Genomic DNA, 72,089 nt, shown 5'->3' on the forward strand with positions numbered 1-72,089 from the left:
TACATTCTGCATCGTCATTTCATCCAACTTATTCATTCTCTTCACAATCATGCCAGGAGTGTCATAGAGAATCATTGGGTAGCCAAGACCTGAACAGATGCTGAGTATTCAATGTCATGTTGTCTTGTGGCTTGTTTGTGACAATGGATAGCTATTGGCCTATTATCTCATTCGTAAGTGTACTTTTCCCAACAATTGGCTTACCAATAAAGTTAGAAGAGCATCCGTCGTCTTACTTCTTCTTCTTTTTTTTTGTTGGGGGGAAAGATCCTTCTCTTGGTTACTGAGAAAAACAACCAAAGTTACTAGGTACAAATCTATCTCCAAAGGGATACGCGAGTCAAGACGAACAAAGAGAAGGATGCACTTCTCCTCTGGCTGGCCGCTCTAGGAGGAGAAGGCTATCTCATACAATGGGGAGAGGGGGGAATAACCATGTTGTTGGTCAGTGGACTCACCACTCCCAGCCACCACTCAGAGGAGAAGGATCCAATATCAGGGCCCGCCACTCAGGAGGGATGGAAGAGTCGATGTCGCGAGGCTAAGTCGGTCTCTGCCCTAGATCCCAATAAGGCTTCTCTCCTAAGCCTCTTGGGGTAGTTGTGTGAATGAAAGCTAATCTCCAAGTGACCTAGTGGGACCCGTACTCAAGGCTCCCCAAGATACGTGTGAGCGAGCCCTGAGTATGTGACTGCTAGGAAAACGGACCAAAGGATTCTAGATCAAAGGTTGCCGAAGCTACTCTTCGCAGGACCAACCAGAGATGATCCCAAGCACGCAAGAGACTAGTTGCAAATATGTCCTCAAATGCTGGGCTAAAGCCACATGCCCACATCTCTGTGAAGATCCATCTCATTCTCTGAGGCCAAGGGCCCCCCAGGATTGGTTCGCCACCGCTGCCTGGCCTACTACTAGGGAAAGCCTGGCCGAACTCAAGTATAATAGCTTCTTCTGAATGCTCAAAGGAAGGGGGCAAGCTGCTAATCAAGGCAGATGTCAATGCCAACCTGGCATCCGAGATAGCGAGCTGGAGTTCCCCTCGGGACCCACTCAAAAGCCTCAACTAGACGGGGCAGGCGATGAGCCAACCCAAAATCCATAGGAGCTATGCCAATTGATTTGTGCGTTAAATGCACGACAAAAAATCACAATCACCTCGGCAAATCTCTAGAGCTTCCCCTTGGCCCAACAGGTTTGCTCCTATGTACTCGAAATCAAGAAGCTCCTCTTGTAATCGGATGGGAGACGCAATCCTTGGAGTCTGGTCTTCTAGGTAGAGACAAAACTGCTCATGGTGGCCTCAGTAATGAATAGGAAGAGATAAGGTCCCCTGCCAAACTGATTCATGAAAGCGGAAATCTATCACCTCTAGCACCCTGAATACGAACCTGCCTATGAGAAGCCGATACATCTCGGACCCACTCCTCTAGGAAACCCATCCTCCACATCATCCCCTCCAGAAAGCCCCAATCTACTCTGTCATAGGCTTTCTTCTCAAAATCGAGAAGAAGCACAATCAGATCTTGCTGCTGCATCCTAGCCGATGTAGTCGCCTCCCAAAATGTGAAGATATTGTCCAAAACACTCCGATCCAGATTGAAGCCGATCTATTTACCATGAATTAAGTCGGGGAGAAAGGGTTGCAATCTTCGGTTGATGGCCTTGGTTAGAATTTTGTAGCTAGTCCCTAAGAGGGTTATAGGTCTCCACTGCTGGATCTCCAATCTGTCACACCACCTAGGCCTTGGGAATCAAGTGGATCAAACCCTCCAACAACCTCTCCGGCATGGCTCCTGTAACCATTATCTCATTGAAGGAAGCCCTGAGGTCACCTTCCATGAGATCTCAATGGTGTAGAAATAGAGAAGCTGGAAGACTGTCCTCTCTCTCTCGAATTTTCCCTTTAGTAATGTTTTCAGTCTCTGCCATTGACAATGGTGCCTGCTATCTAGCATCCATTCATCAAGCAAGCAAGATTTTATAGTAGCAGGCAAGCAAGAATGAGGAGATCTCACAAGTAAACTATTACAAGGCAATGATTGTGTATTGCTTATTGTACAAAATGATATTATACAAATGATTAGTTTTCACACTAGGCTGGTCAAACTTAAAATAGCTCATTTTTTATTACTAATCTTAAGCAACTATGTACACTAAGTTCATAGACTTTTTCTATTTGATATTAAGCGTGTGGAAAGACTACTTTATATGTTCTAGCACCATCATAAGTTAAGTGCCCATAAGATGACAAAACGCCTTACAGTCCATCGAGTGGACGAAACCATGTTAACCAATAGAGTGGTTAACACTTTTGAAGGCTTAAAACTGAGATTTGAAGCAAATTAAATCCTACTTTGTCAACAAAAAAGTTACCTTTGTTAATTGTATAATTAATGCTAATCATGCTAATGTTTTTGGACCATTGAGGGTTCAACTTGCTAAAGGAATGTATTATTATGTCATCGCACTCCCTTGGTTTGATACCCTTATTATCTACTCTAAAACATTATATAGTTTTGTATAAAAACCAGAGAGTTATTTGAGGTGAAAAATGTATTATTATGTCATCACACTCCCTTGGATTGATACCTTTATTATCTACTCTAAAACGTCAAATAAGTTTATAGAAAAATCAAAGAGTTATTTGAGGTGAAAGACGCCTCCTCCTTCTTAGAAACAAACTCAAGTGAAGGTTAATCTTAAACCTACGAAGAAAATCATCAAAGATAAGTCTAAACATCATTATTACTCATATGCTCTATTAGGAGGCATTTGGACTCTAAAAGGGCCCTTTTGATTAACATCATTATTGCTCATATGCTCTATTAGAAGGCATTTAGACTCTAAAAGGGCCCTTTTGATTAACATTTCACTAGGAATGGACCAATTGGGAAAGAGGAGTCTATACATTCTATCCACTTGAAAAGTAGGGGGGGGACTAGGCTAGTAGCCTAGCCCCTTGAACTTTTAGGGACCACTAACTTCTAGCCCCTCGCCACCCACCCCATCTTATTCACAAATGGGCCCACTTCAATTCTTGTGCATCAAAAAGACCCAAAAATTCAAAATTTTTAACTTCCCCCAAAATGGTCCCATTTTCCTTCAACCCCCCCCCCCCCCCCCAAAAAAAAAATTATATGGCCAAAAGTCATTTTTAAACCTCTATTTCTCGTTTCCAGGCTCCTAAACCTCTCCAACAAACTACCCTCTTACTAATCTCCCCTTACATAACCCCTAGTCTTCTCCCTTCCCAAGCTCTCTCTTGATCTCTTGCTCTTTCTCTCTCTACCTCTCCATAGCCACTAATCTTCTTCCTCCCCAAGCTCTCTTCATGTCTTTACCTCTGCATAGCCACTAATCTTCTCCTTCCTCCACTATAGACATTAATCTGCTTCCTCCCGAAGCTCTCTCTCCTACTTCCCCCTTATCTTCCTCTCTAAACTCTCTCTCTCTCTCTCTCTCTCTCCATCCATCAGATTTTCGCTTTATGAAGCACTTTAAGAAGACTAAAGGAGGAGATTGAAGACATTCTATTACACAACAAGAAGGATGAAATGGGTAGGAAAAAGCTTTCGTAAGGGTGCTTGGGTTTTCATGCAACCAAATGTATATGGTCTACACCATGCTCATCAACGGAGAGAGGGGTTTTAAATCATCATTAGAAGGGCAAGTTACTTGGGTTTTAAATCATCATTAGAAGGGCAAGTTACTTGGGTTTACAAAAAAGGAGGAAGGTGTGGCTATTATCTAGCACATGTATGGGCTCGCCGACATCCGTATTCCACCCCAGCATCATGGAAGAACCAAGTTTCCTTACAATTGTAAGCACCCCACATTCTTATTTGTCCTAATGTGCTAACTTTCATTCCATATTTAGGTTTTATCGTTTGATGAGGTTTTGTGTTTGTGTTTATGTTTATGTTTGTGCCTTATTTAGAGACATATTCCCATCAAACTTGGTTGAGAAAAAACCCCGCCACCTCACAGGGACATTTTAAGCTATCCATGCAAGTATTGATGAGTCAATGCTTCCTTGACATAGTCCCATAGATCTTTTGCATATTAGAGTTTTATTTTACACTCACTTGTACTACCTAGAACCCACCTAAGATGGTGGGTTTGGGAAGCTTGAACCCATCCCCACTCCTCCACTTTCTAGTCTAAAGTGGCCAAAACCAAACACTTGGTCAGTCACTTCTTTAAAATAAAAGATAGCTTAACTAACATCCACATATCTTTGAAGTATTCAAAGCCATCTAGGTCAGTAGGCCTCAGTTGGTTTTGTCCCATTCATGTTTTCGTGCATATTTTTGTGGCATCACAGTCACTTGTGACCAACGCACACTTCCATTAAGCTTGTCATAGATGCCCCCCTCTGATGGTTCTAGGTCCATCCTCAGACCTAGGTAACTGACTTTGGTATGATGAGGTTGTAGAGGAAATTGGTTGGGGAGAATTTTACATGTTGGTTGCAAGGCTAGTCGGTGTTGTGTGATGGACAATTTATGCTGAGGGAACATATGTCGTTGTTGTGAATGCATGTGCATGGGAAAAATAAGTAAGGGTGCTTAATGCACGTGCTTGAATGTTGCAAACGCCTACCTACTTATATACATCACAAAATAAAACAACATGCAATGCAAGAAGTAGTTGAATGTTGAGTTTCAATGTCGAGGTTTAGAGTATTGTTCAAAGTGTATGCATGTGTGTAGAGTATATGAGTGGCTACTTGAAGTGATTTTGGCAAAGTCGCTTGGCTAGATACCTGGTATATATCCATAGTAAAGAACTCGAGGATTTTTGGTTGATTTTCACTATGTGGATTTTATTTACGTTTGACTTCCCAAGATGATAATAAGATTTGCATCTTACTATCTTTAATTACATACTTCTTTTGTAGCTCCTCTCTGGGCTCCATTCTTTCTTTATTTTCTAGTTTTGAGGCACATTATTTGGGACCTTGATTAAGTGGTTGAAGTTGAGATGTTGAGAAGTGTAATGAAGTCGATTAGGACATTTCCATGTGTATTTTGAGGGCCTTAGGCTATATGAGACATAGAGCTCATGGCCTTTGTAACCTTTTGATCATTTTGACTATTACCTTTCTTGGAGCTCTTATGCCCAAGCTTCTATGGTGTTCTTCTCCCTTAGAGATGAATTTGGTGACTACACCCATGTTATCTACTCCATGTCTTGAGGGGGTCATTTGATTTCTTGCATTGGTATCAGAGCCTTGTCAACTCAACAAGGATCCCACAGACAAGCCCGGTGATTTGCTTCAACATTTACCTATTCAACAATGGACGCATATTGCTATGGATTTCATTACTAGCTTGCCTTCTACCAAGAGGGGATGGGATAGCATCTATGTGGTAGTTTATCGATTGACAAAGCTGCCCATTTTGTACCAATAAAAGTGAGACACTTGGCATCTATGGTGACACACCAATTCATGGGAAATGTGTTCAAGTTGCATGGTATGCCACACAAATAGTGAGTGATCGAGATGTGAAATTTATGGGCACATTTTGGCATACATTGTTTGATAACATGGACACCAAGTTGACTCCTAGTACGGCCTATCATCCGAAAACCAATGGTCAAACATCGAAAGAGTCAATAAGTGGCTTGAGACTTACTTGAGGAATTATTGTCATGAAACGCAACATGCATGGGATGATTGGTTACATTTGGCGAAGTTCGCCTACAATAGCACCTATCATAGTAGTATTGTAATGTCACCTTTTGAGGATATGTATAGCTACAAGATGCATGTACCGATCGTAGCATTCAAGAAAGAGAATGCAAATCCACATGCAAGGGAGGAAATGGAAAGAATGCAAACTCTTTTGCAAACATGCAAAGAGAACATCAAGAAGTATCAAGAGAAGATGAAGAATTATGAAGATGCACATCGAAGGCCATTGGAATTCAAAGAAGGGGACTTTGTGTTCTTAAGGATCCCTAAGACTCAATATGGATCTCTTAAAGGTAGTACCAACACAAAGCTTGCACACCGTTATTATGGGCCATACAAAGTATTGAGAAGGGTTAGTGAAGTGGCTTATCAATTGCTACTTCCATCTATTACAAGAATACATGATGTCTTTCACAGATCACATTTGAACGCATATGTTGGGTCGGAGGTGCAAGTATTGGATGAGCTTCCACCCATGCGTGAAGATGGCATGGTGGAGTACATTCCCGAGAAGGTGTTGGGAGAACGAGAGAAGTGTTGCTCAACCGCACTTTGCGTGAATAACTTGTCAAGTGGAAAGGTTTACCTTAAGATGAAGCAACATGGCAGCCCGCCTCTATGTTGGAGGGGATGGAACAACTTTTTGATGCATCCGAGGTGCATTCTTGAGTTAAAAAAGTTGAAAAATAGCTTGCTGTAATTTACTATTAAAAGAGGTTCAAATGGATGCAATTGACATATACACTTCTTAGCCATGATTGACAATGAGTTGGGGAGCATTACATGAAAATTTGGAGTTCTCAAAGGCTCAAATCATGCTCTTTTAGACAGCTTTGGCAAAGAAATGTGAAGTGGTTCATGTTGATGCTTATGCAAACCATCCATACTATAGTTTTACTTTGTGCATGTTTCGAGGACGAAACATATTTGGGTGGGGATGGTTTGTAATGAAGTAGATCAGGACATTTACATGTGTATTTTGAGGGCCTTGGGCTATATGAGACATAGGGCTCATGGACTTTATAACCTTCTAATCATTTTGACTATTACCTTTCTTGGAGCTCTTATGCCCAAGCTTCTATGGTGTTCTTCTCCCTTATAGATGAAGTTGGTGACTACACCCATGTTATCTACTCCATGTCTTGTGAGTGGGCCATTTTATTTCTTGCAAGAAAGTTGTGTATGTTATGATTAGAGATGAGTCACTCACCATAGGGTTTTTTTGTCCTCTTTTTTTCTTTTTTTTTTGTGTGCAAGGATTTGGTGTATGGGTCACAACAATTTTATACAGGGATTTGGTGTATCAGTTAACACAATTTGGTACACGGATTTGTTGTATAGGTCATGCGTGCACCATGTATTGTATTGCCCAACTCATGTAGAATGCAAATGTATCATGCTATGCAAGAAACTTAGTGAGAACCATGGGTTGTTGTTTGACGAGGTTTCTATCTTATGTGTTCAATGCGTGAGTGAGGTACGCTTGCTTAAGTTGGGATAGGAAAATCAAGGGAGACTTTATGGCCAATGGGGAAGCATCTTCACACCACTTTATTGCTTGTACACAAAAGTACTTTATGGCTAGTGAGAAAGCATCTTCACATTACTTTATTGCTTGTACATAAGTAATCTTCGAGGATCTATTGTCGTACAAGTCCATGATAGCTATTAGCAACCAAGCATAAAACATTTATCGTAGTTAAGAATGAGTTATTGCTTGTTGGTGTGAAAGTTGTCGTGGGGGCCAAGAGTAGTTTGATAAGTTTGATAGTTAGTCTCACCATGTGATGTTGTTTCAAGCAACCTTTGATCTTCACGATACTTATGTGGGACGAGAATAGCCTGCATATAGCTGGCTATTCTCATCCATGTGATGTTGTTTCAAGCAAACTTTGATCTTCATGATACTTATGTGGGACGAGAATAGCCTATCAAACTTATGTGATAAGTTTGATAGTTAGTCTCACCATGTGATGTTGTTTCAAGCAACCTTTGATCTTCATGATACTTATGTGGGACGAGAATAGCCTGCATAGTTTGATAGTTAGTCTCACCATGTGATGTTGTTTCAAGCAACCTTTGATCTTCATGATACTTATGTGGGACGAGAATAGCATGCATATAGCTGGTAGCAGTGGGACTCAGATAAACCACCTTGTCAATAGTTAAGATATGGCCTGGTGTAGTAAGTTTGTTATACAAGGTGTCAACCATTTTCTCTTTTGGAATCCACAAGGATATCATCCCCTCATAATAACCTTGCGCTAAAACTAGTGCCTTAGGGACCCACACTTGTTGAGTGTGTACCTACTATGGTTGGTGAGTTCTCAGTGAGGGCTTTTGTGTGAAGCATGGTTTCTTTTTACCTTTGATTTGTTGCGTTGTTGGATGTGTCATTTTTGGGACCTAGTGGCTTTAGGCACCCAAATCAAGTCATTGGGAGGATAGTTTTGAGCTTTGAGAAGGCGTTTGGGTCGCCACTTTTGTGATTGCTCATCGTGGGGTTGCCATACAGCTTGATGCCTGTCTAGGTTTGTTTGTAAAGCTGATTCGATGTGAACTTAGGTGGATACACTTAGGTAAATCCAAGAAATCTTTGGAAGTGTGTCCACTTATTAAGGGTCTAGGTAATGCATTCCAAGGTACAGCTAATAGCGTTTCTTCATCGTGCAAGCAACATAGTTTCATCTTCTGAAAGAAAGATATTAACCTCTTAACCTGTAATCTTTAATGAAGCAGTTCTAAAATCCCAATCAACAATACATCTATACTAGCCCATCCAATTCCTTTCATGTAAAATCTCTTTAGATAATGCTCTAGGAGGCATTACAAGGATCTACCCTCAGCTAGGTGGTCTACAATGTCAAACACCATTTTGCACACTCCCAAACAATTGACCATTTGATTGCCAATTGGTTTGACCTTGGCATCAGTTAATGACACAAAAGGTTTCTCAAGGGAGGTTCATGTCCTATAAAACATCAAGTTGTGATGCCACAATCTAGAAGACCTAGTTTGCAAACAAAGTTTTTAACTTTTGGCAAATGCAACCATAAACGAGTGGATCTTACATCCCAATCTTCTTCTTCCTTAATTGCAATAAGTTTAGCCATGTTGGTTAGGTGAACTTCCCCCTCCCTATCAAGCCTCACTACCCAAGCCAACATTGTAAAGGCCACCAAATAAGTGGGCCAAAAATCATTTGAAATGTTGTAACACGACCATGAGAGAGAGGCCAAAGTAGCACCTTGGGGGAGTGAAAATCAACCTGACCATCTCTAAAGTAACCTCTGAGCTAGAGAGTAATCAAGCCAAAAGAGCCTTTGAGTTACTGAGCCAAGCTAGAAATGAGGGGGGGTGATGGAATTGTTATAGCCTCGCATCATCCGACCACGTTGCAGTAGCCTAGAAATATGGCACCAAGAGGGGGTATTGAGAGAAATGTGGTGCCATGGAGCACAAGCAAGGTAGGGAGTGAGTTACACAAGCAAGAGAAGAAGCATGCACATTAGAAAAGAAATAGACAAAGGGTCTAATGTCAAAGGTTGATTTGTATGGTCATTTGTAAAAGGTGAAGTCAAAGATAAAAAGGTAGCACATGGAAAGTGCAAGGGATCACATGTAGTGTGAGCATTTATGGACACATGGTTGGCATTAGGGTGCACACAAAACATGGATTGGAGCCCTTCCCAAGGCTAGGGTGTATGGATCTTGATTATAACAATGAGATTATAGAGTTTGTGCCTTAATCATTATATCATTGATTAACCTTATCTTAATCTCAAATTAGCATTTTTTTAGTCTTTCATCATGGGCTTAATCACTTGCTCTATGAGCCACCCTAGATTCATGTATTCTAACATTTAGATGTGCCAACGGTGCCCTACCATACCCTAGTGTTATCTTAATCTCCGATTAGCATTTTCTTAGTCTTTCATCATGGGCTTAATCACTTGCTATGAGCCACCCTTATCTTAATCTTAGATTAGCATTTTCTTAGTCTTTCATCATGGGCTTAATCACTTGCTATGAGCCACCCTAGATTCATGTATTCTAACATTTAGATGTGCTAATGGTGCCCTACCATACCCTAATAATTATAAGAAGGAGCCTCTTCGTTCCCCTGATGTTGTGCTTGGTTGCTTACTCTGCATAGGGTCCTCCATCTTTTGATATCCTTAGTGGTCTCGATTTTCTCATCAATCTCGATGTCCTATGGGAATCTCTCTTGTTCTATGTCCTGGTCACTATGGATGGTATTCCTATGGAAATCTCTCTTGTTCTATGTCTTGGTCACTATGGATGTCCTATGGGAATCTCTCTTGTTCTATGTCCTGGTCACTATGGAAGGTATTCCTTGGCCACTTGGAGCCTTATCCACCAACTTGTCAAGCTGCTTCAATGTTAGCTTTCGATGTCACTGAGCACTATCTTTGTCTCTTGTATCACCACCTTATTTTGCCTAATTTGTTATGGCACCTTCCTTACGGTTTGTTTGGTTCATGCCATGGTGATGTGTGTGAGAGAGAGGAAGAGAGAGACAAGAAAGTGAGAGAGCTAGAGAAACAAAAAGAGGGGCTAGTCAGTGATGAGAAAGAGGAAGAGAGAGAGAGACAGGAAAGTGAGAATGAGTTCTTTACAGGTATTTATAGGGCCAAAACTGGCGTTATGACCTAGAAAAAATCTTATTTAAAAAAAATTTAAAATTCTCAATCACTTTAAAAAAGGCAAGGGTGCAGAGAAAAACTTCCATAAAACCATCACAAAATACCAAGGAAAGGCTTTTGTAGGTCTCCCACAACATTTTTTTGCAACCAACAAAAATGAAAAAAATAGACTGCCAGAAGGACACGAGTTTTGGCAAAACAGTCGTTGTTTTGCCAAAACTCGTACCCTTGTGTGGCAGCCCTTTTTTCTTAATTTCTATTGCAAAAAATGTTATGGGGGGCCTATGTAAGCCCCCTACAAGTGTTTTATATGTGGCATAAGTTCATTCTTAGCATAAAAAATTCTAAACTATTAGTGGCTAAGGTGCCCTAGGCTATGCTGAGATTAAATGTATATAGAAATATTTTTCCCCCACAATCTCTACAAGGATAGTTTCCTATCCCTTTCACACTAGTGTCATAGAGGATTAAGAAATGTGAATTCTTGTCCATGATACCATGAAAAAATCTAACTGGTTGAGCTTATTTAGCTACTAAGATGACCTACGATGCCCTGATAAATGTATATGTAAAGATTTAACCCCCCACAATCTGGACAAGATAATTTCCTCTATTCTTTTCCTTGATGTTATAGATGATTACATTCTTTTTATAAATTTTCTATTAGGTGAAATTTGGACTCAAAAAAGGGCTGTATAAGAAAGTATTAAAAAAAGAATGGTCCACTCGATGAGAGAGCTAGAATTCAAGATCCATGTAATATGGATCTTTTTAAATGGTAAAGATTCTCAAATAAAATATTAAGATGTTTCTATTAAAATATTGGGAAGTGGTAGAAGTACCTTGTACTCTTGACAGTAAGGATGAAGACACAAACGTAGATTGAAGAGAGTGAAAGTGATGATCCTAGGGAATTGTAGAAGGACGTGCTTGTCAAAATCTTGGCAAGTACTTTAAAGGTGAAGAACTTAATACCACCTCTCTAAACATCAAATTGGTTAAAACCTCACTTTACCCATGGGAGTGGTAAGAGTGAACTAGTTGATCTCATGTGGATTGACTTTTGATCACTTATTCTCAATCACGGACTTCGAGAAATCAACCACTTATTACAATGTGATCTTAGGTAGGTAGGCCTTTTATGAGACAATTAAAGTTCATCCATGACTAGGGAACTGACCACATCTTCTTGCAAAAGAAGGATAACATCATGAAGGTCAATATTTGAAACTGGAGCCATCATTCAACGGCCAAACACCCACTTGAAGATAATGATTCAGGTATACCACAGAACAAAGTGGTGAAGATGAAGTCAAGTGTGTTTGCTGTGTTTGCTTTTTGCTGGCTTCGCATCCTCACTACCATGGATACATTGCCTAAAGTTTATGGTACACGATTTTGTGATAGTAACGGAATTGAGGTTACCTCGGCTTAGAGGCTTTTAGCTTGTTCCCTTTGCTTGTGGACGACTGAGTGACTCTTGCCCATTTCTTTCCCTAGAGCTCTTTCTTTGCCCTCACACACTTACTCCACGCGTGCTCATTTGGCTGTGTTCAAATGTCACATTATTTTTCAACTCTTGGTCATGAAATTTGGTGAGTTTAGAGATTGCTCACATACTTATGTGGTTGCGGCTTTTTACGAAGGTTTTGGTGGAGGTTTTTGTGTCGATGAAGATCTTGATGATGAAAACACTCTTGTACACATCATGTGTCTTAAAACAAAAGCCCAAGATGTAGGAGATGCCCAAAGTATACACATGGCACTTTTTATACAAAGATAAGTCATTAAAAATAGCCCATGTGACCACACCCTTGTGCAGATTGTCTTAAAGAATAAGGTATTTAAAAATATTTTTTGAATAAAATAAGAAACCTTATCTATCGTGACGTGCAGCTATTGTTCTTGGACGACTGGCGATGGCGATGATGAATTCTCCGCCTAATCTGCTGGGCTTGCATGGCAGTGGCTGCGTTGCTCTCCGGTGCTGGAAACGGTGCACTGCTCGGCACTGGAGTCTGTACTTACATTATTGGCTGTGAGAGTCATTGTTGCTAATTCTTTAGATGCTCGCTCTCTCTCTTCATGGCTTGCAAGGACTTGCTAAACAACATCAACAGCCCAAACCTCCCCACTTTGCACTGAGGCGAGCTCTTGCAGCCGTCAATTGTCTTTGCTTGGTTCCTTTGAGTACCTCTCCCTCTGGGTCATTGAAGCTGTAGTGATGTTGTTGCTAGTTTCGTGTGATGAGGGCCATTGGTTCTCACACTGTTGTTGTTGCTGCTCACTACTTCCCTTTTCCTTGTCCTCAACACGACACTTCTTCGAACTGCACCTTCTAGGGCGTTGACTGGTTGACTGGTTTTCTTCTCCTACACGGGTTGTGTGTGCTATGACGTCTAATGCATCTTCAAGTTCTACTGTTTGCAATGCCTTGCAACTAGAGATGTTTCTCATCTATATTTTAGACCATCCACTGTTGAAGCACTTCTTTTCTCCACTTACTATATAGATGGGTAGCAACACAAGAATGCTTGTGTGCTTCATTGGAGCAAAGACGATGCCTTGTGAGAGAGAACACTTGAGAAAACCCTAACCCTAGTGCAACGAAATGAAGAGGAAGAAAAAATAAACAAGGATAATCACCTCCTAACCTAAGCTTCTTAATCACTTGCTAATGACAAAAGAACACTCTAATCAAACACTTACTATGGCCATGACCTAGGTGGATCTTATACCATGTTAGAATACATGAATCTTGAGCGGCTCATAGCAAGTGATTAAGCCCATGATGAAAGACTAACAAAATGCTAATATGATATTAAGATAAGATTAATCAATGATACAATGATTAAGGCACAATCTCAATAATCTCATTGTTATAATCAAGATCCATACACCCATATTTATAGCCAATTTTTAAGACCAAAGCAAAGCTAAATTACTTGGAGTGGCTAGAGTTCATGTGCACACATCTTCATTTATTTGGTGTACTATCCTTCTATAGAACCATTGGAACACTTGTAAGCTGTTTGCCTTACTTTTTCCACCACCATGTTGTGTGTGCTTGAAATATGCATTTCGGGCCATATAGTGTGATTTCTCGAGTCCTTATGTGTTTTAAATGCTAGGATCTCCGTACTTGTTATTGATAAAGTAAGGCATGTGGTTGTAGAGAATATACTGCATAAGAAAACATACAATGCAAATTAGTATCGATGGCTAGGAAACAAGAGTAAGCTAAAAACGTACCATGTAGTGTGTAATGTTGGTGTCAGTCCAAGCAGCTCTGAATGCTTTTTTGAAAGCTTGTAAGTTATCTTGAAAGCTCTTTTTGTCTTGCTGGGAGTAGTTGACTTTCTCACACATTTGGAACAGAGTATCAATTAAATGCCAAACATCTGCTTTGACATTCCTTAAAGCACCTTCATGGTCTTTCACTGCATTATGAAGCTTTTTCCACTGTTAGTATTCGATTCGACTTGTGTAGGTTGTTGTATATTGCTTTCCTAACTTTGTAAGTTTGTGTTGCCGATTATTCATTGGCTTGGAAAGAAATCTTCTTGCCTTAATACCTCAAATGGAGGGCTTCCATTAGGAAAAAAAGGGAGCTCATTTTGGGGCCTTTTACGGTTTGGAAAAATAAGCTCTCAACCAATCAACAGAGGGCCAACGTAACGTTGGAAATTCACAAAAATAAGAGAAAATAGATAAAAGAAACAATATTTTATGTAGGTACAAGCGTGCTACATTAATGTGGAGATTGGTTTTTTATTCTCACAAGATCTTTGGACATGAAGATAGAGTCTAGTCTGACATTTTCTCTGACAAGGGCCTTCCCGCTTCCACCTTCCTTTGAACTTTGAAATGTTGTGCTGCCTTTCCTTCGAAAGGTCTACCATTCTACACCACTGTCTCATTGTGCAGCAGCCTCTTCTTTTCCAAAACTGCTCCCTTGATCCTGTTTGGCTTAGAGTAAGATGTTTCTTGTCAACTGTCTGTGTACCCACTTTCTCTTTCTTGAAACTTCACTTTGTTATCTTGTTTACATTACTTTGCTGTGGTTACAGATTCACAAGGTCTCCATGGTGAATAAAAACTATGGCCGTTCTTGTGGAAGACGCTTTGTGGATGATAATGCTATGAAGGTAGAATTATACCACACATCCTTACCCCGTCGACCTGCTTCTTCTATTTCTTCGATAGAGAATTCAAGTACAGTCAAAACGGAAGGAACTTGGGAAAGGTTTAGTGTTTCGAAAGAAGCATGGGTGCTCATGCAACCTAGCAAAAGAAAGAGACCCAGACAAAAAATATTTTCTTGGCATCATGGAAGGGAACAGTACGAGATTTTAAAATCACTAGAGGGAAGATATCGGTGAAAGAAGTTTTGATTCAGCATGTGTACATGCATAAAGAACTTGTCTTGCGAGACTATCCAAATGATCTTCCGCAATACAGGCCTAATTGTATATTTTTCTATTGTGGTTTTGTTCTTTATGTGGTGTATGGATTTTTAAGATAAAGCTTTCTTTCTTTGCTTATTGACATTCTTGTGTTATTTTATTTCAGATTTATACCCTTCATCGTATGAGACATGGCAAAACATCGATTGTATTCTGGGATTTATAGATGTTTTGCATGGATCGATAGGAGAACAACAATACCAAGGTTGATGTGCAACAGAGCTAGCTCAATCCGGTATATTTTTTACTGATCATTTTTATCAGTTGTTGCTGGACAATGCTAACACACATGGTGTGTTAAGAAAACAAGACCTTCCAGCATGGAATTCAGTGGATTGGCCTCTCCCACATTTTAGTGTTATAGAGGCATATAGGGCCAAGCTTTTCAAAGAAGTACAGAAAGCTCTGAGACCCAATATTACCACAAGGATAATAAAAATTTCTTTATGCATGCCTCTCAGTTTTTGTAGACTTGTTTAATACCTTTCCAGTGAAGGTTTCAAAAACAATGTTCATAGTTAAAGCAACAAGTCTGGCATGCATGCCACAATTTTTGGATAAAGGTTGGGATAAGAAGACATGTAGTTCAATGTTTTGTGAGGTTGTCCAACCTTCTATGCAACTGAAGTACATGGTTGTATCGCAAAATTTTATTTTTTCTTTTTATTATAAGCGCAGTCGAATGCTAGGTACAAAACTAGTCCCAATGGATCAAGATGAAGATTCTTTTGGTGTAAAAAATAAACTTCTTGATATTGATGTTGTTGAGAATGGTGATGTGCTAGTCAATATCTCATTAAGACAATGTTGCTCCCTAGCTCAATTGCGCAATGACATTCTGTTTGAGACAAAAGGTTCTATTTCAAAGGACTTTTTATTTATCTACAACAATAAGAAGGTATACCATCTGACTTATCCTAGTCTCATTAAGCACTGCTATTAGTTTACTTTACCCTATTGTTTCATATTGCTTTTTTGCAGGTGCTCAAAAGAAGAGAGAGTTTAATAAAATGCAAAGACATTAAAAATTTGAAAATTGAGATAACACAGACTCCATAAACAAAGGTATTATATTCAATAAAGTAAAATTCTGTACAGAAGTGTTTAATTATATATGTAGAACATATTCTTGACAACCATTTTCTATTTCTCTACAGGCTGATCTAGAGGCTGCTCTACATGGTCCAAGCTCACCGTATCATCTTTATTTGGAGAATCTATTTTCTACTGCTCCATCCTGTTGTGTACAGTCTCTTGGTGCTGCTCCATTGTCTCCTCTACTGCCCCTGGAGCATCTGTTTGCTGCTGCTCCATGATCTCCTCAATAACATCAGCAGAGCAGGTCCTTGTTCTTGTGGCTTCTCCTCATTAGCACTAGGTCCTTGTTCCTGTGGCACCACATCAGCATCATCTGTGTCATCAAGGTGTATGACACCTTCTCGGACTTTAGAGCTCTCACCCAACTCGACAATAGCTGGTACAATAGGTTTGGGAGAGGCATACTTCAAAAACTTTCAAATTGTATCAGCTCTGAAACTATATACATAGTTCGAACTGAAGCTATCTTCTCTCATCTGCAATGAGATATGATGATTTAGAACACTTTGTATCAATATCAAATTTTTTGAAGCTAAATGAAAATTATTTTTTCTTACAAGCTCTGGCTGTCCTATCTCAAAATAGCTTGAAAGTATATATTTGGCACTAATCAGCACTCTCCAGGCAGCTACTTGAATCATCTTGTTGTGGTGTTTGGATAGTTGGAAAGATATGTTAGAAACTGTTAATATCTGAACAAAACAAAATTATTCAATAAGTTCAAAGGCATAGCATGAAATAGACATCAATAGAGGGAATGACTTTCTACCTCTAAATCTATTGGCTCTATTGAATCCAAAAGATTGACATTAGGAGGACAATGATTCAATGCATCTAGAAGCCTTCTAATACAACTGCAATACATATAATTCAGTTAGTGTGCATTAAATCAAAATAATGAAGTTTAAAGTTAAAAATAGCACACAAATCACTTACAATTTCAGCTCTCTGTGTGTGTTTCTAAGAGAGTTGAATAAAAAGCATTGCTTCTGCTGGATGTCAATAGAAGTAAAGCTCCTGTGGTCACTGCATAAGGAAAAAAGCATTAAGAAATCAAAGGCTACAAGAGTTCTCAATCTTGAAGAAAAAATCCCAAAAGAAGCAGTCACCCACATACTTGTTATGGTATGGAAGTAGCAAAATATCGACAGCATCAACAAAATCGCAGTGTCTGAACCAATTGGAAATATCCATGGGAGTTTCCTTTGGATCTCTTAACTTGAAGGAAATGGCAGGATCAATAATATGAACTGTCTGCTGTACAGCATGGTTCAGCCAGCTTCTCATCATGCTACATTGGACCAAACAATAATTAGGGTAGGGTGTAAAGGAGGAGGTACAATAAGGATTGTTTTGCAAACAAATGTAAAATAAAAGACACTTACTAGAGCATTGCAAGAATGATAGTATCTGAGCAATACTCATTCTTATGAGCCAATGCTGCCAAGCATGGTTTTGTCAAGTCAAAATTATTCTCTGAAGTTTCATTCTCAATATGGACAACTATGTTAGGGCCCAGCTCTTGCAACCTTCTCTGTATCTGTAGCTCCATCTGTACAGTCTCCACATCTATAGCAAATTTGGATTCTTTTATTTGCTGCTTCAGTGACTCCTCATAAGCAGCTTTACCTCTGGTGCTCTTTGAGTGGGTTACTTCAACAACCTTCACCTTATCTACCTTCAATTTTCTTGTAGGTGGAATTAATAATATGTCTCTCATTTTTATGTCCTGCCATTCCACAGGATGGACCAGCTTGTCATTCCTCCATCTCACTCTGGACAAAGTGTTGAAGTCTTTGGCCATCAGAGTTACCCTATGAGCATGGGCTGCTACCAGCATTGCATCTTCAAAGTATTTCTCCAAGTAATCCTTTGCCATTTTCTGTAAGGAAAAAATGGCAGTCCTGTTCCACCTGAAACCAAGGTGCCAACTATCACATATTTCTCTCACTAGTCTCTAAAAAGGTGCCTTGGGGATTGCAAAGCCTATAGCTTTCTGTTGCTTCCTGATCTCCTTTAGCACACCTGCAGAATGTTTCAATCTCTTGGACTTTTGCTGGAGCAGGCTCATTGGCTTCCCCTTCCTGCCATGTGCAACTCTTCCCTTTGGTGGAGACACACTAGATTCCTTGATACCTGCCCTAGCTGTTGCTGCTGCAAGCCCTGGCCCCTTGTCAGCCCTCCTTGCAGTTAACTTGGTTCTTGCCATCACTCTGAAAAGCTGCATACAAAGCAATGGAAAGAGATTACAGCCATGGAGAACATGGAATGATACAAGAAGGCAATGACAAGGTGGATAAAGCAACATTTATAAATTTGTAACAAAACGCGATTTTGACAATTTGAAATTCCTAACAGCTCACCCTCGCGTTTTCCTGCAAATACTTGAAACAACATGCTATTACATTCCTACAGTGAATTCTTTGTCTTTACAACTACAAACAATATGGATTGAGTTTATGCAAGGAGTGTACATCATTGAATAGCCTAGAAAGACATAAAATCACAATGATAGGGGTGGATGAAGCAACAGTTTTATTTTTGCAACAAAATGCGATTTGGACTGTTTGAGATTCCTAAAGCCTCCTCCTCGCGTTTTCCTGCAAATTCTTGAGGCAGCATACTGGAGCATGCCTTTAGTCATTTCACTGTGTTTGTAACTTGGTGCAAGATGGATTGAGTCTATAGAAGGCAAGAAGTGATCAAGCTCTCACTCAACAAGCCCAATTCAAAAGTCTTCCTGCTTGTTTTGTAGTGGAAAAAGCTAAGGAATGCATATAATATTTATCATAATATCTAAGCTACATCACATCACTCAGTACCTTATCTTAATATACTATTAAACAAGACGAAAAGGATATAGAGTGTCTTACTAACCTAGAAGCTATCTGTAGGTGTGCTGTGCTGGTGATGAGTACCTTGTGCTGGGGATGAACCTGTGCTGCTGGTCAGGATGCTGATGGTGCAGAGTAGGGAGGTAGAGAGGCAAGAGAGTTGAGTTAGGAGAGATTAAATAGGAGTGAATAGATTAGTGCAAAATACAAATAAAGTAGCTAATAAATACCACACGTGTGGAATGTAGTCGTTTCTTCACACGTCTGGATGGGACCCAGATCTTTTGGAGTTTGAAATTTGGCACGTGTGAATGGCACTTTTTGTCTTGGAAATTGTGCCAATCATGATTTCATAATCAGATCCATTAACACTCTTCCCTCCCCGTCTTTCATCCCTGCCAGCACCCTCCCATTATCCTTTTCCTTCCCCCTTTGATCACTTCCTACCCAACACACTCCATCCACTCTGCAACCTGCCTGAAGACTACTACCACTGCCAGATCTCCAGGTTACCTAGGCTGCAGCTCAAGTTTGGAAGAGAGCAGAAGAATCACCAGGGCAACTCCAACAGTATGGAAGAGGAAAAGAAAGGTCAGAGATCTATATTCTTTTCAATGTTTTTTTATATACATTAGGGAAAAAGGGAGCTCATTTTGGGGCCTTCTACGGTTTGGAAAAATAAGCTCTCAACCAATGAACAGAGGGCCAACGTAACGTTGGAAATTCACAAAAATAAAAGAAAATAGATAAAAGAAACAATATTTTATGTAGGTACAAGCGTGCTACATTAATGTGGAGATTGGTTTTTTATTCTCACAAGATCTTTGGACATGAAGATAGAATCTAGTCTGACATTTTCTCTGACAAGGGCCTTCCCGCTTCCACCTCCCTTTGAACTTTGAATTGTTGTGCTGCCTTTCCTTCGAAAGGTCTACCATTCTACACCACTACCTCATTGTGCAGCAACCTTTTCTTTTCCAAAACTGCTCCCTTGATCCAGTTTGGCTTAGAGTAAGATGTTTCTTGTCAACTATCTGTCTGCCTACTTTCTCTTTCTTGAAACTTCACTTTGTTATCTTGTTTACATTACTTTGCTGTGGTTACAGATTCACAAGGTATCCATGGTGAATAAAAACTATGGTCGTTCTTGTGGAAGACGCTCTGTGGATGATAATGCTATGAAGGCAGAATTATACCACACATCCTTACCCCGTCGACCTGCTTCTTCTATTTCTTCGGTAGAGAATTCAAGTACAGTCAAAACGGAAGGAACTTGGGAAAGGTTTACTGTTTCGAAAGGAGCATGGGTGCTCATGCAACCTAGTAAAAGAAAGAGACCCCAGACAAAAAATATTTTCTTGGCATCATGGAAGGGAAGAGTACGAGATTTTAAAATCACCAGAGGAAAGATATCGGTGAAAGAAGTTTTGATTCAGCATGTGTACATGCATAAAGAACTTGTCTTGCGAGACTATCCAAATGATCTTCCGCAACATAGGCCTAATTGTATATTTTTCTATTGTGGTTTTGTTCTTTATGAGGTGCATGGATTTTTAAGACAAAGCTTTCTTTCTTTGCTTACTGATATTCTTGTGTTATTTTATTTCAGATTTATACCCTTCATCGTATGAGACATGGCAAAACATCGATTGTATTCTGGGATTTATAGATGTTTTGCATGGATCAATAGGAGAACAACAATACGAAGGTCGATGTGCAACAGAGCTAGCTCAATCTGGTATATTTTTTACTGATCATTTTTATCAGTTGCTGGACAATGCAAACACACATGGTGTGTTAAGAAAACAAGACCTTCCAGCATGGAATTCAGTGGATTGGCCTCTCCCACATTTTAGTGTTACAGAGGCATATAGAGCCAAGCTTTTCAAAGAAGTACAGAAAGCTCTGAGGCCCAATATTGCCACAAGGATAATAAAAATTTCTTTGTGCATGCCTCTCACAGTTTTTGTAGACTTGTTTAATACCTTTCCAGTGAAGGTTTCAAAAACAATGTTCACAGTTCAAGCAACAAGTCTGGCATGCATGCCACAATTTTTGGATAAAGGTTGGGATAAGAAGACATGTAGTTCAGTGTTTTGTGAGGTTGTCCAACCTTCTATGCAACTGAAGTATATGGTTGCATCACAAAATTTTATTTTTTCTTTTTATTATAAGCGCAGTCGAATGCTAGGTACAAAACTAGTCCCTATGGATCAAGATGAAGATTCTTTTGGTGCAGAAAATAAACTTCTTGATATTGATGTTGTTGAGAATGGTGATGTCCTAGTCAATATCACATTAAGACAATGTTGCTCCCTAGCTCAATTGCGCAATGACATTCTATTTGAGACAAAAGGTTCTATTTCAAAGGACTTTTTATTTATCTACAACAATAAGAAGGTATACCATGTGACTTATCCTAGTCTCATTAAGCACTGCTATTAGTTTACTTTACCCTATTGTTTCATATTGCTTTTTTGCAGGTGCTCAAAAGAAGAGAGAGATCAATAAAATGCAAAGACATTGAAAATTTTAAAATTGAGATAACACAGACTCCATAAACAAAGGTATTATATTCAGAAATGTAAAATTCTGTACAGAAGTGTTTAATTACATATGTAGAACATATTCTTGACAACAATTTTCTATTTATCTACAGGCTGATCTAGAGGCTGCTCTACATGGTCCAAGCTCACCGTATCATCTTTATTTGGAGAATCTACTTTCTGTTGCTCCATCTTGTCGTGTACAGTCTCTTGGTGCTGCTCCATTGTCTCCTCTACTACCCCTGGAGCATCTGTTTGCTGTTGCTCCATCATTTCCTCAATAACATCATCAGCAGCAACAGGTCCTTGTTCTTGTGGCTTCTCCTCATCAGCACTAGGTCCTTGTTCTTGTGGCACCACATCTGCATCATCTGTGTCATCAAGGTGTATGACACCTTCTCGGACTTTAGAGCTCTCACCTAACTCGACAGTAGCTGGTACAATAGGTTTGGGGAAGGCATACTTCAAAAACTTCCAAATTATATCAGCTCTGAAACTATACACATAGCTCGAGTTGAAGCTATCTTCTCTCATCTGCAATGAGATATGATGATTTAGAACACTTTGTACCAATATCAAATTTTTTGAAGCTAAATGAAAATTATTTTTTCTTACAAGCTCTGGCTGTCCTATCTCAAAATAGCTTGAAAGTATATATTTGGCACTAATCAGCACTCTCCAGCCACCACAGCTACTTGAATCATCTTGTTGTGGTGTCTGGATAGTTGGAAAGATATGTTAGAAACTGTTAATGTCTGAACAAAATAAAATTATTCAATAAGTTCAAAGGCATAGCATGAAATAGACATCAGTAGAGGGAGCAACTTTCTACCTCTAAATCTATTGGCTCTATTGAATCCAAAAGATTGACATTAGGAGGACACTGATCCAATGCATCTAGAAGTCTTCTAATACAACTGCAATACATATAATTCAGTTAGTGTGCATTAAATCCAAATAATGAAGTTTAAAGTTAAAAATAGCACACAAACCACTTACAATTTAACCTCTCTGTGTGTGTTTCTAAGAGAGTTGAATAAAAAGCATTGCTTCTGCTGGATGTCAATAGAAGCAAAGCTCCAGTGGTCACTGCATAAGGAAAAAAGCATTAAGAAATCAAAGGCTACAAGAGTACTCAATCTTGAAGGAAAATCCCAAAAGAAGCAGCCACACACATACTTGTTATGGTATGGAAGTAGCAAAATATCAACATGATCAAAATCACAGTGTCTGAACCAATTGGAAATATCCATGGGAGTTTCCTTTGGATCTCTTAACTTGAAGGAAATTGCAGGATCAATAATATAAACTGTATGCTGTACAGCATGGTTCAGCCAGCTTCTCATCATGTTACATTGGACAAAACAATAATTAAGGTAAGGTGTAAGGGAGGAGGTACAATAAGGATTGTTTTGCAAACAAATGTAAAATAAAAGACACTTACTAGAGCATTGCAAGAATGATAGTATCTGAGCAATACTCATTCTTATGAGCCAATGCTGCCAAGCATGCTCTTGTCAAGTCAAAATTATTCTCTGAAAAATCATCTTCAATATGGACAACTATGTTAGGGCCCAGCTCCTGCAACCTTCTCTGTATCTGTAGCTCCATCTGTACAGTCTCCACATTTATAGCAGATTTGGATTCCTCTATTTGCTGCTTCAGTGACTCCTCATAAGCAGCTTTCTCATTGACTGGTGCTCATTGAGTGGGTCACTTCAACAACCTTCACCTTTTCTGCCTTCAATTTCCTTGTAGGTGGAATTAATAATATGTCTCTCATTTTAATGTCCTGCCATTCCACAGGATGGACCAGCTTGTCATACCTCCACCTCACTCTGGACAATGGGTTGAAGTCCTTGGCCATCAGAGTTACCCTGTGAGCATGGGCTGCTACAAGCATTGCATCTTCAAAGTACTTCTCCAAGTAATCCTCTGCCATTTCCTGTAAGGAAAGAATGGCAGTCCTGTTCTACCTGAAACCAAGGTGCCAGCTATCACAAATTTCTCTCACTAGCCTCTGAAAAGGTGCCTTGGGGATTGCAAAGCCTATAGCTTTTTGTTGTTTCCTGATCTCCTTTAGCACACCAGCAGAATGCTTTAACCTCTTGGACTTTTGCTGCAGCATGCTCATTGGCTTCCCCTTCCTGCCATGTGCAACTCTTCCTTTTGTAGGCACACTAGATTCCTTGACATCAGCCCCAGCTGCTGCTGCTGCAAGCCCTGGCCCCTTGCCAGACCTCCTTGCAGTTGCCTTGGTTCTTGCCATCACTCTGAAAAGGTCCATACAAAGCAATAGTAAAAGATTAGAAACATGGAGAACATAGAATGATTAAAGAAGGTGATGACAAATTGGATGAAGCAAAATTGAACAATTTGCAACAAAAGGCGATTATGATGATTTGAAATTTGTAACAGCTCAAAATCGTGTTTTTCTACAAATACTTGAAACAACATGCTATTGCATTCATATGATGAATTCTCTATCTTTCCAACTATAAACAATATGTATTGTGTTTATAGAAGAACTATGCAGGCCTGAAATGGGTGGATGAAGAAGCATTTTAAAATTTGCAACAAAATGCAATTTGGACTATTTTGAGATTTCTAAAATCCTCTCCTCGCGTTTTGCTGCAAATTCTAGAGACAACATACTTCAGCATGCCTTTAGTCATTTCAGTGTGTATGCAGCTTGGTGCAACATGGATTGAGCCTATGGACATCAAGAAGTGATCAAACTCTCATTCAACAGGCCCAAATAAAAAGTCTTCCTGCTTCTACATGCAGTGGAGAAAATCTAAAAAATGCATATAATATTTATCATAATATGTAACCTACATCACATCAATCAATTCCTTACCCTAATATACTATTAAACAAGAAGAAAAGGAAAAAGATTTTCTTACTAACCTGGAAGCTATCTGCAAGTGTGCTGTGCTGATGATGAGTATCCTGTGCTGGGTATGAACCTTTGCTGCTGGTCTGGATGCTGATGGTGTAGAGTAGGGAGGTAGAGATGCAAGAGAACTGAGTTAGGAGAGTAGATTATTACAAAATACAAATAATGGAGTTATTAAATACCACACGTGTGAGATATAGTCGTTTTTTAACACGTGTGGGTCCCACCAGATCTTTTGGGATTTGAAATTTGTGGGTCACTTTTTGCCTTGGAAATTGTGCCAATCATGATTTCATAATTAGATCCATTAACACTTTTCCCTCCCCGTATTCCATCCCTGCCAGCACCCTCCCATCATCCTTTTCTTTCCCACTTTGACCACTTTCTACCCAACACACTCCATCCACTCTGCAACCTGTCTGAAGACTACTACCATTACCAGATCTCCAGGTTACCAGTGCTACAGCTCAGTTTTGGAAGAGAGCAGGAGAATCTCCAGGGCTATTCCAACAGTATGGAAGAGGAAAAGAAAGGTCAGAGATCTATACCCTTTCCAATGTTTTCTGATATATATTTCTTCCATATGTAGAATTCTTAAATCTCAGTGCCTAGAAATCTAGCAGATCACCCTAGGATTTGATTAGAGATGGATATGAGTAGGATTTAGAATTTTGCAACAAAATGCGATTATAGTGGTTTACATTTTCCAAATGCCCCAAATCGCGTTTTCCTGCAAATTCAGATATTTGTTTTAGTTTTTATTTTTTCCTCCTTCTTTTAATCTCTTTTGCACTGGAGAATTCCTCCTTGCATCATTTACTGTCCTGAACATTGTGAGATATCCCTAGCATTTGATTGGAAATGGATGTCAGTAGAAATTCAGAATTTGCAACAAAATGCGAGGAGAGCACTTTACATTTTTCAAATGGATCTGCATCGCGTTTTGTTGCAAAGTCTTGTGTCTCTTTTGGTTTTTACTGTTTGCTCATTGTTTTGCTTTCTATGTCCATGGAGATGTCTTTCTTGATGATGAGAAATGTTTTTGCTTTGGAACAGTTGATCCTCAGGCCCCTCCTTTCAAGAGGAAGTTGGACTTTTCTGCTGCTGTACTCAGACCACAGCAATCACCAGGCGATTCATGTGTGCTTATGAAGAGTTTTGTTTGGTGATATCCTATACATTATCTGATTGCATATGTGAGCATATAGAATTCATGTTATATAAATTTTGCTTCAGGCAAAAGCAAGAGACTAGAGCAGAAAGGTGAGTCTTCCCTTTCAAAACAAAGGGAACCAGAAGAGGACAAATCTCCAGATTTGCTCCTATTTGACTTTCTTCACAAGTGCAAGGCTCAAAGGAACTTCCACATATACCACAGTATTTTCAACAGGGAGTTCACTATGAGCTCTCTTTTGGACCATCACAGAGATTTCCTTTCAGACCATTGGGATACCTTCAAACAACTGACAGAGGCAGGAAGGATTGTGGAAGGTGAAAAGGTTTTTGTGCATTTAAATCATATTGTCTCCATTGACAAGCTGAGGTACCATGTGAATAGAAGGTTTGACAGCCTGCCTGAGGAATATAAATTCAGCTGTAACTTGCACACCAGAAAGTGTAGAGTGCTTGAGGAAAACATGGCATTCCTTATGTACATTGTCTTTCAACAGCAATCTCTAGAAGAGCAAGGGCAGGAGACTGAAGAAGAAGATATATCTGTAGCAGAGGTAAAAGAGGATATTCCTATGGCAACAGATATGGCAGAGCAGGAAGAAGATATCAACCTCGAGGATGAGGGGCTGCAAGTGGCTGCTCTTGACCTTGTTCAACTGAGGACTGAAACTCTTAGGGCAGCACAGCCAGTTGAAGACTTTGATGTTCAGAGCAGCAACTATGCAGTGCCCATGCTTCCAGGTGTCTTGATTAGTGGTAAAGATTATGTTTTCCTCCATGATATAGAGTGTATGTTCAATTTGAGGGAGGACTATGCCATTTCCCTTATTTCCCAGGCTTCAAGGCTTGACAAGGAGGTTGGCATAGAGGATGACCATTCACTGCTAGCTTTGGAAACAACCTTTGATCCTGCAGAGGCCCTTACTATTTGTTTCAAAGAGGCTGAAAATTTCCAAGAGCCAGATGAAGCTGCCTTCCAGCTCACCCAGGAAGCTATGAATCTCTCATCACTTCATAAGGAAAAACTTAAAGAAGAGGCTGGACTGGAGGGGAGAGGAATAAGTCTTTGGAAAGATGAACTTCTTGTTGCTGATGAAAATGAGAGGGTATGATATTATTACTTCAAATCAAATACTTTATGTTGTGTTTAAATGTTTTGTAGTTATGTATCATTGTCTCACTATAATCTTTTGATACATGGCAGCTACAAATTGAGGATGACACATTCCTCCAGAGATCAAGTGGAAGCAGGCCAGCTGGGTTTGGCAAAATGTCAAGCCTAGCTCATTATATTCATGATCTAGGCAGTGCTAAGATCTTGATTTACCATAGGCAGTTGAGCAACAATGGAGAAGCCATTGTTTACTTCTTTAAATGTTTGTCTAGGGTATTAGGTGGACATGATCTTCCATGGCAAAAGGAAAAGATCATTTTAATAGAGAGGTTGTCCGCCATAGATATATTTGGAGATTATGTGAATAAGCAAGCCTCTAGGGCCTCTTACTTTTTGTCTTACACTTCCTATGCATTAGCATGTGGTGTTAAGGAGCCCAAATGTCTAGAGGGCTATGGAAAACACAAGCTTATAAGGTTTCGAGAGCCACCCATGATTGCACCAGGCCACACAATCCAAGAAGAAGAACACGTGGAGATAGCTGAAGACAAGGATACCCCTCTCAGACAAGCAACAGAGGCAAGCATTGATAAACAGAAAGTCGACATCAAGCCAATAAGGAAGAAAAAGAGTCCAATCAAGTTCAAAAAGAGAGTTCCGACTCGCAAGCCTTGGGAGTAATAGGATTTAGTCATCAAATATAGCATAAACATTATGTTGAAGTTGAACTGATTTGTACAAAGTCTTTGATCCTCATCAGTTCCTTGTCTGTACGGACGATCAGTACCCTTTTGCATTTGTCCCATCACCGTACGACACTTCAGTACTCTTCCCACACTCAAAAGCTTCTAAAAGTGTTTGACACTCAGTATTTTATTGGTAAGGATCAACAGTATGTCTAGCATAATTAAGTAGTATTGATTGAATTTTTTGTGTGTTAATATATGGATGTATTGATGCTTGTTAATATAGATCACATGTTTCACAAAAGACTTACTTTTGATGGAGTCTCAAAACATATAGGCATTACACCAAGAGTCACTTGTTCCACAGAATAAAAATCTATTGATTGAGTTTGAAAACATGTGCACATAACACCAATAAGTTACAAACTGCTATTCATGTTTACTTGTCCATTTATGGTTTCTAAATATCTTCGAATCCCTCCACTGTCTATGTCTCTCTGCTGCCATTGAATTGTCCAAAGTTTGTCTTCGTCTTTGCTTTTGGGCTAGAATAAAAGCAAGCTTGACTTTGGAGCTAGCAACTTTTCTTTTAGCATGCAGCCTTTGTAGAATGCCTCGGTAAAACCATTGGAAGACTTCCTTCAGACTATTTGCCTTTTGACTCCCTCCATAGTGTTGTGTGTGTCTGAAAAATGCATTACGTGCCATGTAGTGAGACTTCTCCATGCCTTGGGTAGACCAAATTGCTGGGCATCCATACTTTTTGACAAAATAGGGAAGGTGGTTGTAGATGATATGCTGTTTTCACAAAGACATAAGAATGCATAGTAAGTTATAAAAGAAAAGAGGATCACACTTAAGTAAAAGAAGAAGACATCACTTTACCATGTAGTGAGTTATATTGCAGGCTGTCCATGCGTCTTTCATTGACTTCCCAAAATGTTTTATTGCCTCTTCAAAGTTCTTGTAATCACTCTTTGTCCATGTTACATTGTCACAGAACATGAAGAGTTGATCAAGAGACCTCCACACCTCTGCCTTCACATTTCGTGCTTCCCCATCTGCCTCATGATCTTTCACGGCATTATGGACTTGCTTCCACAATCCATAACTAATCCTTGAAACTGTTCTACCTTGCCTTACTTGCTTACTATTGTGTTTGGGTCGAGACAAGAATCTTCTTGCCTTAACACCACCAATAGAGGGCTTGATTGGTACCTCCTTGCCATTGCTAGACTTTTTAAAATCCTTTGTGATATGAACATCACCTCCATGCAGACCTATATCGGATAACACTTTTTCCAATGCATGAAGAGCATCCTTTCTATTTCTTTCGGGACGGAGTTTCCAAGTAAATCCAATATACAAAAATACCAATTTCTCAATAATTCGACATAGAGCATGCAATGTGCATATGTGAACATTACATAGTGGAATGTCAAGAATGGCCTTGAAGTCAGGGTCAACTTTATCTCTATTAGGTGCTCTCTTCCACCATTTAGAATCCATTACTTGCGCTGATTCTTTGCAGTAAAGACAAGGAGACTTTGAGTTACCTCCTTTACTAACGTTATACATGCACTTAAGTGTTTTAAGATCCCCCGCCATGTGCCACTCTACTTGAAAATCACCTTTTCCTGCAACATGGAGATTCTCTCCTTGCACCTGTCTTTTAATTATTCTTGGTATTTCCATGTGGTGAAACACCCAATCTAGTGTTTCATGGTCTTTTGTCTTTGCCTGTGATTATACAAAACAAAAGTCTTACTATAAAAGATTTGAAAACATTGACTAAAATCAAGTACGAAATAAAAAATGATCATACCTGGAATGAGCCCAACCACCATATGTGTTTCTCTGACTGCACACTAAAATACTTCGAACTCGCTTCATTCAATGATGTATCAAGTGCTCCATTCATCAATGTGATAGTAATCCTTTCCATTTTCTTTTCCTTTACAACCTCACACTCATCCAGTTTGATAACAAATTTCAAAATGCCTTTGCACTCTTCAAATGTTATTCCATAAAACTCGACCATTCTTCTTTGAAGTTGTTGTAGATCTACAAATATATTGTTCCAAGGGTCATACACAGTGGTTCCTTTAGCACCATGAAATATATCTTCAATATGGATATATGGTCCAATAAACTCATCTATACTTTCATTCAAATTGCTGGATTTGGCAGTAAAACTCGTTTAATCCTTTGATCTCTCAAAGTTGAGGATATCGCATGGAAAATCGAACTATATCCCTTCCTGCTAACTCCACTAACATCAAGAGCCTCTTGGATTGTAGTACCATCAACTTGATTATTGGATATAAAGTCCTCTACAACATTGCGTTTGATTGTTTTATATTTTTTTTCTTCAATCAAACCTTTTGCTACACCACAAGAAAGCAATCCTTTCATTTGTTTAACTGGAAGAAGGTTGGGATCCATATTTTCTTTTGCAGGCTCCAATAATTTCCTATAGTAACAATATAGTAACAAGACAATATGCCTATATTATTCAACACTTCCAATCCTGTTTTGCATTAATGGACAAAATACATATAGTCATTTGAGAGTATTTTTGAGTTTAAAAAATAAAAAATTGCAAACTAACCTTGCTTCCTGAATTCTTCGCTTGCATCCCACCAGTCCCAGCCTTCAAATTTGCAATGTTTTTAATCTTCCTACTTCGTTGTCTGTCTCCAAGCATGGTTCTCTTCCTTCTTGATCTTGTTAACTCTTTTTTACTCTTTGAATGCTCCTCAATTTCATTCTGCAACTGCTGCTCCAATTTTGCACGAATAGCTATCTCTTGAATCCTGGCTCCCTTTTCTTGTAGGTACATTGTTTTATATGTTTCTGCAAATGCAGACTGTGCTGAAATATAACCAAGAAGTCCATTTTGTCCATCGCCCGCAAACCTCAATAGTGTGGTTGGATTGACAAATGGAGGTGTAGAGTTTTGTACTAGACATTTTGGATATATACTTCCATCACACCATAAGTCAATATGTTGGAGCCCTTCTCTTCTCATATTTTCCCGTTGTTGAGCATTTAGCACCGTATCCTTTCGTCTTTTTTGTGCTGGAGCATATTGTTCTTCTAAGTCGATGTGAAGATGATATAATCGCTTCTTCTGAGATTGTACTTCACTAGTATCGGCCATTTTTGTGCTTCTGAGGTTGCAAAGTTGGCTTGTCAATCTCATAGTCTTTTTGTAACATGAATTGTGGAAGTGTGGCGGTATCCATACAATCATTAAGTTCAGTGATGGATTCTTTATGAGAGGCCTGCACACGTCGTCAAAAGAGATGCGAAATCTTCGAGAAACAAAAAAAAAGGAGATATTTAATGCAAAATCGTGTTAGTTAGACAAAAGATTATCTTATTCTTTTCTGAACTGACAGTTCAGTGGTCCTTACTGACAGTTCTGAGCCATGTTTCCATATTTTATTATTTTTGAGATCTTTTAGGAGAGAAATAAATCGAAAAATAATGAATTTCTTACAGGGCCCCAAAATGAGCTCCGTTTTTCCCTAATGTGTTTCTTCCATCCATAGAGTTCTTGAATCTTACTGCCTAAGAATCTGGTACATCACCCTAGGATTTGATTGGAGATGGATATGAATAGGACCTAGAAGTTTGCAACAAAATGCGAGGAGAGTGCTTTATATTTTCCAAATGGCCTAAATCGCGTTTTCCTACAAATTCTTATATTAGTTTGGTTTTCATTTCTTCCTCTTTGTTTTGCTCTCTTTGGCCCTGGGGAATCCCTCCTAGTATCATTTACTGTCCAGGACACTGTAAGATGTTCCTAGCATTTGATTGGAGATGGATGTCAATAGAAATGGAGAATTTGCAACAAAATGCGAGGAGAGTACTTGACATTTTCCAAATGGCCCTGCATCGCGTTTTCTTGCAAATTCCTGTGTCCCTTTTGGTTTTCACTTCTTCCTTATTGTTTTGCTTTCTATGGCCCTGGGGATTTCTTCCTTGATGATGATAAAAGTTTTTGCTTTGGAACAGTTGATTCTCAAGCCCCTCCTTTCAAGAGGAAGCTGGACTTTTTTGCTGCTATACTTAGACCACAGCAATCACCAGGTGATTCATGTGTGCTCATGAAGAGAGTTGTTTGGTGATATCCTATACATTCCCTGATTGCATATGTCAGCATATAGAATTCATGATATATAAATTTTTGTTCAGGAAAAAGCAAGAGACTGGAGCAGAAAGGTGAGTCTTCCCTTTCAAAACAAAGGGAACCAGAAGAGGACAAATCTCCAGATTTGCTCCTATTTGACTTTCTTCACAAGTGCAAGGCTCAGAGGAAATTTCACATATACCATAGTATTTTCAACAGGGAGTTCACTATGAGCTCTGTAGTACTGGAGCATCACAGAGATTTTCTTTCAGACCATTGGGATACCTTCAAATAACTGACAGAGGCAGGAAGAATTGTGGAAGGTGAAAAGGTTTTTGTGCATATAAATCATATTGTCTCCATTGACAGGCTGAGGTACCATCATGTGAATAGAAGATTTGACAGCCTGCCTGAGGAATATAAATTCAGCTGTAACTTGCACACCAGAAAGTGTAGAGTGCTTGAGGAAACCATGGCATTCCTTATGTACATTGTCTTCCATCAGCACTCTCTAGAAGAGCAAGGGCAGGAGGCTGAAGAAGAAGATACATCTGTAGCAGAGGAAAAAGAGGATGTTCCTGTGGCAACAGATATGGCAGAGCAGGAAGAAGATATCAACCTCCAGGATGAGGGGCTGCAAGTGGCTACTCTTGACCTTGTTCAACTGTGAGGACTGAAACTCTTAGGGCAGCATAGCCAGTTGAAGATTTTGATGTTCAGAGCAGCAACTATGCAGTGCCCATGCTTCTAGGTGTCTTGATTGGTGGTAAAGATTATGTTTTCCTCCATGATATAGAGTGTATGTTCAATTTGAGGGAGGACTATGCCATTTCCCTTATTGCCCAGGCTTCAAGGCTTGACAAGGAGGTTGGCATAGAGGATGACCATTCACTACTGGCTTTGGAAACAACTTTTGATCTTGCAGAGGCCCTTACTATTTGTTTCAAAGAGGCTGAAAATTTCCAAGAGCCAGATGAAGCTGCCTTCCAGCTCACACAGAAAGCTATGAATCTCTCAGCACTTCACAAGGGAAAGCTTAAAGAAGAGGCTGGACTGGAGGGGAGAGGAATAAATCTTTGGAAAGATGAACTTCTTGTTGCTGATGAAAATGAGAAGGTATGATCTTGTTGCTTCACATTAGGACTTGTTTGGGGTCTTCTTGGGCCCTTTTATTTGGACACTTAGTGAAATGCTTAAAATGCTAATCAAGCTTTGACCAAGCTAGTGGCCTAGGCCTGAAAATGCATTTTCCCTTTTCTACAAAAAAGAAAATAGGCCAAAACGTGATCTAATCATTAGATCTTCTGTCCTTGGGAAGGAATATGGACCTAACTGCCTTTTTGTCTTGTAGTGAAGTACCTTTCACAAAGAATGTTTGAAAATTTTCATCACTTTGTTCCCTCCCTTTTTGGAGGTGCTGCAGATCCCACTCTCTACACTCTCTCTCTAAAACGCATTTAAGGTGTTTTACTTGGGTAAGGGCTTCTTTTTCTCTCTCTAGGAGCCATGGCCTGCAAATCTGGACCTCCTACTCCATCATCCTCTCCACCAGCTCTCATGGAAGAGCTCACCATCCCCTCTTGTGAAGGTACAGATCTACACATCCTTGCAAGCTGAAGCTCTCCATCTCCATCACTAGCAAGCTCTCCATATCTATCATCCTCTCCACCAGCTCTCATGGAAGAGCTCACCATCCCCTCCTGTGTAGGTACAGATCTACACATCCTTGCAAGCTGAAGCTCTCCATCTCCATCACTAGCAAGCTCTCCATATCTATCTCCTCAAGGCCTCCATTTCCATCTCTGTATCCATCTGCATCTCCTCCACCTCCATCTCCATCACCATCTCCATCTTCATCTCCTCCATCACCATCCACATTTCCATCCTCCATCTCCATCATGTCCATCATTTCCATCACCATCCACATTTCCATCCTCCATCTCCATCATCTCCATCACCATCCACATTTCCATCTCTGTATCCATCTACATCTCCATCTCCATTTACTAGGTACAATGGCTCTACGGGACATCACCAACAAGCAATCAAAGTTTCGCTTGCACGTGGACTTAGACGAGGAGTATGCCATAATGCGAAGTAATCGAACGAAGGGATGTATTCCTGCTGAGGTGCTACGACTTCAAGGTGCAAAAGCCATTGATCTTTGGACTGATGGAAGCATTTATCCCCTTGATCCACAGATTGGTGCACCTCCCCCTTTTCGTAATATCATTTTGGTCGTACGCTTCTTGGGTGATGGTTATAATGGTTTGTTAGGGTACTGTCAGAGGCTCTATTCTTTGTACTTGCAGGAACTCTCAAATCAAAATCACCTCAGGAAGCTTCTAAAATTATGCAAGGCAGAAAAGGAAGAATGTGCGTCAACTTTCATGGCCACAAAGGAACATATGCTGGCTCGAGTCAAGGATCTAGAGAAGGAGGATGCAGAGTAGAAGATGAAGCTTGATGAAGGTGTGGAAAGCAGGGATCGAGCTATAGAGAACTATCTCCGTCTTCGAAACTCAACTCGGAACCTTCGCCGATGTGTCGATCATTTCACTCACCTCCCTGTGGGATATAATGCAAGGCAGCGAAAGCGCAAGCCTCTGAGTCTTCTTTCCAAAGATGGGGGGGCTCGCAAGCGACGTGTGCATCAAACAAGGTAATCACAGCTTCAAAACTAGCATTACATTCCTTTTTCATATAGTTATGTCATTGACTCTGAACTATGTGATGTCCAGGGAATGTGCTAAAGCAATATTAGGTTGTTCCAATATTGAGGAGTCTATCCTTGAGCACATTATTCTAGAGCAGAAAGTAATCAATATGATAACCAATCCAGTAAATGGTGCATTACGTGACAGGATTCAAAAGTATTTTCTCAAGGAATTCGAGCAGATTGTCAGTCCCGTTGACATGCTCACTGTGTGCGACACAGCAGGTATCAGTGATAAGGGATACAGGGCTTTGTATACTTGCATCACAACACGTCTACGAGGCAAAGGAATGACACGATCTATACTTCCAACACCATACAGTATAGTTATGGCAAGGAAGTCAGCAAACAACAATATTGCCGACTTGCTAGGCGGCTATAGATGGGTGGATGGTAGCATGCCAATGTCAAATTCAAAAGATTTTGCTTACAACAAGTTTAACAATGTTTACGTCGAGGTGGAGGTGCTTCAACGAGCTATGATTCGGTTTTATGATATGACATTAGAGGAGACAGATGGAAAGGCTATATTTGTCCTCAAATTGGATGAATGTCAGGTTGTAAAGGGCCAAAGGGTGGAACATACAAGTCTGACACTCATGAGCAGGGCATTGAAGCGAAAGAGCTTAGACGGCGAAGATGAAACAGGTGATGCGGAGAATAACTTGCACACAAAGCGACGCAAGCAAGATTACTTTGGAGTGCAATCTGAGAAGGACATATGGTGGCAGGCGGCATGGACCCTTCCGCACGAGGACCATGACAGTCTGAGGTGGTACTTCACCCGTACAGGTATTCAAGTAGTGATACACAGGCAATCAAATGGTGAAGTCTTGCATGTGCCTGGCACTGGTCACTTTGAAATAGAGTGGCACCTTGAGTGGCACCTTGAGTGGCACCTTGGTGGTGATCTCAAGACCCTCAAATGCATGTTGGGAACTAAAAGCGGTGCTAACACTTTGTTTCCATGCATCTTTTGTTGTCATCCAAGGATGCCAAGTGTCGCAGTGGGGAAGGCCAAAAAAGCAACCAAGGTGAAAGGTCGTAAGCAGGCAAGTGCAAAGGGCTCAAATCAATTACAAAAAGGGAAGGGTATGCACGTCTGGCTCAATGGAATTATGAGCTGCAATCAAAGCAAGACACCATCTCGCGCAGAGGAGGATGCTACTTGGAACCCTATTCTTTCAATTCCACTGTCGCGAGTACATGTGTGTACCTTGCACGCAAGACTTAGAATTCTGGACAAATTGTTGATGCTCCACATCAATTATGCTTGGAACATGGAGCCAGAGTCACGGCGAGAACAGGCATCCAAGAGCTTGAAGTTGTTTTATCATCCGTGTGGGGCTTCACGCAGGTGCTGTCACCCTCTCTAAGGATCGCAAAAACCCATCAAAAAGATAACCCTAATAAGATATGTATGGGTGGTGCAAAAGCAAGACACCTGCTCTCAAACTATGGTGAGGCTCAAAGCCATACACATTTTGAATTATGGAAGCAAATTTGTGATGTAACAACCTATCGAGGCAATGAGGCAACACTAGGATTGAAGCGTGCACATGTGTGGGAAGCTTGTGATGAGATGATGAGGCTTCTTGAGCACCCGTATCTTGATGAAGCAGAGATAGCTACATTCAAGACTTCAAGATTCACAGAAGAAATGATCGATGCTTGGGGGGGAACTCATATAACACACTACATGCATATTCTCTATGCGCACAGTTCCTTCTTTCTAGATGAATATGGGTCTCTTGCACTCTGGGAGCAACCAAGGCATGGAACGATCACATTACCAAGCCAAGGAGGCCTATTTTAAGAACACGGGTCATGGCGGTGGCAAGGTTCGCAGCAATGCATTTCAGGAAATGTTCAATTGGTTTTACCGTGCACTTACTGGGAGAAAGGCCCAAAAGCGAGCCGGAAATTTGTCTTTGAGGCGCAAAATCATGAAGGTGGTAGGTGCAAGGCGAAAGAGAAGGGTGCAATGCATCAATGGCACGTGAAAGAGCGAGGCAATGGCACAGTGGTCGACTAAGAAATGGCCGCGTGTGGTTACCCACCCAATAATTCTTGTTCGCCACTTTTTGGCGCGTTTATTATAAATTGACTTTTTTGTAATTTTGGCCCCCTATAAATATCAGTGAGTTTTATAGTCATTTTTAAAAGTCTTGACTTGTGAGCTCTCTCTCTTCCTCTCCCTTTGACTCTCTCGGGCGCGCGCGCTCTCTCTCTCTCTCTCGCTCGTGCACTAATATCTCACGCACATGGAGCCCCCAAATGATCCTCCCTCCAATACGCAGGATGACATTTTCAAAGACCTTGGGCCCTTACCGGCGGTGGCACATAGAACTGAAATCCCAAACATTTACCCACAAGCCCAAATGGATCTGGAAGCTGAGCGTGTGAGGCTTGAGCGAGAGGCCCAAGAAGCCCAAGAACGCCAAGAAGCGGAGAGATTACAGAAAGAAGCAGAGGACATGGAGGCAGCTGAGAGAGCAAGAAAAGAAGCCGAAGAGACCGTCAGAACACAGGAGGAGGACGAGGCAGCAAAGAAAGCACAGGAGGATGAGGCTGCCAAGAAGGCGGAAGAAGACGAGGCAGTTAGGAAGGCAGAGGCAGATAAGAAGGCTGTAGAAGAAGGTCAAGCCGCCGCAAGCAATGAGAGAAGATTAGCATTCTTTGCTGCGGAGGAGGATTGGCTTAACAGAAAATCTCGTGGATTTGTTGCTGACCTGCGCCGAATGGCCGGATACGAAGATGACACAATTTTGGAAGCGGCTATACAAAGTCTTCGAGCAGAATATACAAAGAGGAGAAATGAAGACACAGTAGAAAGGGAGCACCTGCCGAGTAATAGGATTCTCAATGCAATGCTAGACAGAGTCTTGGCTCATGCACTTGGTAAAGGAAAGAGAAAACTCTCAGCTGAGGAAGTAGAAAATAAGAGACAGAAGCGTGAACGAGAAGCCAGGGCAGCAAACACACGGAGGCTTTGTGAGGAAAAAGAAAGGAAAGATGAAGAGGAGCGAGTAAGGAAGGAGGCAGAGCAGAGAGCAGCTCAGAAGACTCCATCTGCAAAGGCAAAGAAAACTCCAACACCTGCAAAGGCTAAGAAGGGGAAAACCATTCCTAAACACACAGAACCCCCTTCCGATAACTTCCAAGAGCAGCGACAAAAGTTCAAAAATGACACGCCAGCTTGGACTCGCCATGCGCAAGCACCACCGCCCCCAACAACGCAGAAGAAGCAAAGGTGGAGACTAGGGACAGTTGCCCTTAGAGAAATTCGCAAATATCAGAAGACCTGCACACTAATTATTCCGAAGGCACCTTTTGGGCATCTCGTCAAAGAGATTATCCACGACCAGCGCCGGGATGTCAATCGTGTGCAAGCGGCGGCACTAGGCGCTTTGCAACAAGGTGCCGAGGATATTTTGGTTTCGCTTTTCCAAGACGCGGTTTTGTGCATGGTGCATGCAAAACGTGTCACTTTGAAGCCATCTGATCTTTGCCTAGCTAGTGATAAAAAACAGGAGCAGGATGTAACACACACAAGAGAAGCAAACCCTAATCCATAATCATCAACCATAAAGAAGGAGAGAAGCCATAGTCACCATCTCTCTCACACACACCAAGGAGAACACAACATAGTGTTATGTCCACACTACAAGTAAACCTAATGTAATGTCCACACACACTATGACCAGCTGGACACGCGGTCATTTATGTCTCACACATGTTCCTACCTAATCTGCCAGCACATAGCATAGCTGGCTCACACTGACATCGAGCTTGAATCTCAACAGCCCCTCTCAAGCTCATGATGTACTGCCGATGAAGATGTAGATGAGCTTGGGATATCAACACTCTCAACACTCCCCCTCAAGCTCATCCCATGTACTCCCAACATAGTCCGGAAGTACTCAAACTTCTCCCTGCTAAGCGGCTTCGTGAAGATATCAGCCACCTGCTCATCAGTCTTCACATAGTGAAGATCAACTGTACCATCCAGCACCTTTTCTCTGACAAAGTGATAATGGACCTCTATGTGTTTGGTCCTCGCATGAAATACTGGATTCTTTGCCAACTGCATACTGCTCATGTTGTCACAATGTATGACAACTTTGCCATCAAGAGGCTCACATAAATCTGCCAAGAGACTCTTTAACCATATAGCCTCACAAGTAGCAATGGCTGCACCTCTGTACTCAGCCTCTGTACTGGATAAAGCAACTGTAGGTTGCTTTTTGCTACTCTAACTCACCACAGCACTGCCAAGTGTAAAAGCATATCCACTAGTAGACCTCCTGTCATATGCGCTACCTGCCCAATCAGCATCTGTGTAGCCATGTATGTCCAAGCTTTTACCACTCTCATAGAATAAACCATAATGTGCTGTGGTTTTCACATATCTCATGATGCGTCTCACTGCATCCAAATGTGGTTTCCTGGGGCTCTGCATAAACTGGCTGACTAGCCCCACTGCATAACTCAAATCTGGGCGTGTGATAGTCATGTATATGAGACTACCAACCATCTTCCTGTACATGGAAGGATCATCCAATTCCTCGCCATAATCAGCCCGCAACTTCACATTTTGCTCCAATGGTGTACTCATAGGCTTACACCCTGTCATGCCATACTTTGCCAACATATCCAATGCATATTGGTGCTGTACTAACCAAGTACCTGCATGATCTTTCACCACTTCAATGCCAAGGAAATATCTCAACTCACCAAGATCTTTCATGTCAAATTTCCCACTTAAAGCTTTCTTGACATGCATCACATCTGCACTATGATCACCTGTAATAATCAAGTCATCCACATAGATGACTAGTAAAACAATCCCATGCTGTGTCTTCTTCACATACAGTGAAGAATCTGCTGTAGAAGTCTGAAAACCAAGTGAGATAAGATATCTGCTCATCTTATCACTCCAAGCACGTGGTGCTTGCTTCAGACCATACAATGCCTTTTTCAACCTGCATACGTGAGTGGGATATCTAGGGTGTACATACCCTTCTGGCTGTGCCATGTATACTTCCTCTTGTAGATCTCCATTCAGAAATGCATTCTTAACATCCATCTGATGCATTTCCCAGCCATTAGCTGCAGCCATAGCAATGACTGCTCTCACTGTGCCCATCTTAGCCACTGGGCTAAACGTCTCATCATAATCCAATCCTTGGGTCTGTGCATAACCCTTTGCTACCAATCTTGCCTTATGTCTCTCAATAGACCCATCAGATTTGCACTTCACTTTGTAAACCCATTTACATCCAATAACATTCTTATCCTTTGGTAGAGCAACCAAGTCCCATGTATCATTATGGACCAATGCGTCCATCTCCACATCCATTGCTTTCTGCCATACATGCTCTCCAATAGCCTCTGTATAGCATGTAGGTTCCACATGCTTTACCATAGATGTCATGTATGCATAATGCATAGCAAAATCTCTATATGTCAATCTTTCCACTGGATATCTGACTCGCTGGGATCTCCGCAATGCATGCGGGTCACTCTGTACACCTGTAACACGAGCATGTGGTGGCACATATCTGTCCTGCGTAACACCAGGTGTGCGTACAACAGGTATCCCGAGCTCCTCATCCAAACTCTCAGAACTAGAGGACTCATAACCTGTGATCCCAATTCCTTCGACTTTCTTCTTGCCTTTATCCATAGCACTACTCCCAGTGCTCACACTCTCATGTCTCAGACGTCCTGACCATGGACGTACACTGCTACTACTCTCAGCTTCTGCTAGCCCAGACATAGTAGTAGAACTAGAACTTGCTTGTGATGGCAAGTTCACAGGCACATTCGCCTCAAGTGTGTCAATGACTCCCTCATCTTTGGCTTTATACCAACTAGCAAGCTCATCGAATACAACATCCCGTGAGATGACTACTTGTCTAGTTTGAGGGTTATAGCATTTGTAAGCTTTGCGATCCTGTGCATATCCAACAAAGACACATTTCTCTGCTTTAGGATCCAACTTCCGTCTTCTTTCATCAGGCACATGAACATAAGCTACACATCCAAAGACTTTAAGATGTCCAATGTCTGGCCTATAACCTGTGAGCCGCATCTCAGGCGTGCTTCCATGAATGGCTGCTGTAGGTGATTTGTTCAGGATATACACTGCAGTAGCACATGCTTCTGCCCAATAGTAATCTGGCATGCTCTTTTCATTGAGCATTGCCCTTGCCACTTCACATATGACACGATTCTTTCTCTCAGCCACACCATTCTGCTGAGGTGTATACCTGCATGTCAACTGTCTCCTTATCCCATGCTTCCTCAAGAAATGCTCAAAGGCCTTTGAGGTGTATTCACCACCTCCATCTGTCCTCAGACATTTAATCCAACAGCCATACTGCTTTTCTGCAAAAGCTTTGAAATCCATGAATTTTTCCAATACTTCACTCTTCTCCCTGAGAAAGTATATCCATGTCATCCTGCTAAAGTCATCAATGAATGTAACATAGTATAAACTGCCTTTGATAGATGGGTTTTGTGCTGGGCCCCATACATCACTGTGCACTATTTCAAGTGGTCTATTACTCATGTTTCCTTCTCTAGGAAACCTCAACCTTGCCTGCTTTCCAAACTGACAGGCTTCACAAACATGCATATGACCATCATATTTGAATCGAGGCAATCCACTGACAATGCCCCTTGTTTGCATGTTCTTTAATCTCTGTATATTGACATGACCAATCCTCTTGTGCCACATGTCAATATCCTGTACCACATTCCTGCTCTTTGAGAACATGGCTGATTTTAGCTCAGGAATTCCAGCATCCAGCTTAAACAGTCTTCCTTCTTTCTTGCCTTTAGCAATCACTCTACATCCATGTTTAAAGTCTTCAACGAAGCATCCATGCTCATTGAATCTAACCTGTAATCCCTGTTCTACCATTTGACCAACTGAGGCCAAGCTTTTAGTGATCGAAGGCACATACAGCACATCTGACATAGACTTTGTCTGACCATTATGCATGACCAATGGTACACTTCCAACATGTGTAATGACATGCTGGGTATCATCACCTGTTTCCACATAGCCCTTCACATCCATTGGCTTCATGTGCTCAAACCATTCTCCATGACATGTCATATGGTTTGATGCTCCTGAGTCCATGTACCATGTATCATCATTCTCAGCATTTGTTGTCATAGAACCCACAACATGCTTCATGGCAAACAAATGATTTGCAGTTCCATCATTGCTACTTGATGCATAGTTGCCACCATGTTGTGCATAGTTTCCACCATAATGACCACCACGTTGTGCTCTTCCCCCTCTCAAATCATTCTGTTTGCGAAAGCAATCTCTCGCCATATGACCATATTTGCCACAATAATGGCATTCCACATCTTGCATAGAATTTTGTTGGCCTTGCCAACGTCCTCGTCCACGGGGGTTACCTCTGCCTCGCTGAGGTGCATAACCACGACCACCTCGAGCACCATATGAAGGCTGAAAATTCTGCTGTGGAGGCCTATCCTGCCATCCACAACCATTACCACCACGTCCACGTGATGCGAATCTCCCCCTGCCTCGAAAGCCTCTAGATGAGTAAAAAGCTTGATTTCTTGCATGTTCATCATTGCTTGACGAGGATGCAACACCTGTAACACTCATACCACCAAGGCCAAGCTTCAATTCTTCCACAATGAGCAATGACACAAGCTCATTAAAGTCTGGCATTCCTCCCAACCTTACTGAGATGGAAGTGTCAAAAGATTTGTATTCTTTGCCTAAACCACGCAACGTGAGTGCAACCAAATCATCATCATCCATTGGGGCATGGATTGATGACAAGGAATCAGCATAGCCCTTGATTTCCTGAACATACTCATGTATACTCCGATTCCTTCGTGTTACACTGTGAATCTGTTGCTTTAGTTGTATCTTCCTGGCACCAGTGTCTGTCTCATACATTCTGCACAAGATACCCCATGCTTCTTTCGGTGTATCTGCATCTTGGATGTGAATAAGCAAGGCATCGGTTACACATATTGAGAAATAATGCAACACCTTCGAGGACCGCTCTACCCACTGCTTGTGAGCCAGTAACTGAGCATTATTTGGTTGAGGAGGTAGGTATGGCTCCGGGTCTTCCTCCGAGACAAGACTCCACAACCCTTTGCCTTTCAAAAAACTCTTCATTCGAAACTTCCATACTTGAAAGTTAGTGCGATCAAGCTTCTCTCCAACAATCTGTATCGGACCATCTCCCATTGTTGCAAAAAAATAGAGTAGATGTACCCTTTCGATCACAATGTACGAAGTACCTGTAATGCTCCAAATCTCTTCAAATCACATCAAATGCTTGCAAATTGTGTGCATTAACATCCCACAATGGTTCACCAACAATGTACACTCGATTAAAGTTGAAATCAAATGAAACTCCTTCACAAAAAATTTTCTGGTTTTTTTTCTCGCCAGTAAATTCTCGCCAGTAACCAGTCAAGATTATGCTCTAAATCCTTCAAATCTTGTCCAAATGCAATGATTCAACTTGCATTAGCTTCCCAACACATTGCTCCAACATATCCTAGAAGGGTTTGATCCAATTCTTCAAGGGGAATGAGAACCACCAATTTTTGTAACCTCTGGTTTGAATTTTTCTGCACCTGTCAGGTACCACCTCTCACTAAAATTGCTCTATCTCATTCAAATCTTCTCCAAATCCAAAACTTTTTGATTCAAAAGTTTAGCAACTCATAGGACTCTACTTGTACCAGAGGAATTTGGCCAATTTGATATAGGCAAAGATTAATGCCTTGATTAAAAATGCTCTGTTTCTGGACAGAATTTCTGTAAACCTGCACACCTCTGATAAATCACTTCAATGAGCTCCTAATCCATGAAATGAGCTGAAACCAAGCATCATAAGTCCTTAGCAATGTCTTTGCTAAACTCCCCAAGCTTTAAAGCATTCAATTTGGTGTCCAAATGAGTGAATTAGGATGAAATCTTTGAAAACTGTCCAGAATTCTGCATCTTCATGCACCGCCTGCTCCAGAGGGCTGTAGAGAGAGGGAAAATCACAATTGAATAGATAGGCCTCTTAGCAATGACCTAATCTACCTTGGGTATGAAGGGTTTAGCTCAATTTTGCCTCTAGCTCCTGCAATTGATCCTCCACGGGGGGGTATGTTTTCTGTTTTTGTGAAAAACCAGAAATTTTTGCATAAACTCACTTTCACTTGATTTTGCTCAAATCTGTATGCATCAATCTGCTTCAAGATTCTGTATGTTGCTTGTGCCCACTTTGCTAATACATTTGCAAGCCCAAATACATGTGCCTTTGTGTATACATTTGCCAAGAGTATACATTCACTTCAAGCTTTCCATGAAAGCTTAGAGAAAAAACCAGAATTTTTCCTTTGCTTTATGCCCTTCAATCTTCACTGAACTTACTCTTTGATACCTGCAATCCGCAAAGGGGGTCTTGCTACACTCACCAATGGTCCTTAGCTCTTAGATCTGACGCCGGTGTGTGCTCCACAGCTTTTCCTTTGCTCCAAGCTCCAATGGCTTCCTTCACAGCTTTTTCTTCTTCTTCCCTCTTCTCTCACTCACTCTCACAACACAGCTAATGAGCTCTTGGCTCTGATACCATGATAAAAAACAGGAGCAGGATGTAACACACACAAGAGAAGCAAACCCTAATCCATAATCATCAACCATAAAGAAGGAGAGAAGCCATAGTCACCATCTCTCTCACACACACCAAGGAGAACACAACATAGTGTTATGTCCACACTACAAGTAAACCTAATGTAATGTCCACACACACTATGACCAGCTGGACACGCGGTCATTTATGTCTCACACATGTTCCTACCTAATCTGCCAGCACATAGCATAGCTGGCTCACACTGACATCGAGCTTGAATCTCAACAGCTAGGCGTATCCGTTGAGAGGACGCTCTCTTTCACTAGATAGGGGAAGCCTTTGTAATGCAACAAATCCGTGTTTTGTAATCTCAATTTGATTAATGAAAAACCATGTCGATTTTCAAAAAAGTTATTTTCTATTGTAAGTGATTGTCGTCTTGTCAAGGTAATTGTAGTCTTTTGCATGTAATTGTTGTCGCTACGTACATTCGACCTCATGTGAACGCTTGTCTGCCACCACCCGTCCGACTTTGGCTCGACTCGACGGGCCGATTTCTCCTACGTATGGCCCCAAAAGGGTAGATCAGATGTGCGGGGTGCGCCGGGGCCGACGGGGGGGGGAGGGCCGCCCGGTGGTCGCGCCGTGGAACCTGTGTGCCAGAGAGCGACTTTTGCCTGTTTGACCCCGGCGCACTCCGCACATCTGATCTACCCTTTTGGGGCCATACGCAGGAGAAATCAACCCGTCGAGTCGAGCCAAAGTCGGACGGGTGGTGGCAGACGAGCATTTACAAAAAATGATTGAAACATCATGACAGGACACGACAACAACATATAAACACATCAAGAAGATAAAACTTAAAATCAGCTCGAAAAACATCTTGATGTCATTAATTGTTTGATTTTCACAAAAGGCAAATGAGTACATTGGATCTAGCCAACTCGCTTGATGAGCTTGGTGAAAGCCTCGTGGGTGAGAGTCTTTACCGATGGTTTGTCACCAATGCGTTCGGCTATCTCTTTGGCATCAGTGATGCCTTGTCCAAGGCTAAGGCCACAAAATCCTAGGAAAGACCCTGCACTTTTATCACCAAAGCTATAGATAGCTGCTTCCCTATTTACAAGAATACATTTATGGGCATTTTGGGCTATAGGGGCTTCAGACAGGATGGCGCTTAGGGCTCTGCACTTCAAAAATTCAGCTTGCGCATCATTTGAAAAGTCGTTGTGAATCACGCGAAGCATCTCGGCATTGAAGCTCGGGATGTAGTGCCATAGCGCAGCATCTTTCCCCTCCACCTCCTTTCGTGCTCCACCCTTTCGGCTTGCGAACCAGTCCATTTCTCTTGCGGTCTACAAAGTAGATAGAAGAATGAGTTGACTTCAAAAAATTACAAATTAAGAAGGGAAGAAATTGGGTGTACTACCTCAGTGGCATCATCATGATCCGCAAGGTCTGCATCACTAATATTGATGCTCTCGAGGCTGACGAAATCCGAAATGGCAAGCGGCTTGTGAGGGGCAAAGCTAGTTTCTGGCACACTCTCGTAGAAATCCTTGCACTGGGATATTTGTACAAGAGTCTCTGCCACAAGGGACTCTATTGAGGCATGATTTTCCGGGAGCGCAAGCACCTTTGTGACATCTGCGGAACTGAAGTCAATGCGGATGTCATCATCTTTGGATGGCTGTTGTGTGTCTCGCATGCCCGCGTACATAGCAATGACTGAGAGAGTTTCATCCTGGTGCAGCCCAAGGACATGGGCAATGTCATCCAAAAATAAGAACTCTACACCTTCTACTATGATGGGGTGTAGAGTTCGCACTTCGAGCTCTGGAACTTCATCCATGACATCGTCCCCTTCGATGTCCTGTTTCACAGCCTCAGCTTGCGGCTCTTCCGCCAGAGTCACAAGTGCAAGAGATGCTTCTTGCACTGGGGTGACAATCTCCTCCTTTGGGTCAGCTTCCTTGATCAAGAGATAAGTTGTGGCTTTCTTTGGAGGAGTGGTCTTCCTCTTTCCCTTGCTTTTCTCTGTTCCCTCCAAGATCAGGAGGGCAAGAGTCATGTCCCACCTCAAAAAACTTGTGCCGATGTTGCCCATTCCAAGACCTACCAGGTTATCTTCTTCCTCCTCCCTTAGATATGTACTACTAAGGCCTTTGAGGAATCTTGCAAGCCTGAACCTGAAATTTTTGTCCGCTTTGTAGGTATGCTTGATAAGATCCACAGGCACCCAAGTCCCCTCCTCGTCTTCAAAGTTGACATAGCCATGTATGTGTCCATGTAGCTAGTGAACGCCCCAAACACGTCATTATGGAGTTCGGCGGTGCCTTCCATGTCAATAGATGCTTGAAAGATGGGTGCAAGCTTCTCGATCAAGTGACCAAGGTCAAGCTTGTGCAGTTGAGATAGGAGAGCTTGGGCGGGGGTGGCCATGCTTGAGTAGCGAAGAAGGCGAGGGGACCGCAAAGATGCCGAGAGTGAGGAGATGAACTCAAAGTGGCCAAAAGTGACTTATAAAGAGGTCTTTAAAACTTTTTTTATGTTTAAAAATTCACTTAAAACCTCCAAAAAAATAAAAACACGCGACATAACTTAAAAGTGCACAAAATTGAACGCAAATTGCGAGTAGCCAAAATTGTTTTGAATTAATCTCTCAAAATCTGTAGCTTGCTTGATATGGATACATCTAGGGAAGGGAATGCTTTTACAAAAGTAAGATGCCTCTTTCCTCTTACGTAGAGGTGTGTTATCAATCACAAATGAAAAGTCACCTTTCAGTGCAAACCTAAGGCCTAAGTACTCCCTTAGGTTCGCCATATTCCAATCAGCATTTACTACGTATCCCACACATCAGCTTGCGTGCTAACATGTACATCAAGCTGTTCTGCATCGTTGATGTCTGAATCGAGTGCTTGCCATTCGCCTCCAGTCAGCTTCCAACGTCTGTAAGGAAAGATAATAGAGAGTTGTTGCTTTCCAAGCTGGTACCGAATGACCATCTTCTCCGACACCACCATGGACTTTATCTTGTCACCCTGATGTTGAATAACCTTCAAATCCCACGAAGGTGGCAGAAAGGCACTCATTACTATGCCTCCCTTTGCAATCCACATTGTAGGAGTCCGGTGAACATCAGCCTCCTTGAACAAAAACACAAACAAATGTAAAGGCATGAAGAACGTGAGAGTCGCACGATGTGACCTATAGGTGCACTTCATTGCATTGCACACATCAATCTCAATCTGACGTGTGGTTAGTGCAACCAAAGTATTGTCAGGATTTGGCCAATCATGGTCCATGAGACTTGGTGTAGGGAGCCTCCGTAGAGTCCCAGAACCATCTCTTGACGTGGGTACAATATACTCTGCATGAAAGAAGAAAACTGAGCACTCTAAAAGCTCTGATGCTAAACAACCAGTATATAGTAGCTTGCCGATTTCAAAGTGGTGCGCCTCAAAGGTTCCAGAAAGGCCCTCTAAAGGCTCCCATTCCACAAATGTCGACGGAAAGATGTCTGCACAGAACATTACAAGAACACACTTGAAAAAATCAAGCTTCCGTAACATGAAATGATATTAGTATGTCTCAGTGCAGCCCATAAAACAAGAAGCACAAATAAAACTTACAATTTGTAGGAAAGCGTTTGTGATTGGCATTGTCAACACGGAGTTGCGATGCCTTGTAGACGTGTTGGATCATCACCTGCTTGCTTCCGTCAGTCCCCTGCTTGAGATCCACTATGCGACCCTTCCAATGGTGTGACTTTAACCCTATGTATCTGCGAGAGACTTTGTGGGCTCCCCTTGTGCTTGGATGCATCGTCACCCACATTCCTTTTGCAAAGGTGCTTGTAACCCACAAGCCAATGTCGTCTTGTTCATTGCTGCTGCTAAAGGACTCCACCCTTGAACGAGGTCGGTGACTCATTGTGCTTGGCTAACCGATTAAGCTAAATGCTATGAAGTTGTAGGTGTGTGAGAAGATCTCTGCAACCTAATGCTAGCAGAGCATATAAGCTAGCAAGAGGAGTCAAGAATGTGTATAAGCTAGCAAGAGGAGAGTGAAGAATGTGTGCAAGCAAGAGAGGATGGACTTGATGGGGAAAAAAGTGGAATGTTTTCCAAGCTTTCCATAGCCAAGAAGATCTCTGCAACCTAATGCTAGCAGAGCATATAAGCTGGCAAGAGGAGTCAAGAATGTGTATAAGCTAGCAAGAGGAGAGTGAAGAATGTGTGCAAGCAAGAGAGGATGGACTTGATGGGGGAAGAAGTGGACTGTTTTCCAAGCTTTCCATAGCCAAGAAGGCACAGAAAGATAGATCTAACTTTAGGAGGGAAGGGGAAGGCAGAATGGAGAGGGAGGAGGCCAAAAAAAGACTCTTTTAGTTAGAGAGAGACTCAAAACCGAATTGCTAGTTTTAGAGAGAGGAAGAGGGAGTGGGGAGAGGGAAAAGTAGCTTTAAATGAGGGATAATGATGGGGGGGGCGTTTTTGGCCCTAGCCCACTTTTTGAGGTGGGGTTATTTATGCCAGTTTGAGCTGTCTTTATTAAAAAAAGGAGGGAAATTTGATTTTATTGAAAGATTTTGTAATTTTCAGCCCAATTTCTTTTTAAAAAATGGTATGATTCAAGTTTGACTCCTACATATTAGGGGCAGGGAAACCCAACATTTTTCTTCACATGGCCTTCTCCCATTGCACCACTCCTTAATGACTGTCATTAGGCTTGGGGCAAATTAAAGGGCCCAAGAAGACCCCAAACAAGTCCTAATGAATCAAATACTTTATCTTGTGTTTAAATGTTTTGTAGTTTTGTATTATTGTCTCACTCCAATCTTTTGATATGTGGCAGCTACAAATTGAGGATGACACATTCCTCCAGAGAACAAGTGGAAGCAGACCGGCTGGGTTTGGCAAAATGTCAAGCCTAGCTCATTATGTTCATGATCTAGGCAGTGCTAAGATCTTGATTTACCATAGGCAGTTGATCAACAATGGAGAAGCCATTGTTTACTTCTTTAAATGTTTGTCTAGGGTTTTAGGTGGACATGATCTTCCATGGCAAAAGGAAAAGATCATTTTAATAAAGCGGTTGTCTGCCATAGATATATTTGGGGATTATGTGAATAAGCAGGCCTCTAGGGCCTCTTACTTTTTGTCTTACACTTCTTATGCATTAGCATGTGGTGTTAAGGAGCCCAAATGTCTGGAGGGCTATGGAAAACACAAGCTCATAAGGTTTCGAGAGCCACCCATGATTGCATCAGGCCACACAATCCAAGAAGAAGAACACGTGGAGATAGCTGAAGACAAGGATACCCCTCCCAGACAAGCAATAGAGGCAAGCATTGATAAACAGACAGTCGACATCAAGCTAACAAGGAAGAAAAAGAGTCCAATCAAGTTCAAAAAGAGAGTTCCGACTGGAAGGCCCTGGGAGTAATAGGATTTAGTCATCAAATATAGCACAAACATTATGTTGAAGTTGAACTGATTTGTACAGTCTTTGATCCTCATCAGTTCCTTGTCCGTGTACGGACGATCAGTATCCTTTTGCATTTGTCCCATCACCGTACAAAACTTCAGTACTCTTCCCACACTTAGTAGCTTCTAAAAGCGTTTGACACTCAGTATCTTATTGGTAAAGATCAATAGTGTGTCTAGCATAATTAAGTAGTATTGATTGAATTTTTTGTGTGTAGCTCATGGATGTATTGATGCTTGTTAATATAGATCACATGTTTCACAAAAGAAATACTTTTGATGGAGTCTCAAAACATATAGGCATAACACCAAGAGTCACTTGTTCCATAGAATAAAAATCTATTGATTGAGTTTGAGAACATGTGGACATAACACCAATAAGTTACAAACTGCTATTCATGTTTACTTGTCCATTTATGGTTTCTAAATATCTTCGAATCCCTCCATTGTCTATGTCTCTCTGCTGCCATTGAATTGTCCAAAGTTTGTCTTCGTCTTTGCTTCTGGGCTAGAATAAAAGCAAGCTTGACTTTGGAACTAACAACTTTTCTTTTAGCATGCAGCCTCTGTAGAATGCCTCGGTAAAACCATTGGAAGACTTCCTTCAGACTATTTGCCTTTTGACTCCCTCCATAGTGTTGTGTGTGTCTGAAAAATGCATTACGTGCCATGTAGTGAGACTTCTCCATGCCTTGGGTAGACCAAATTGCTGGGCATCCATACTTTTTAACAAAATAGGGAAGGTGGTTGTAGATGATATGTTGTTTTCACAGAGACATAAGAATGCATAGTAAGTTATAAAAAAAAAGAGGATCACACTTAAGTAAAAGAAGAAGATATCACTTTACCATGTAGTGAGTTATATTGCAGGCTGTCCACGCGTCTTTCATTGACTTCCCAAAATGTTTAATTGCCTCTTCAAAGTTCTTGTAATCACTCTTTGTCCATGTTACATTGTCACAGAACATGAAGAGTTGATCAAGAGACCTCCACACCTCTGCCTTCACATTTCGTGCTTCCCCATCTGCCTCATGATCTTTCACGGCATTATGGACTTGCTTCCACAATCCATAATTAATCCTTGAAACTGTTCTACCTTGCCTTTTTTGCTTACTACTGTGTTTGGGTCGAGACAAGAATCTTCTTGCCTTAACACCACTAATAGAGGGCTTGATTGGTACCTCCTTGCCATTGGTAGACTTTTTAAAATTCTTTGTGATATGGACATCACCTCCATGCAGACCTATATCGGATAACACTTTTTCCAATGCATGAAGAGCATCCTTTCTATTTTTTTCGAGACGGAGTTTCCAAGCAAATCCAATATACAAAAATACCAATTTCTCAATAATTCGACATAGAGCATGCAATGTGCATATGTGAACATTACATAGTGGAATGTCAAGAATGGCCTTGAAGTCAGGGTCAACTTTATCTCTATTAGGTGCTCTCTTCCACCATTTGGAATCCATTACTTGAGCTGATTCTTTGCAGTAAAGACAAGGAGACTTTAAGTTACATCCTTTACTAACGTTATACATGCACTTAAGTGTTTTAAGATCCCCCGCCATGTGCCACTCTACTTGAAAATCACCTTTTCCTGCAACATGGAGATTCTCTCCTTGCACTTGTCTTCTAATTATTCTTGGTATTTCCGTGTGGTGAAACACCCAATCTAGTGTTTCATGGTCTTCTGTCTTCAACTGTGATTATAGAAAACAAAAGTCTTACCATAAAAGATTTGAAAACATTGACTAAAATCAAGTACGAAACAAAAAATGATCATACCTGGAACGAGCCTAACCACCATATGTGTTTCTCCGACTGCACACTAAAATACTTCGAACTCGCTTCAGTTAATGATGTATCAAGTGCTCCATTCATCAATGTAATAGTAATCCTTTCCATTTTCTTTTCCTTTACAACCTCACACTCATCCAGTTTGATAACAAATTTCAAAATGCCTTTGCACTCCTCAAATGTTATTCCATAAAACTCGACCATTCTTCTTTGAAGTTATTGTAGATCTACAAATATATTGTTCCAAAGGTCATACACAGTGGTTCCTTTACCACCATGAAATATTTCTTCAATATGGATATATTGTAAACTCATCTATACTTTCATTCAAATGACCTCTTATCCTCCACACGGTTGCTGGATTTGGCAGTAAAACTCGTTTAATCCTTTGATCTCTCAAAGTTGAGGATATCGCATGGAAAATCGAACTATATCCCTTCTTGCTAACTCCACTAACATCAAGAGCCTCTTGGATTGTAGTACCATCAACTTGATTACTGGATATAAAGTCCTCTACAACATTGCGTTTGATTGTTTTATATTTTTTTCTTCAATCAAACCTTTTGCTACACCACAAGAAAGCAATTCTTTCATTTGTTTAACTGGAAGAAGGTTGGGATCCATATTTTCTTTTGCAGGCTCCAATAGTTTCCTATAGTAACAACACAATATGCCTATATTATTCAACACTTCCAATCTTGTTTTGTGTTAATGGACAAAATAGATATAGTCATTTGAGAGCATTTTTGAGTATAAAAAATGAAAAATTACAAACTAGCCTTGCTTCCTGAATTCTTCGCTTGCATCCCACCAGTCCCAGCCTTCAAATTTGCAATGTTTTTAATCTTCCTGCTTCGTCGTCTGTCTCCAAGCACGGTTCTCTTCCCTCTTGCTCTTGTCAACTCTTTTTTACTCTTTGAATCCTCAATTTCATTCTGCAACTGCTGCTCCAATTTTGTACAAATGGCTATCTCTTGCATCCTGGCCCCCTTTTCTTGTAGGTACATCGTTTTATATGTTTCTGCAAATGCAGACTGTGCTGAAATATAACCAAAAAGTCTATTTTGTCCATCGCCCGCAAACCTCAGTAGTGTGGTTGGATTGACAAATGGAGGTGTAGAGTTTTTTACTAGACATTTTGGATATATGCTTCCATTGCACCATAAGTCAATATGTTGAAGCCCTTCTCTTCTCATATTTTCCCGTTGTTGAGCATTCAGCACCGTATCCTTTTGTCTTTTTTGTGCTGGAGCATATTGTTCTTCTAAGTCGATGTGAAGATGGTGTAATCGCTTCTTCTGAGATTGTGACTCACTAGTATTGGCCATTTTTTGTGCTTCTGAGGTTGCAAAGTTTGCTTGTCAATCTCATAGTCTTTTTGTAACATGAATCGTGGAAGTATGGCAGTATCCATGCAATCATTAAGTTCAATGATGGATTCTTTATGAGAGGCCTGTACACGTTGTCGTGACGTGGGCGGTGTCGCTGGGAAAGCGCGAGGCTTCTGGCTGTGAGAGTAAGTGGTTGAACTTCAAGGGGCATCACCAGCAAAAGTTTATCCAGGATCTGAATCCCTTACTAGCTGTACATCAAGAATTTCTTCAGATCCATCATCTTCTACCACCCAATCACTATCTGGCCATTCAACTTCATCAAAGTGTATTATAATAGACCAGTAGCCTTCCCTTTTAACTGAAAAAAAACAACTTTATATTCCATATTTTCATTCCATATTATTTCTTCTATTTCAAAACAGAGCTCCAGGCAGCATAAAAACATCATACACACAAGGGCACCACCCGAGCACTTGCCTCTTTACACAGATGTTCAAAAAAAAGCACTTTGTATTGCAACCAGACCGACTCTCTTTCCTTTTCTGGTTCACACAGCTCTCCCTTCCTTCTCTAGACTTGATGATCAATTTCTCAGACATCAATCATCTTTAGATGAACGCAAGCACCCCCTCTTGACCTCAACAGAGTAGCCCTTGTTTTTTAGAAATACCTTCTGGCCTCTGCAGAGTAGCAAACCAACGTCTAGCATCGCTGGCTCCCTCTTGACATATACGTTATCTTGTCCTGCTCTTTATGTTGGAGTGACCTGCTTGCACACTTTTATGAGTTTGCAGACCTCTCGATTCAGCACCAGCACAGCAGCTCCTAAACCTCATGTGCTCTTAGACGCTCTCATGTTCCTTCTGGTAGCCTGTGCCACAGTCCTTCCAGAGTATCCCTGCATTGATGGGCATCTCCACTGCTGCTCATCTCCACTGCTGCTCATCTCCACTGCTGCTCAGCAGCACACTGACTAGTAGTGCATGCTCAAACCTTCCCGCTTTTACGTTATTTCCCCAGTTTCGCTTGAAATCACCACTTCCTTTCCTTCGAATTCCTCTCCTATGCTACACCACCTCCACCAAGTCTCTGTTGCTTGCTTGGCAGACTCTCACGTAGCCCTTCCTTCCTTCGCTAGACGAGGCTAGCAGCTCCCTTGATGTGCACGTTTTTTCTCCTATTTTTTTTACGTCAGAATGACCTACCTGCACACCTTGATGAGCTCCCAGACCCCTCGATTCCTTCCAGTAGATGTGTCTTCTTGCCCTTCCTTTCTGGTTATCAACCTCCCTTTACTTTTCCTTGCCGCCCTTCACACCAGACGGCTGCCGCTCTCATCCAGCAGCTTTCGCCAACCTTCGAGTCGTTGCGCTGCAGCCCATACAAGGCTCCACACCTTGATTCTATTTATGGCCATTTGTGATATATATCAATTATTTTAAAGCTCAAAAATAGACCATCCAACACAATGACTCTTCCCTACTTGAATTTCAAGTTCACATGCTAAACCTCTTTCAAAAATAATGATGCCCACGGTGCCATGTCCAATACCCTGTCATCAGGAACATCATCAGCTTTCCAAACAATGCTGCCAACTGTCATCATCCACATCATCAACACCTGACATGCTTCCTGAAAAATCATCAAACCTGTACATCTGCCAGGGGCTTTCATGACAAAGCTTTATTTATCACACCATACATCCATATGTACACAAGCACTTAATCCCATGCATCTGGATTTGCATTTGATGGCCTCATAAGCATGGTTTCACACCATAGACGTGCCATAGCACGACATCCACCCCCTCTAAACCTGCACATCCTCTGGTATGTGCCACACAGGTCCTGGAACTCACTGCCCAGGCATTATTTGCACACCAACATTGGTATATGTACAAGCCTCAGCAATCACATCTGAATGGTTCTGCTTTCCCACCTGGATCAAATACCAATCGCTTTTGGCATATGTGGCATATTCTTTGCTCATATGAAGCCCTATCCTCACTTAGATTCTCTGCATATGCATGATTACCCTCATCATTCAAAGTGGGATGCTCTTCAAAATGATTTGCTTCAAAATTTTCCTCAGGCCATGTTTGAAGCCTTTGCACCACATATTGTATGGCCACACCAAATAACAACTGCATTAACAGCATGGAACACACACTTGATAACATCCCATCCAAATCTACCTTGCTTGGATCCAGCTCACCCACTGATAAACATTCATTCTTCTCATCCAAAGACGGAAAAGCATCAACACATACAAAGTCCAACAAGGCATCATCAAGAATAGCCTCCAGATCTGAATCAATCTCATCACAATCATTTAGCTCACATAACACCTGCACATCCTCACTTGCATCCAACAGTTGACTAGCATCAAGCATAGAAGAGCCCAAAGCTGATGGGGATCTATTATATACCATGAAATCATCCAATGCATCATCTAGGATAGCATCCAATCCAGGATCAATCGCATTGAAGCCATTATCATCTTGCAATCCCACATGTTGATTATCATGAACATTCATACCCCCATAGCTATATCCATTTGGTTGCTCATATGCAGCCTCTTGAGGCTCTGTGACCACACTTTGCGTATCATGCATGTTATCTCCCAGTATTTCTTGATACCTGTCTGCAAATGGGCTTAGAACTATGGGTCCCTCACCCAAGTACCCTTGAATCTGTATATCATTGAACCCTGCATGATCCAAAAAGACAGATTCAATTTCCCTCTCCAAATCATCATCATAAACAGGCTTCCAAGCTCGAGATTGTTGCTCACAAATGTGGTTGCAAGGTAACCCTGACACTGATGACATAGCATCACCCTGTTTATTGTTGGAACACCCTGTTAGCATTCCAGAATAACCCAAATCCAAAGAACCTTGGCAACCAGCCTCAGAAGCAACATCACTGTTGGAATCACCCATATCACTCACCCCTCTAAATCAATCACACATACTTGTGGCCCGTCTGCATATTCATGTACATCATCCTGCTTATAAGCATCACAACCAGATAAGAATGCAGTAATGATAGCATCTTCTTCTTGTCTTAGATCTTCAAACTCTGCAATCATGCTTTCAACAAGAAGCATTGGTTCCTGCTGTTCTTCACACATATGATACGACACCTGAGGAATACCCTTCGAAACACCTGTCTTGAAGCTCTCTGAATCAAGTGTCTCCTCAAGCATAGGCATACATACATCATGTGGTATGATCATAGGACCCTGTATGTCTGCACCCTCAGAAAACAGATTATACTTGCACAGTTCACCCATTGCATCTTTATGAGGCTGTAGCAAAGCATCCCTTTTTGCACTGTGAAGGCCTTGTTGCTCACTAATGGCTTTTTGCAATCCCAATTTAGCATAAACAGCCTCCACAATCTCTGTATCAGCCTTGGATAGAAATTGATTGTCCTCCATAAGACATGCATCGACAACCGCTTCTAAATTGGCTCTGATTGTTGCTGGAACACTATCACAGCTTACATTATACCTGGAACTCGCATAAACAAGTGCATCTGCAAAATCACTCCATCGTTTGGAGTGATACTCTGCTAGTTCCAGCACTTCATCTTTTAAATCAGGACTTACAAGGTATGAGAAAGATGCAATCATCATGTTTTCTGGAACCCCTTGATTCTTCATCTCTGTCTCGTAACATCTTAGATAGCTTTCTGGATCGTAACCATCAAATATATTGACCCTGTCATATACCAATTGCACAGCATTTTCCACTGCTTCTTCCTGAATTTGCTTTTCTTCTTCAATCTTCCTGAACCGCTCTTCAAGCTCTTTCATCTCTGCATATAAATGCTCCATTTTGCTAGCCATCTCTACGTACTCTCACCCCAGCGGTTTCACGTCGGGTTCACCAAAGCTGTCGTGACGTGGGCGGTGTCGCTGGGAAAGCGCGAGGCTTCTGGCTGTGAGAGTAAGTGGTTGAACTTCAAGGGGCATCACCAGCAAAAGTTTATCCAGGATCTGAATCCCTTACTAGCTGTACATCAAGAATTTCTTCAGATCCATCATCTTCTACCACCCAATCACTATCTGGCCATTCAACTTCATCAAAGTGTATTATAATAGACCAGTAGCCTTCCCTTTTAACTGAAAAAAAACAACTTTATATTCCATATTTTCATTCCATATTATTTCTTCTATTTCAAAACAGAGCTCCAGGCAGCATAAAAACATCATACACACAAGGGCACCACCCGAGCACTTGCCTCTTTACACAGATGTTCAAAAAAAAGCACTTTGTATTGCAACCAGACCGACTCTCTTTCCTTTTCTGGTTCACACAGCTCTCCCTTCCTTCTCTAGACTTGATGATCAATTTCTCAGACATCAATCATCTTTAGATGAACGCAAGCACCCCCTCTTGACCTCAACAGAGTAGCCCTTGTTTTTTAGAAATACCTTCTGGCCTCTGCAGAGTAGCAAACCAACGTCTAGCATCGCTGGCTCCCTCTTGACATATACGTTATCTTGTCCTGCTCTTTACGTTGGAGTGACCTGCTTGCACACTTTTATGAGTTTGCAGACCTCTCGATTCAGCACCAGCACAGCAGCTCCTAAACCTCATGTGCTCTTAGACGCTCTCATGTTCCTTCTGGTAGCCTGTGCCACAGTCCTTCCAGAGTATCCCTGCATTGATGGGCATCTCCACTGCTGCTCATCTCCACTACTGCTCATCTCCACTGCTGCTCAGCAGCACACTGACTAGTAGTGCATGCTCAAACCTTCCCGCTTTTACGTTATTTCCCCAGTTTCGCTTGAAATCACCACTTCCTTTCCTTCGAATTCCTCTCCTATGCTACACCACCTCCACCAAGTCTCTGTTGCTTGCTTGGCAGACTCTCACGTAGCCCTTCCTTCCTTCGCTAGACGAGGCTAGCAGCTCCCTTGATGTGCACGTTTTTTCTCCTATTTTTTTTTACGTCAGAATGACCTACCTGCACACCTTGATGAGCTCCCAGACCCCTCGATTCCTTCCAGTAGATGTGTCTTCTTGCCCTTCCTTTCTGGTTATCAACCTCCCTTTACTTTTCCTTGCCGCCCTTCACACCAGACGGCTGCCGCTCTCATCCAGCAGCTTTCGCCAACCTTCGAGTCGTTGCGCTGCAGCCCATACAAGGCTCCACACCTTGATTCTATTTATGGCCATTTGTGATATATATCAATTATTTTAAAGCTCAAAAATAGACCATCCAACACAATGACTCTTCCCTACTTGAATTTCAAGTTCACATGCTGAACCTCTTTCAAAAATAATGATGCCCACGGTGCCATGTCCAATACCCTGTCATCAGGAACATCATCAGCTTTCCAAACAATGCTGCCAACTGTCATCATCCACATCATCAACACCTGACATGCTTCCTGAAAAATCATCAAACCTGTACATCTGCCAGGGGCTTTCATGACAAAGCTTTATTTATCACACCATACATCCATATGTACACAAGCACTTAATCCCATGCATCTGGATTTGCATTTGATGGCCTCATAAGCATGGTTTCACACCATAGACGTGCCATAGCACGACAACGTTGTCAAAAGAGATGCGGAATCTTTGGGAAATAAAAAAAAACTAAGGAGATATTTAATGCAAAATCGTGTTAGTTAGACAAAAGATTATCTTATTCCTTTCTGAACTGACAGTTCGGTAGTCCTTACTAACAATTCTAAGCCACGTTTCCATATTTTATTATTTTTGAGGTCTTTTAGGAGAGAAATAAATAAAAAAATAGTGAATTTCTTACAGGGCCCCAAAATGAGCTCCCTTTTTCCCTAATGATTGGAATTTCCTTTTCATTTCATGACTTTTTAGCACCCTTCAGAATTTGGACATTACCTCCATGTAGTCCAATTTCTGATAGCACCTTCTCCAATCCACTGATGGCTTCTTTCCTCTCTACTACATTCTTGATCTTCCAAGCAAAACCAATGTGGAGATGTACCAATTTCTCTATGATACGACACAAAGCATGAAGCGTGCATATATGCACATTGGAAAGAGGAATCTCAAACACTGGTTTGTTTTCATCCACCAAAATTTGTCTGTTGGGTGGTCGTCTCCACCACTTAGAGTCCATCACCCTTGTTGTGGAGTCCATGTAGTAAATATGAGATCCCTGTCCCCACCGCGCAACGAATTTAGGGGTGCTAGCAGTGGAAGTAGCACTACTTGTGCGAGGAAGGGTCCCTCACTTGGGGCCTCGCCCACAGATATCCGGACAAAGAACTAATCCCTCGGTTCTTCCAAAATCGAACTCGAAAAAACTTCCCTTGCTTGGAAAGCACGGGCGATTCCTCCAGGATAATTTTACTCTAACATAGTCAAAAGCCTTAACTAACTGAACTGATCTGACCGAACACGTAAGTCCCATAGTCAGATCAAGGAAAAGATTGCACTTGGATCATAGAGACCAACGCTTTTTTCCTCATTGAGAGGCATAGCCATTGATTCTTTTCCATAGAACAATTTTTATCCGAGATTTACTTCATCTATTGTACCATAACAGAATTGAGTGTCTCAATTTAGGGATCCATCAGTCCAGCCTAACCCCATCCAATCTCATGGGTTAGCCAACTTCCCAACCACTGTAGTGATGGGATCTATTTAAGAATTTGGTTAGGTTTTGTCCCGGGTACCAGGGAAAAGAATTCCCAGGCCCCCTAGCCTGATATTCATGCAAACTTAAAACTAGTCACACCACTTACATACCCAATATCTAATTGCCTTTTTCATAGATTCGGCTGTCTTTAAAACAATCATTTAATGAAACTAGTCACACCACTTACATACCCAATATCTAATTGCCTTTTTCATAGATTCGGTTGTCTTTAAAACAATCATTTAATGAAATCATAGTCACTGATCATGATCCTCCAAAATATCTGGTTGAATCCTAATTTCCAATCATTCCTTCATTGGTGTACCTATGGCATCATTGGCAACCAGAACGCTCACCTCCTGTCCACTCAGGGGCCTTTTCGATAGTTCCTAGCTCATAGTAACCGGCAATATATTCATATAACAAAATGGAATCTCCGTTGAAGATCAGCAAGATCAACCAACGGATCCATATAAAAGAGCTATGGACTCAGCAAGGTCAATCAACCAGATCCATGCCCGAATTCAGAAAACAACTCTTACTTCTTGTTCCAATATCTTCCTCGACGCATGTGTGGGTATCGTCGGTGACCCAGAGCCCGAGCACCGTATGGTCAGCACCCTCTAGGATCCCTCGTCGACGTCGCAGGTGACCTGGCGCTTCACTCATAGGCCGCTTCCTTGGTCCCTCATCCACCGTACCAGAAGCTTACCATTTTAATTGAACCGAAGCTGGTCAAGACCTCGGCCGACCTTGGTACGTGAGACGCCCTCCATTGACTCTCCGTCAGCTATTGCAACTTTATCAGATTAGGTCTCTCCACCACGACCTCACTCACAAGATGGTCAAAATACTTCCCTAGCATTCTTGACATAAAACAGATCATAAATACAGTTTCTATAACGAACTCTCATCTTTCCACATTGTTCCACATCAATTCTCATTTATTTCATATGTATTCCCATTCTCATCACATGATTTTCCATTTCATCACATCTTTTCTCATTTATCCGCATCAAATCTCATCCACTCGCATCTACCCATATGCACATCACATTCATTCACATCTTTTCTCATTTATCCGCATCAGATCTCATCCACTCGCATCTACCCATATCCACATCACATTCATTCACATCCATCACATTCACATTCATTCATATCCATCACATTCATTCATATTCATCACATTCATTCTCACCACCATTATATCACATCTTTTCTCATTTATCCGCATCAGATCTCATCCACTCGCATCTACCCATATCCACATCACATTCATTCACATCCATCACATTCACATTCATTCATATCCATCACATTCACATTCATTCATATCCATCCATTCATTCTCATCACCATTATATCAAATCACGTCTATCCACATCATATCTCATTCATACACATCTCATCTCACTCATCCACATCCATCCAATCATTCACATGTACGACTTCTCACATCTATCTATACATTCATATCCATCACTTCACATCCACATATTTATGACACATCACATCTCTTTCCATCACATCACATTCTTTCACATACACATCTATATCCATTCTTTCACATACTCATTCACATCCATTCTTCACATACACATTCACATCACATTCTTTCACATACACATTCACATCACATTCTTTCACATACATATCCACATCAATTCTTTCACATATACATTCACACCCATTCTTCACTTATACATTTACATCCATTTTCATTACATATCATCCACTCATATCCCATATCATTCATTTACATCCTGATTCACATGACATCAGATCTCATATCCCATATCATTCATTTACATCCTGATTTACATGACATCACATCTCATCCATTCATTCACATCTATGTGATTCACCCCACATCTTATCACATCTACTCACCTCACATCTCATCACCTTATTTCACATCACAACCACCCATCCATTCATTCACACTTATCTGAATCTCATCACATCTCGTTACATCTATTCACCTCACATCTCATCACCTCTATTCACATCACATCCATCCATCCATTCACATCTATCTGATTCACATCACATCTATTCACCTCACATCTCATCACACCTCTATTCACATCACATCCATCCATCCATTCACATCTATCTAATTCATATCACACCTCATCACATCTATTCACCTCTATTCAGATCACATCCATCTATCCATTCACATTTATCTGATTCACATCACATCTATTCACCTCACATCTCATCACCTCTATTCACATCACATCCATCCATCCATTCATTCACATCTATCTGATTCACATCACATCTATTCATAGAATTTAAACATAGAATTTAAGAGAATTCTAATTTTTGATATAAAGATTCTTTACGCATCTATCTATGCATAAAAATCAACTTCAGTGGGAATAACACTTTTATAAAAATCCTTTTATGCATCTATTTATGCATACTAATTCAAATTTAAGGAAAATAACACTTTTGAAAAAAAATAAAACCTTTATGCATCTTTTATGGATAAAACCAATTTTAATGAGAATAACACTTTTGAAATAAAAATAAATCCTTTACACATCTTTCTATGCATAAAATCAATTTTAATGAGAATAACACTTTTGAAATAAAAATAAATCCTTTATGCATCTTTCTATGCATAAAATCAATTTTCATGAGAATAACACTTTTGAAATAAAAATAAATCCTTTATGCATCTTTCTATGCAAAAAATTTAAATTCAATGAAAACAACACTTTTATAATAAAAATTTTCATTATGCATCTTTCTATGCACAGAAATTAAATTCAATGAAAACAACACTTTTATAATAAAAATTTTCATTATGCATAGAAATTTAATTAAATAAAAATAACACTTTTATAATAAAAATTTCCATTATGCATCTTTCTATGCATAGAAATTAAATTCAATGAAAATAACACTTTTAATTAAAATATTTCCATTATGCATCTTTCTATGCATAGACTTTAAATTCAATGAAAACAACACTTTTATAGATATATAAATTTATCTTTAAATTTATCTTTCATTTTATAATTATATAACTATATTTTTCTAATAATGTATTTTTTCAAATTGTATTCAAAGGTTTATTCTACACAAAATATTTTCAAGGTTAAAGGGGACGACAATGGCACCTATAGTTCCTAGAGAACCTCGCAAAAAATTTTGATCCAAGGCCCAACAAGTTCAAAGATTGATAGAATTAGTATGATGGTACATAGGATGCTCTTGATCATTTGGAGACCTTTGAGCAGATGTGCGAAGGAGTAGATGTCAAGGTGAAAGCATGTATAGGTGGTACCACTTTTTTCACCTTTTGGTGGTACCACCAATAGCCCCTAAAAGGAGGGAAGTTTAGTGTTTTTAAAATTAGTAATATGGAAAATAGTGGGCCATCATAAAATTAATCGGACCCCCCTTTTCAAAGCATGCATTGATTTGGCCGCCCCCCTTCTCGTAATATGGAAAATAGTGGGCCATCATGAAAAGGATTGGGCCACCCTCTTCAAAGCATGCAATGATTTGGCGCCCCCCTTCTCGTAATATGGAAAATAGTGGGCCATCATGAAAAGGAATGGGCCACCCTCTTTAAAGCATGCATTGATTTGGCCTGTCGTGCGCGCCCCCCTTCTCCCTCTACTCCTCTTCTCCCTCTGCTCCGTTCCTACATTCCCTCTCACCAAGCGAGCTTCCTACCCATTCATCCCTCTGCTACCTTGCATCACTCACGGTTTCACCGTTTCACAGCCGTGTGTGCAGAGATGAAGTGATCCCACCCCCAAGAAGAACACCCCCCCTAGGAGGTGCAAGAGACCCTTTGCAGATGCTGACTCAGTCGTGCAGACCCCTTCACCGATGCCAGAGCAAGGTGAAGCTTCCCAGACAACATGCGGCCCCCCAACAGAAAAGTCTGCTCGGAAAGGTATTGTGCTCCTCTTCCATGTCCTCTACATGCACATATCCTTCTTACACATCTCCTCCATTGGCTTTTGTTTGCACATTGTTTCCCTGTCAATGCATGCTTCCCTTGAGAACTAACGTTTACTTGTTCTCTTATTGACAACGTCATCTGAGTACCCCAAGCTCTCCCGTTTTTGCTACTTAGCAAAGCTGAGTTGCATGCTGAGTACGGCTTGAGCATGGAGGGCAAGCTACCCAAAGACCTTACTGTCGAGGATTTTCCACCTAAGGAGTGGCTGACTGTCTTCAAAGTTCCCGAAAAGAAGAAGACAAAGGTCTTCTTTCATATGGTGCAGGATCACCTATACGATGCTTGTCGTCTTTTGTATCAGAAAGTGTACCAGGTTGCCCCCTCTAATGGAGAACTAATGACAAAGTTTGCTAGGGAGTTTGCCTTTGAGAATTGTGCAGCTACTAAAGCTCAACCCGAAAGTCACAAGATTGCATCATGGGCTGTGGTGGGTGGTATGGTCTTGGAGAATGTGAAGGCTCAACGGGGAGGTTTGAATCACAAAGTGAGCAAGTTCATGTCCGATTATGGTGTTTCTGTCTTATATGGACAAACAGAGCATGCTGTTGGCTCCTACGCCTTGACAGTGTCTAATCACCCTACAAAAACTGACTGAGGTTGCATCCCAGCCCCTATACATAGAATGGTTAGGTAGAATTGCTGAAGATCTTGATGGGCAGGCCCATATTGCTGAAGCGAAGGTTGGTTCTGCTAAATTGGTCTTAGCAGAGAACAGGGATTTGTGGCTACGCAACGAAGGCACCTATTCGGCCTATGCCCCGATTATAGTAGAGATGGAGAGACTTAGAGCAGACATGGAGATATTAAAAGCATCTCCCCTAGAAAATGAAGCTCTCATTCTAAAGAAGGAAGCTGAGATAGGAGTGCTGGAGAGGGTTGTCTCAGTGGCTTCTGGTGTTGTGACGTCTGCTCTGCAGAGATGCAAGAGGAGGTGTCCACTATGCAGGTACTTTTGAAAACTCAAGCATTTTTCTATCCTTTAAGTAGTGGTCCAAGCACTTGCAAGTGATATATGCACTTGCAAGTGATCAAGCACTTGAAAGTGGTGTAGCATTTACACCACTTTTGCAAGTGCTTGTTTCACTTGCATCACTTGCAAGTGCTTAGAGGTCATCGAGTTCATAGACCACTCATAAGTATTCAGACCACTTGCAAGTGCTGTGACCACTTGCAAGTGTTATACCACTGTAAGTGCTTACATCACTAGCAAGTGCATAGAAATCATGCAAGTTCTTAGAAGTTTAACAAGTGCTTAGACCACTTGAAGGTGCTAAAACCACTTGCAAGTGGTCATACCTTTTGCAAGTGGTCATACCACTTGCAAGTGCTAAGGCCACTTGTAAGTGTTCATGCCTTTTGCAAGTTCTAAGACCACTTGCAAGTGTTCATACCACTTGCAAGTGCCTAGGCCACTAGCGAAGTTCAAGACCACTTGCAAGTGTTCATACCGCTTTCAAGTGCTCATACCACTTGCAAATGCTTAAAACACTAGCAAAAGCACAAAGCACATACAATTTCTAAGACCTTTAATAGGTGCTTAGAACACTTGGAAGAGCCACTTGCAAGTGGTTGCATCATTTGCAAGTGCTTAGAGCCACTTGCAAGTGGTTGCATCATTTGCAAGTCTTAGACCACTTTGAAGTGCTTAGACCACTCACTAGTGCTTAGACCTTAGGGCACTGCACAGACCACTGACAGGTGCTCAAACCACTTACACATGCTTGAAAGTTCTGATGGCTGGTTGTTTTTCATTATGTGCAGGCTTCGGTTGAGGAAATGGAGCATGTGTTATGTGAGCTGAGGAGATAGGCCTCGTTCGTGAAGGAGGCATGCACTTTCTTGTGAAGAGAGAGGGGAGAGCCCTTCTAGTGCCTACCCTGCCTGCCAAGTCTGTCCTAGGTGCTGACACTGTCCTCATTGGTGGATCTTGTGTGGCCTCTGGTAGCCAGCTGCTGTCAAGTAAACATGCGGCCGGCGTTTATTATCTGCCATGTGCCCACAAGTACCACCCCTTTTGCTTTTCCATTGTCTGTGCGGCTGAGCCCAAGTGCATTGTTCCAGACTGTTCGCGGGAGATACCACTTGTAGCAAGATGTTGGGCACTTGGGAATGCATATGAGGATTCCATAGGTAAGGCATGCCTCTTTCATAGGACAGGATTCATGCTACTTTTGATATGTACAGTAATTGTCTGTTATGTTTCAGGTGAGTCGCCAGAGGCTGGTGAGGGGGTGGACCCAGCCGCTTCCACCTCGTCCATGCATGATGTGGACGCCCCCTTCAACCTAGACGCCTTGATGATGAAATACAAAAACTTTGAGGGTTATAGTCTGTCTGCTGCTGAAAAAACTGATGTGCTTGGTGATGGAGGCATCCTGAGGGGAGACACCTGGTTCTGAGATCACACAAGGTAATTTTGGTTGCTGTAACATGTTATCCTCAGAGATGATTATCCATGATCATTGTGATCATATTAACTACCTCTGCTCCTAACTTGATTTCCTATTGCTATCCCAGGTACTGATGTCAATACATTAAGTCATGTTAGTGCTCCAACTGGAGAGCCAAGCCACGTCGACAAAGGTGTACATACTGAAGAGGAGTTGGACCCAGATATGGAAGAGACCCTCCAATTTGTTGTGCAGGAGAGCTGCGGAAGAAGAAGAAAAGGCAGGTGGAGGATGGGCCTCTTCGGGACCCCAAGAAAAGTACTAACCCAATTTTCCCCAAAGCCCGAGCATACAAGAAGCTTTAGCTTCTTGCAACTTTGTAGCTTTTTGCTCATGCAAGTCGCATTATTTTGCGGCAATATAATATATAAGTCCTTTGTCTCAGTGTGTGTGCGTGTCTTAACCATCTTAATTGTCGTGCATGTAGTTAAAATTCAAGTTGTTGGCTCGAAAACCCTACCACCCACTGATGAGGTAGAGCACATTGAGCACTGTCCTCCACGCTATCAGTTTTGATGCTTCAATGACTCTCGAGACCTGACAGTCGTTGTTGACTTCAACAAGGTTCTTTTGTGCGTGCACGATAAGCGCAGGATAGAGATTCCCCCAAATGTCTCAACGCTGTACTTTTCCAAAGTCCGTGAGGATGAGAACATCACCTATTACGTACAGCAGGATGCAAAAGTGTTCTTACTTGCGTTGAGTCAGGTTGCAGAGGTATTTGTGTGGACCTCCCACAGAGGCAGGGAATTGGAGATAGCCATGGATAAGTGCCTGCCTCAAGTCAAGAAATGCATGAGTGGATGGCTGTCGCAAACCGCTTGTTTGCACTTGGCACTTTGATAATCCTCCTAGGCCAATGTTCTTGAAAAACCTGGATACCTTCTGGCATCTTTTCCCAAAATTCAATAAGACAAATACACTTGTGCTAGATGACTCATTGTATAAAATGTACTCTAATGATCCTGCATGCTATGTGATCCTTCCTGAAGTGGAGAAGCAGACTCAGGGGGAGTGGGAAAATTTTCTGGAACAGGATGTGGCTGACTTTGTGTTGTAGTGGGCAGAAAGTGTGCTGAGACAGAGCAAAAACTGTCAGAGAGTGCCCTTTTGATGTGAGGGATGATGCCTTGCAACGATCGAATTGGAGAATCGTGCGGAACAGTGTTGAGGAAATGAAAGAAATTGAAGCCCCCACGTTGCCAAAAATTACCCCCAACCTGGATCCTAAAGAAAGAAAGTATAAGCGTCCAAAGAGTAAAACAGCAAATTAGAAGTGCTTTTGCTGGCATTTTTCCCATTGTACAGAGGACTACCTGTAGCCCCTTCACTGCCATGACACCATGCCTTACTGTGTAGCTTAATGTACTTTGACACCGTGCCTTTATTGTGTGGCTAACTTCCAACACTCCTTGACATATATACAAACAAAAATGGTTTTGACCTTGGAATGATTTTGTGTCGATCTGGTGTCATTTTCTTTAGTTTATACTGTGGTTGCATTTTGTGGACTCTTAAGAAAGTGATGGTCTGAAAGTGCTTGTCTAGGTACTGAAGTGCTTGTCAAGTGGTTTAAAAGTGCTGGTCTAGACACTAAAAGTGCTAGTCTAGACACTAAAAGTGCTTGTCAAGTGGTTTGAAAGTGCTTGTCTAGGTATTGAAGTGCTTGTCAAGTGGTTTGAAAGTGCTTGTCTAGATACTAAAAGTGCTTGTCCAGGTATTGAAGTGCTTGACAAGAATTTCTCAAGTGGTCTGAAAGTACTAAACATGTGCTTGTCTAGGTACTAGAAAGTGCTGGCTAAGGTCAGGTAATCTGAAAGTGCTTGTCAAGGTGCTTAAAGCGCTTGTCAAGTGGTCTGGAATGTTTGTCTAGGTACTAAAAGTACCTGACAGGTGCTTACCATGTGGCCTCCAAGTGCTTGTCAAGTGCTTGTGTAGGTACTTCAATTGTTTGGGAAGAAGTGCTAGGGTCAAGTGGTCTGAAAGTGCTTGTCTAGTTACTTAAAGTGCTTGTCTAGGTACTTAAAGTGCTTTTCAAGTAATCTGAAAGTGCTTGTGTAGGTACTAGAAGTGCTTGTCAAGTGGTCTTAAAGTGCTTGTCTACTACTAAAAGTGTTGTCAAAGAGTTGAACGTGTGAAATAGTGCTTCTTAGGAGGACGCATTGTGCTAGCTTGAAAGTTAGAACTTACAAGTTCTCCTCTGGGGGCATGCTATTATAGATTTGTTCAAATATATCATTTGACAATTCATATACATTAGGCTCACCTTCTACCGAGCACATCGAAAACCTGATGCATCGCACCAGATGGGAGTAGATGAAAGCACGGGGCTTGTCATCCAAAAGAACGTAGGTGTCATCTTGGCCATTTACCTTGTCGTAGAAGAGTCCCTCAACAACAAATGAGTTCTTTTGAATACGGTTATGCCATTCATCCCTTTCAGATTTGATGGTCAAGCGCTTGGTTTTAGTGCACTTCAAGATGTAGAAGTCTGCACCTGGCTCTTCTGCATTCACTATACGAAGTTCTGGCCAACCATCAAGGCATCACTTAGGTCGTCATGGTGGCCAGCATACATGGAGGCTCCTGGTAACTCATCATCATTGGATGCTTCTCCATTGTTTTGAACATTGACAGTCGGTTGTATTCGCAAGAACTGCCACCTCTCAACGTGGTCCTTGTTTACACATCTCCTCCATTGGCCTTTCATTCACACATGGCAAAAGCAGGACAATGGTCTGCACCGTAGCCCGTGCATATCTGATTGACTGTAGCCATTGACACAGTGGAAGGATCGAGACCCTTTGATCCGCATGCAATCCCACTCTCTATCTCTGTCCACATCACCGAGCTTGACCTCCCAGAATCTACGATCGACTTTCTTCCCTGTCAACAATGGACATTCTTTCCTGAGGGTTGTGTTGAGGAATGCCACCACACTTGAAGCATTATGTAACACCCAGTTGCTCCTATGTGAAGGCTCTTTTGAGCACCGCACTAGCCCCATCGTGCTCGCCCTTCCCGGATGCGAAGAAACTGTGCATCATCTCAATACCTGTCATATTGAAGTATCGGGCTACAAAATAGAAAGGGCGCCTTGCTTTGAATTGTGAAGCAGTGCCATCACACCCAGTGTCGCTTGACACTGCATCCTTGAGCTTTCAGCCACTCATTGTGCAAAAGAAAGCAGTGCTACACAAACAAAGTGTCATGGATTTTGTCATCAGAGATGTAGAAGTGGGTTGTCTTCCGAATGGTACCAAGCACATCATGCAGGTATGAAATATGGACCAAGATTGTCACCTGAGTTGAATACCAATGCATTGACTGAATTTCATTCTGCACCTTGAAAGAGTAATTCTCTACAAAATCCACTACCGAAACCACTACATCATTTGGAAATTTATCCAAACACTCTTTGAATTGTTCAGCTTGCCATCTTCTGTACTTATAATTGTGTTTGATGAAGTTTCCCAATTTGCTTTGAAGCAAGGAAGTGAAAGTCCTCGGGCTCTGACTTGGCGAACAACAAGATCTTTTCGAGTTTTTGCTTGACTGTTCTCATCCACTTCCTGTGTAGGAACGTCGTCAAAAAGCTTGACAGTCATCATAGAGATGTCATCGCTTTTTTCATGTGGACACAAGGAGATCTGTTGAATGCCACAATGTTGGCATGTACCCAAAGACATTGTCTACGGTGATAAGCACAGTCAATGGATTTTGGGCACAATACAAACTCGCACAGGTCTGTTAAGCTTAGAAATGTGGCATTGGAGGCCGCGCACTGCGCTGTTCCATCCTGAGACCTGCAAACAAGGCACCTGCCAACTGCATGGCCGGCCATGTAGCCCATATCAGACAAGTTGCACATGGTATTCACAGCAACAAGTGTTGCGGTCCTTCAACTTACATACGAAGTATGGCTTTAGACCCTCAAAACATCTGAGGGAGATCCTTATGTTAGGATGAGCCACTTGGAACCGCATATAGAAGTCCCTCTGTGGACAAAGAAAACAAATTTAGACACACTATCAAGCATTATAAATCATTCAGAAGCAACCTATAGCATTGGTAAGCATTATGATGCACTTTCAATCAGTGTAAAGCTATGACACTCATTGGGTAAAGTTCTTAGACGCACTTAGTAGCACTTTCTGCACACCTGGCAACACTTGTAAATGGTTGTAAAGCACTATAAAGCACTCTCAAGCACCTGCAAGCACTTAGAAGCCTGAGGATCCATTTAGATGAACTTGTAATAACATGGAATGTCTTAGAAGCACTTGGAAACACTAGCAAACACTTAGAAGCAAGTAAAGCATGTGGAAGCACTTAGAAGCACATGGAAGCACTTAGAAGCACATGGAATCACTAGCAAGCACTTAGAAGCACTTGGAAGCACTTAGAACCACTAGCAAGCACTTAGAAGCACTAGCAAGCACTTAGAAGTACATGGAAGCACTAGCAAGCACTTAGAAGTACTAGCAAGCACTTAGAAGCACTTGGAAGCACTAGCAAGCACTTAGCAAGCATTTAGAAGCCCTAGCAAGCACTTGGAAGCACTTACAAGCACTTGGAAGCAGTTAGAAGCTCCTGTTATCACTTCTGAAAAGCTATGTTAAGCCATTACGAGCATAAGCACTTGGAAGCATTTGGAAGAACTCTCAGGCACCTGGCAGCTTTTTGAAGCACTATTAAGCACTCAGAAGTAACAAAAGGCACTTAGAAGCACACATAAACATTTAGATGCACTTGGAAGCACTTACAAGCACTGGGAAGCAGTTAGAAGCTCCTGTTATCACTTCTGAAGCTCTGTTAAGCCATTACGAGCATAAGCACTTGGAAGCATTTGGAAGAACTCTCAGGCACCTGGCAGCTTTTTGAAGCACTATTAAGCACTCAGAAGCAACAAAAGGCACTTAGAAGCACACAGAAACATTTAGATGCACTTGGAAGCACTTACAAGCACTTGGAAGCAGTTAGAAGCTCCTGTTATCTCTTTTGAAGCTCTGGTAAGCCATTATGAGCATAAGCACTTGGAAGCATTTGGAAGAACTCTCAGGCACCTGTGGTGGCAGCTTTTTGAAGCACTATTAAGCACTCAGAAGCAGCAAAAGGCACTTAGAAGCACACAGAAACATTTAGATGCACTTGGAATGACATAAAATTACTTGGAACCACTATGAACCACTTAGAAGCACTTGTGATCACACTTGAAGAAGTATGTCAAGCACTATAAAGCATGGTTAAGCAATATAGTACACTGTCGAGCACTCAGAAGTGGTCTGAAAATGCTCAGAAGAAGCACTAAGATGCACTCATGACTTGGAATTTCTTGGAATCACCATGAAGCACTCAGAAGCATCTGAAATCAATTGTAAAGCTTCATAAAGCACTATAGTGCATGGTTAAGCATTGTAATGCACTGTGAGGCACTTGCAAACATTTGGAAGCATGGTAAAGCACTCTAATTCCCTATCATACAAAATTTTATTACTGTCAAAAGCACTCTAAACCACTGACATTTAGAAATCGGTATCGTATAGAAGAGCATATCCGGATACACTATCAATCATATGTGAGCAACTATGTAGCTCTTACAACACACTCTCAACATAGTGATATACCTGAGGCAAATCGAGTAGATGCACTGGATGCAGTACATGCACACTCTTGCCTATCCTCTTTCGAACAACATCTTTCTTGTTTGGGGAGATGCGAGTTTCCACCGACCAAAACTGAAACATGATTTCCATGATTTCACTGGTGATGGTGCTTGCCCTATGCAATTGACGGCGGTGACAAGAATCCAAGGGAAGTGACCCTTCCTCCGCTTCATGTTGCAGCTGAAATATGGCCGCAATGACATTCCTTTGATGAACTCCTAAAGCCTTGGCAACTTCTCTACCACTCATTTGATTGTCAACACCAGAGAGGCATGCCATGACAGTAGCCCGCTTTAAAAACAACTCGTTATTTGAATGGGGTGTCTTCACCTCAGATAATGTATGACAAATGTTAGAGAAAATGAGTCTCTCAATTGTCTCTGATGTGTGCTGCAACACTGAGAATGTTGGATGACAGAGGAGCTGTTGTAGAATCTTTGTTTGAAGGCCCTCGGAAAGCTCGTTTGTTTGTTTGCGCCAGCACTGTTGAGAAACTGCTCTACAGATTTTCTTTGCCTCTCGCTCATCAATGTCACCATCCTCGCGCATACGTGCCATCCTCTTCTCAATGCTTCTTTGTTCCCTCTTCTTTGCAACCCCAGTAGTTTCGAAGATCTGGCAGAAGTTCTCTTGGGATGTGTTGTGTGATAGACAATGGGGGAAGATATACGGAGCCTATATTGCCATTCTGTACACTATGAGACTCCATGTGGAGCCAGTTATGAGGGAGCTAGGAGGCTGAGGTTATTGCAAAGAAGACCATTAAAGCACAACTGTAGTCTTCATGGAGAGAGAGAGAGAGAGAGGGAGAGAGGAAGATAGTACAGACGAATATAGCTTGCGCTCAAGCGGGAAGAGAGGCCCTTCTATGTAGGGGGGAAGCAGAGGCTATGGCAGAGAGAGAGAGAGAGAGAGGCGGAGAGTGAGAGAGAGTGAGAGAGAGAGAGTCACGGCAGGCCAATGGATTGCAGGATGATTGCAGACTGAGTGGAGGAGAGAGAATATTCAGAAGCGTTTAATGGGCACGCCATTCCCT

General features: G+C 41.4%; 1 protein-coding gene and 1 pseudogene across 1 annotated transcript; both read right to left on the reverse strand.

Moving 5' to 3' along the window:
- Nucleotides 1–21,408: 21,408 nt before the first annotated feature.
- On the reverse strand, nt 21,409–57,675 carry LOC147638812 (uncharacterized). The gene is made up of 5 exons (XM_086783862.1): nt 57,557–57,675; nt 22,309–22,398; nt 22,142–22,226; nt 21,925–22,026; nt 21,409–21,843 (listed from the first exon to the last, which is right to left on the reverse strand). The coding sequence occupies exons 1-5, from the start codon at nt 57,673–57,675 to the stop codon at nt 21,409–21,411; spliced, it is 831 nt and encodes a 276-aa protein (XP_086639988.1).
- A 9,898-nt stretch (nt 57,676–67,573) lies between these two features.
- On the reverse strand, nt 67,574–71,332 carry LOC147638813 (uncharacterized; annotated as a pseudogene).
- Nucleotides 71,333–72,089: the final 757 nt, after the last annotated feature.

Source organism: Cibotium barometz, chromosome 4, assembly GCF_041138505.1.
Source record: "Cibotium barometz isolate CiBa-2024 chromosome 4, ASM4113850v1, whole genome shotgun sequence".
Classification (NCBI taxonomy): Eukaryota; Viridiplantae; Streptophyta; class Polypodiopsida; order Cyatheales; family Cibotiaceae; genus Cibotium; species Cibotium barometz.

What these genes read in the sequence shown, in the direction of transcription:
- LOC147638812 (XM_086783862.1), bottom strand. Translation starts at nt 57,675, where the DNA reads ATGACAGTTGGCAGCATTGTTTGGAAAGCTGATGATGTTCCTGATGAC. An exon ending in ACACACAGAGAGGTTAAATT is followed by an intron (nt 22,227 to 22,308) that starts GTAAGTGGTTTG and finishes TATGTATTGCAG; the next exon opens with TTGTATTAGAAGACTTCTAG. An exon ending in TAGAGCCAATAGATTTAGAG is followed by an intron (nt 22,027 to 22,141) that starts GTAGAAAGTTGC and finishes CCAACTATCCAG; the next exon opens with ACACCACAACAAGATGATTC.